At 37.9% G+C, this 72,089-nt stretch overlaps 3 protein-coding genes across 4 annotated transcripts in view; 1 reads left to right on the top strand and 2 right to left on the bottom strand.

The window, feature by feature from the left end:
* Positions 1–18,236: 18,236 nt before the first annotated feature.
* Positions 18,237–19,287, bottom strand: LOC100445743 (olfactory receptor 10D1B-like). Its single transcript, XM_009247192.3, has one exon. The coding sequence runs from the start codon at positions 19,179–19,181 to the stop codon at positions 18,246–18,248; it is 936 nt and encodes a 311-aa protein (XP_009245467.2). The 5' UTR covers positions 19,182–19,287; the 3' UTR covers positions 18,237–18,245.
* An 11,746-nt stretch (positions 19,288–31,033) lies between these two features.
* On the bottom strand, positions 31,034–62,094 carry VWA5A (von Willebrand factor A domain containing 5A). 2 transcript variants are annotated; one of them, XM_024255779.3, is made up of 19 exons: positions 62,013–62,067; positions 60,816–60,930; positions 59,942–59,999; positions 59,621–59,823; positions 59,091–59,313; positions 58,794–58,969; positions 58,412–58,526; positions 54,404–54,573; positions 54,079–54,167; positions 53,731–53,875; positions 53,217–53,296; positions 42,496–42,610; positions 41,556–41,720; positions 41,181–41,281; positions 40,619–40,872; positions 36,155–36,298; positions 35,324–35,454; positions 32,601–32,727; positions 31,034–32,098 (listed from the first exon to the last, which is right to left on the bottom strand). In XM_024255779.3, exons 3-19 carry the CDS (start codon positions 59,982–59,984, stop codon positions 32,019–32,021), a joined length of 2,361 nt encoding a protein of 786 aa, XP_024111547.1. In that variant the 5' UTR covers positions 59,985–59,999; positions 60,816–60,930; positions 62,013–62,067; the 3' UTR covers positions 31,034–32,018. The 2 variants fall into 2 exon arrangements, with proteins under 2 accessions (XP_024111547.1, XP_002822670.2); XM_002822624.6 differs by lacking the exon at positions 60,816–60,930 and having other exon boundaries at positions 62,013–62,094.
* Positions 62,095–71,463: 9,369 nt separating this feature from the next.
* LOC100449437 (olfactory receptor 10N1-like) overlaps positions 71,464–72,089 on the top strand; it is a 933-nt gene continuing 307 nt past the window's right edge. The window contains exon 1 of the mRNA XM_002822633.1: positions 71,464–72,089. This exon is cut by the window's right edge and continues 307 nt beyond it. Within this exon, the coding sequence (XP_002822679.1) occupies positions 71,464–72,089 (626 nt within the window).

Below are 72,089 nucleotides of genomic sequence, written 5' to 3'. Positions count from 1 at the left end.
GGGTCCCAGTGTAGGTGATGCTAAGTGTATAGTCCCTATTAGAGAACTATCACTGCCAACAGAGCTTGTTTCTCTGTGAAGATAAAAGGGCATAATGCTCCATATCTTCTGGCATCATTCTTTTGCCCTCTCTGTCCTCTCATAGGGCCTGGCCCCACCACCAAATGAGCCACGAGAATGCATGTGCACATACAACACCTCACACATTATGTCTTTTATCACAGAGCAGCCAGACAAAAACAGCAGGAGGGGATCCACTCTGAATAGGAACGCTTCCAGCTGAGATTAAATAATTATGTCTTGCATGATCAAGATTTGAACCCAGAACTTATGATTCAAACTCTTATGCTCTGCTTTTCATGTAGCCATCATTGGTTTGAGGAGCTATCAATCACTGAGAGTTTTGAAAGTGTCAGAAAGGAAAATTTTTGAAGGAAGACTATATCTTTGCTTTTCAGGTAAAATTGACCCGTTGAGTTAAAGTGAATGCTCTCTGAGGTGTCTGTTAGATCTTCCAGAGTGGTCCTGAATAAAAGTCTCATCATCTTGTGTACATGAACCAATTGGTTATGTCCTAGTTAAAAGAAAATCATTAGTTTATCCATGGAATTAAGTGAATTATGGAAAGAATATCTAGTTTTTTAAAGAGAAATAATAGCATAAGATTTTGAATTGTAAGTTCTGCGTTCAAATCTTGATCATGCAATTATTGATGTATAAGAATATACAAGTTACTTAACTGTCTCAGGTCACTGAATTTCTTTACCTACAAAATTGAGATTATGATACCAACTCTCACATGTATTTTATGAATTTCAAATGAAATATTGTGTGTGCAAACATTTTCTTGAAATAGAAATTCTCTGCAAATGTGAAGAATTGACTAGTTTTATATTTAATAAGCACTATTAAAATGGTTCGCATCATGTCTTGAAGAGACCTAAACTATCAGAATTTTTAACAAGATTATTGAAATATAATCCGCATACCAGAAACATATCCTTAATTATGTTTTGTAAATTTACAGTTTTGCAGCAATACCTTAATCCAGTTTTAGAATATTTCTGTTACTTTGAAAGGACTCTCCATGCCCATCTGAAGTTGCTCCCTGTTCCTACCCTTAGCCCTACTCATTCACTAATCTACACTCTGTCTCTATTGATTTGTCTTTTCTGGACAGTTCCTATAGACAGAATCATACAATATAAGGCCTTTTGTATCTGATTTCTTCAAATTAGCATAATGTTATCAGGATTTGTTCACACTGTGACATTTATCAGTTCTGCATTCCCTTTTGTGATTCACTAATATTTCACTGTATGAATATACCACATATTTATCGTTCGCTTATGGACATATGAGTTTGTTCCACTTTGGGCTATTAATAATATTATTATGAAAATTTGTGTACAAGTTTTCTTTGTGGCCATAGGTCTTCAGTTCTCTTGGGTATTCATCCAGAGGTGAAATGATGGATATAGACTATTGGCATTTAGATTTGAATTACACATAGAAGGAAAAAAATTCATACTGACTTATTCATTTCCTTACATGTATGTTGTTTCAAACACAAAGCTAGATATAAACTCTTGTGTACCACTTTTCTATGGTAATGAAACAAAAATGAACGAATGCAAGAAAACAATTATAGAACCAATAAAATTCTAATAAAGAACATTAATTTGCTCTAACATATTATGTTGTATTTCTGAAACCAAATCATTGATACTAAATTTTATAATAAAATATTTATATTTGTGAGTCTTGTGTTTTACATGTCAACTTGATTCTAGAATTTAAAATATATTTGGCCATCGTTTGAGCCATCTTTCTTACCCTTGTAATCTTACTTCTTTTAAAAATGACTTTTTTGATTTACCAGGATAATATTTTTACTGGCTAAATAATTAAACTTTAAAGAAAATAAAATAAAATTTTGAAGGAAAACTATCAATCCAAAATGGTCTTCAAATTATGGTAAGAGAATTCTCCAAGGAAGATTGGTGTTGAATGTCAGTATAACAACCATAACAGGAATAGGTTAATCCCAGAATAGGTGGAGATGGCTCTAGATGACCAAATGCCATCACAAGATGTTGTACATATCATAAGAGGGCAAAGGAAGGTGTATCAAAGGAGAAAAATAGACACTCCTCCCCACCAATGTTGTGGGGTTATGTAAGTCCCAGAGCTTAGTCTCAGAACTCTGTGAAGATGAAGATGAGGATAGAAAACTCAAAATTGACTGGGTTTACTTAAAGATAACTAGATTATTTTTTCCTATCATTTGACAGAAATGAAATCTTGGAATAAAAATGAGCTCAGTTTAAAAAAATCAAAGGAAATTACATTTTTGTATATCTGAGTTTGCAGCATATGAACAATAGTTTACCCATTTTGTATCCTCTCCGTATATTTGAAATCTGCTGTGGCTCCCCAAGAGGTATGACAGCAACATCAATTCTATTACCACATATATCTGGGTGTGAATCAAGGGCCTGAAAATATAATGGCTGGAGCAGAATTACGAGCAGAAGATAACAGGCCTAGTTAAATTTAATTAACGTTGAAAATTATTTGAGCAGTGTATTTCACTTGCAACATTTCACTGACCTTAAAGCTTACTCCTAATTTCACAGGGCTCAGTGAACTAGCTTTGTCTGTTGCTGACTCACTGGGTCCTCTCTCGAATGGTCTCCATGGAAACCAAATGCAGAGAGGAAAGGAAAGCACAGAAAGGTAGCCTAACAATTTCAAGCTTGCTGTTTTGTTTTCCTTGGGTCCTGACTATAGAGCTAATGGCTTAGCATGGCTAAGTAAATATTATTTATACCAAATAAACATAAGTATATAATACTACAAGTATAAACACTATAAAATACTATTCTATAATAATAATATAAAATAAAAATAATGTATACTATATAATACAATACTATAAATATATAATATTAAGTATTCTATGTTATTGATTTTTTAATTAGAGAAAAAATAAATAAGAACTAATGACATTTTTTTCATTTTCTTCTTATTTCTATGCCTTAGCCTCTCCTGGATTTTTTCTCTAAAACCAACTGCTATTCCCAAATTTTCAAATTCTAGAAGCCAATAAAGCTAAATTTGAATGTCATGTCTTCCCTCAGGCCTACCCCAATATACCCAGATCAAATTAACCTTTCTCATTTGAACCCACTTCAAATTTTAACTGTATTTTTCTTATGACTGACAATATATAATTTGTTGCACTGCTAATTTTATAAAGGCCTCTAATTCATATTTTTCATAGCTCCTAGCTAAGTGTCTTTGTAGATCCTCAATGAATGTTTGCTACATTAATATATCAGCTAGTTAAAATAAGATGAAACCTACTTATCCCTCAGATATCTTGATGAGAGGCAGAACTCCCAATTTAGTATACTTGTTTCTGTGCACACTCATCTAGCTATGTAGAATTTTTTTCCTCATTTAAAAGAGCTGTGTTTATATTAATGATCTCCGAGGTCCCTTTTAGTTCAAAAGATGTGTTTAATAATCATATATAAAAATAAGATATGATTATGGTGCATGTAGGTAAGCTTTTGTTGTGAAGTCTAGTCTGAATGTTTCTCTTCTATTCACCATTGGCTTCTGAGTGGATAGGGTCAGCTCTATAAGAAATGAAACTGGCAGAGGCCTGAGGGCTGGCTACGTAAGGATATCATTTACAAGGAGATAGCCAACTCAATATTAAAAATAGTTAATAGACTTTCAGCTCTGCTCAGGCTCTTGTGCTGAACCACTGCAGTAGAAATAAAGACAGGATTAGTGGATGAAGACATATGGGGCACACTGCACCTATTCTTGGGGAATTTGCAATGTATGCAGTAGATAAGACAAATACAAAGATAATTATAAAACCTTATTCAAAATCAGACAAGATCAATAGAAGACTTAAATCCTGAATTAGATTTCAATCCATTTCTTGAAGTAACCTTGGATAACAGAGAACCTCTCTTTGTTCTCACTTTTTCTGTGTTATTTTGTGTATGCTGTTTGGTCTGTGTCCAGTTGTTTTATCATACTTTTTTTTTTAAAGCTTTACGTGACATTTAAGGTCCCATCCACCTCCATCCACTTATAAGGACATAAGCATTTATCTTCTATTTTGATAGAGATGGTTTGTTATTGTGGACCCCAAAGGATTTTTCTTATATTTAACTGAAAGCAACAGATTTCATTCTATTGGTGTGTTATCAAAATTGTTACCTTGATTAATTATATTGTGTGTGCATGTATGTGTGTGCATGTAGTGTGTGTTTCTTTGTAGGTATTTAAGGTAATTAAATACTCCCTAATGTCATGAAACTAACTAAGAACATAAAGTGCCTCTAACTTTGGGACTTCAGAATGGTGGGGAGGCGGTTTGTCATGTGCTGTAATACATCTTCACAGCAAGTACTGACGGAAAAAATTAGCAAGTACCTAATTTAATCTATGAGGACGGTCATGGTTAACAGTCCCTCGTGAAATTCACACTGAGTCTCAAATTGCTTACCCTGGCCCAGCTGCTCAATTTAACTGTGGGGTTTTAATTGAGCTTTTCACCATGTGCTGATCAAAGCCAGCTGTCAGGAATGAAATATGATTGACAGGTTCCACTGATGCTTCTTTGAAGTGAGAAAAGTCCACACTCAGAATATGCAGCCACTTAGAGCTTTGACATTTAAAATCCATATTTTCGCTGTTCTTTCTTGTCAATTTCAACCAAGTCTATTTAATTGCATTGCAATTGACAAGTGGCATTTTTACCACTAACTCCCACAAGAGAGACTAATGCTGTAGGAAAGCTAGTTTTTAAGAGGTTTTTTTTTTTTTTTTTTGAGCAGGGGAGTTGCTTGTTTGCTTTTTAATACAGTGATTTAGAAAAAATCAGCCTCACCTTGGAAATGCTGAAAAAACTGATGTAAATGAAATTATCCATCAACATGTGTCTGGAAAGGAGGCTGTATATTAACATGTATGTGTTACACTCATAATTAGTTTTTCCTTGGAATAACAATTGCAGAGTGAATCCAAGACATAAACACTGTAACAAGCCTTCTTGCATTGGCTAACTAATTCTCTTTACCTCATGACACAGCTCACAAATGGAAACCAACAATTAAAGGGCAAAATAGCCAAAATCATAATGAGCATAAAAAGCATCTCGTAGAAATGAATACCTTTGAGATTAATTAACTAAAAAAAATTCTTCTCAATGATTCCCTTCGAGAGATTCTATAGCTGGATGTAAGCGATAACAGAAGTTTTTGTAAATGTGTTTCCTACCAGGGGCTTTCTATTATGCAACTGAAAAAACAATGACCATTTACTGAGTTTTAACAAATGATGTTAATAGGAGTGATTATGGAAAGCACTTGCTTTGGTCAACAGTACCCATCGCTCATTGTACATGAGAGGCATTGGAGCACAGCTGGGTTTCAAAGTGAGACAAAATGAGGGCTGACGGCTACAGGACATGTGTGTGATTTTGAGCAAGTTGCCCAAGCTCTCAGTCTCATTTTTCTAAGCTGTAAAAAGCAGATAATAACAGTAAGTACTTACCTCATAGTGAGAGGTGACAGCATGCTGGCAGTCCTCACAGCCCTTGCTCGCTCTCGGCGCCTCCTCTGCCTGGGCTCCCACTTCGGCGGCACTTGAGAAGCCCTTCAGCCCGCCGCTGCACTGTGGGAGCCCCTTTCTGGGCTGGCCAAGGCCGGAGCCGGCTCCCTCAGCTTGCGGGGAGGTATGGAAGCAGAGGCGCGAGCAGGAACCTGGGCTGCGCACTGCGCTTGCGGGCCAGCGTGAGTTCCGGGTGGGCGTGGCGTGGCCTCGGCTGACCCCGCGCCCGGAGCCGCCGGCCGGCCCCACCGGCCCCGGGCAGTGAGGGGCTTAGTACCTGGGCCAGCAGCTGCTGTGCTCAATTTCTTGCCGGGCCTTAGCTGCCTTCCCGCGGGACAGGGCTGGGGACCTGCAGCCCGCCATGCCTGAGCCTCCCACCCCCTCCGTGGGCTCCTGTGCAGCCCGAGCCTCCCCGACGACCGTCGGCCCCTGCTCCACGGCGCCCAGTCCCATCGACCACCCAAGGGCTGAGGAGTGCGGGCGCACGGCGCCGGACTGGCAGGCAGCTCCACCTGCAGCCCAGTGCGGGACCCACTGAGTGAAGCCAGCTGGGCTCCTGAATCTGGTGGGGAGGTGGAGAACCTTTATGTCTAGCTCAGGGGTTGTAAATACACCAATCAGCACCCTGTGTCTAGCTCAGGGTTTGTGAACGCACCAGTCTACACTCTGTGTCTAGCTACTCTGGTGGGAACTTGGAGAACCTTTGTGTCCACACTCTGTATCTAGCTAATCTAGTGGGGACGTGGAGAACCTTTGTGTCTAGCTCAGGGATTGTAAACGCACCAATCAGCGCCCTGTCAAAACAGACCACTCGGCTCTACCAATCAGCAGGATGTGGGTGGGGCCAGATAAGAGAATAAAAGCAGGCTGCCCAGAGCCAGCAGTGGCAACCCGCTCCGGTCCCTTTCCACACTGTGGCAGCTTTGTTCTTTTGCTTTTTGCAATAAATCTTGCCACTGCTCGCTCTTTGGGTCCACACTGCTTTTATGAGCTGTAACACTCACCGGGAAAGTTTGCAGCTTCACTCCTGAAGCCAGCGAGACCACAAGCCCACCAGAAGGAAGAAACTCCGAACACATCGGAACATCAGAAGGAACAAACTCCAGACGCACCACCTTAAGAGCTGTAACACTCACCTTGCGAGGGTCTGCGGCTTCATTCTTGAGGTCAGTGACACCAAGAACCCACCAATTCCGGACACAATAGGGTTATTATAAGACCCAGATGAGATAAGATTGTAAGGGACTAAGCATAGTGTTCACAGCATGGTAAATGCTCTATAAATCTTAGTTACCACAACAAAATTTTACATTTTTTTTTTGGTATTTCAAACATTTCCTGATGGTTATAATTTTAATAAACCTATCAGTTTGTTCATCTAATCTAAGTCCTATTTAATTCAATGTAACCTTTAATCTTGTGTTGTTGATTGTGTTAAATTATTTTGATAAATTCTTAATTTCTGGCAGTATTTACCAGTAACACTTGTCATTTCTCATGTTTCCTGAGGATTTGAGGCAAATTGAGAACAGGGTCTTTTTCGCTGCTTTTTTTTTTCTTACTAAGTCTTTGTTTATATCTACCTATAATTTGTTAGCATAGCTAAAGGCTAAATATACAATGGGTTGACACAGACTGTGTAATTCCAATATCTATTACTTTTGTGGGGTCACATGTTCAAAGGTTCAGCATTTCAGTAACTTCATTTGAAGGAAAAGCAATTCTGAGAACTATAATGGGAAACAGAGCCTCATCCAATTTTGCTTCAACTCAACACATTGCGTAAGTACAAAATAATGTATAAAGTGAGTATTTGAAATTAAAATGAAAGCTTTATTATATACAATATTCAATACCGGTTATGGTGGTTGATATTATGTGTCAACTTGACTGGACACTGAGTGCCCAAATATTTGGTCAAACATTATTGTGGGTGTGTTTGTGGAGATGTTTTTTATGAGATTGAGATTTGAATGAGTAGACTGAGTAAAGCAGATTGCCCTCCCTAATATGGGCGACCCTCATCCAATCAGCTGAAGGCCTGAGTAGAACAAAAACACTAAGAAAGATACAACTTTGGTACTTTGACTGATTGACCTGAAACGTTGGACTTCTGCCCTCAGGCTAAAACTTACACCATTGTGTCTCCTGGTGCTCAGGCCTTTGGATTCAGACTGAACTTACACAATCAGCTCTACTGGCCCTCCACTTGTCAACTGCAGGTCTTGGGAGTTTTCAGCCTCTACAGTCATGTAAGCCAATTCCTTATCATCTTATTTTATATATATATTTTTTCTATTGGTTCTGTTTCTTTTATGAAGCCTGACTGGCTAACACATTAATTTTGTAATACATGCTAAGCTCTGCACTAAGCTCTTTGCATGGATGACATAATTTTATCTTCACAATAACCCTGTGAGTTAAGTACTTTTATCCTCCTTGTAAGACATTTGACAAGACTGTACTCAAAGGACCTGTCTAAGGCCACAAAAATGATCAGTGACTTTGTGGAAACTTAAAGTCAGATCTGTCTGACCACAAAGCCTAGCACATTCTTAAACACTGTCACTAGTATTCTTGAAGAGTTGTTTCCAAAGAAAAAGCTTATAAGTTGAATGCTGATTTTCTTTATTTTTTTATTTTATTTTATCTATTTTAGGTTCAGGGGTACATGTGTAGGTTTGTTACATAGGTACTCCTGCCATGGGGACTTGTTGTACAGATTATTTTGCCACCCAGGTACTAAGCCTAGTACCAGATTGTTGGGGTTCAATCAAGCTGGTGGGAAAAATATTAGAGATAGTTATAGAGATAGACACAAATCTTCTTGGAAGGCCGAGAAGTTTGCATAACTTTGGTAATAGATCTGACTGAAGGCAACCTGGTCCCTTTACCTTTAGCTAAACAAATTAAAGTAGTAACAAAGGAAGGCAGAGCAGTTTACCTAACTACTCTGTGATCTAAGACAAACCTTTGATGTATCCCGGGTGCTTACGTGCTTTCTACTAGGAAAGTCCACAATGTCAATACCCTCTAATGGTGTTGACTCAAGCCTTTGTTAATTAATCTTACTGAATAAATGCGAGTCTCACTAGCTGATCAGGCTGAGCCGCAACTGTTTATAGGACTCAACAGGGAGTCTGTAAGCAGCTTGGACACACTCAGCTGGACAGGCAAAGCAGAATATCTGTGTGTCAGTGTACTTCATTCATCTGTTGCTGGGTCAGGGGCCTGCAAGGGACAGACCCCCCAACAGCTGGTGCCCCCATATGAGCAGTGCTGCCACAAAGATGGTTACTTTTTCTGATCTTCTCCCTCCTCTGGTCAGCCTCCATCCTCAAATGGGCCCCAGTGTCTGTTGTTCTCTTCTTTGTGTCCATGAGTTCTCATCATTTAGCTCCCACTTACAAGTGATGATGTGTGATACTTGGTTTTTTGTTCTTGTGTTAATTTGCTAAAAATAATGGCCTCCAGTTCCACCCATATTCCTCCACAAGACATGATCTCATTCTTTTTTTATGGCTGCATCGCATTACGTGGTGTATATGTGCCACATTTTCTTTATCCAATCTGTCACTGATAGCCATTTAGGTTGATTCCATGTCTTTGCTATCATGAATAGTGCTGCAGTGAACATTCACAAGCATATGTCTTTATGGTAGAAGGAGCATACCTCAAAATAATAAGAGCCATCTATGACAAACTCACTGCCAACATCATACTGAATGGGCAAAAGCTAGAAGCATTCCCCTTGGAAATCAGCACAAGGCAAGGATGTCCTCTCTCAACATTCCTATTTAACATAGTATTGGAAGTCCTGGCTTGAGTAATCAGGCAAGATAAAGAAATAAAGGGCATCCAACTAGAAAGAGAAGAAGTCAAACTATCCCTGTTTGCAGACAACATGATTTTATATCTAGAAAACTTCATAATCTCAGCCCAAAATCTCCTTCAGCTGATAAACAACTTCAGCAAAGTTTCAGGATACAAAATCAATGTACAAAAATCATTAGCATTCCTATACATCAACAACGCCCAAGCTGAGAGCCAAATCAGGAACACAACTCCATTTACAACTGCCCCAAAAAGAATAAAATACCTAGGAATATAGCTAACCAGGGAGGGGAAAGAGATCTAAAACATGAATTACAAAACACTGCTCAAAGAAGTCAGAGATGACACAAACAAAAGGAAAAACATTCCATGCTCATATATAGGAAGAATTAATATCATTAAAATGACCATCTTGCCCAAAGCAATTTACAGATTCAATGCTATTCCTATTAAACTACCGATGACATCTTCGCAGCATTAGAGGAAAACTATTTCAAAATGCATATGGAACCAAAAAAGAGCCTGAATAGCTAAGGCAATCCTTAGCAAAAAGAACACAGCTGGAGGCATCATGTTACCAGACGTGAAACTATATGGGTACAGTAACCAAAACGGCATGGTACTGGTACAAAAAAAGACACATAAACTAATAGAACAGAATAGAGAGCCCAGAAATAAAGCCACACACCTAAAACCATCTGATCTTTGACAAAGCTGACAAAAACAGTGGGGAAAGGACTCCATTTTCAATAAATTATGCTGAGATAACTGGCTACCCATATGCAGAAGATTGAAATCGAATCTCTTCCTTGCACCATATACAAAAATCAACTCAAGATGAATTAAAAACTTAAATGTGAAACCCAAAACTATAAAAACCTTGAAAGACAACCTAGACAATACCATTCTGGTCATAGACGTGAGCAAAGATTTCATGATGAAGATGTCAAAAGCAATCACTACAAAAGCAAAAACTGACAAATGGGATCTAATTAAACTAAAGAGCTTCTGCACTGCAATATATATATATATATATATATATATATATATATATGTATATCAACAGAGTAAACAGACAACCTACAGAATGGGAAAATTTTTTTGCAAACTATTTATCTGACAAAGGTCTAATATCCAACATCTATAAGGAACTTAAACATATGTGCAAGAAAAAACAACACCATTAAAAAGTGGACAAAGGACATGAACAGTTTTCAGAAGAAGATATACATGTAATCAACAAGCATACGAAGAACAACTCAATATCAATGATCATTAGAGAAATGCAAATCAAAACCATCATGAGATACCATCTCACCCCAGAATGGCTATGGCTATTATTAAAATGTGAAAAAATAATAGATGCTGGCAAGGTTGCTGAGAAAAGGGAATGCTTATACACTGTTGGTGAAAGTATAAATTAGTTAGACCATTGTGGAAAGCAGTGTGGTGATTCCTCAAAGAGTTAAAACAGAAGTACCATTTGACCCAGCAATCTCATTACTGGGTATATACCCAAAGGAATATAAATCATTTTACCATGAACACTGATTTGCTATTACTTTTAATTTTTATTTTTTTACTTAAAAAAGTTTAAAAAAAAAGAAGAGGGGAAGGTAACATACTTATCAAATCTTTATTATATTCAAGATACAATATTAAGTGTTTTAAAAAAAACTAAGTCAATCTTCACCATTGAACAAAGTAGGTTTAAATATTACTATTTTACAAAATTACAATAACAACAATTTAAATTAGCTAAGTAACATGTTAAAATCATAAATTCATACATGTTAAGATGAAATTCAAATCATGTATGTCGGATTCTGTTACCTCTGTCAGCATAAACATTAGTATTCTTCTCAAAGTACAGCATGAGTTTGTTCCTAGCAGACATTTAATAACATCTAACAAATGTATAGACTGAGGTGCTGATCATCAGTGAAATGTTTCCACACACCATTCTTTCATTTATTTATTCAACAAATGAAGGTTTGGACAGTTCTGAACTGTGACTACTCATCTGTCTTATTTTCTTTACCTCTCTGCCTCTAGTTAACTGTTAAAAGTCATTTTGCCAACCTTATTTTGACATAGTAAGGTAATGTTTTATGCCATGATATAAAACTAAAACACAGAAAAAAAATTATGTCTAAGATGGGAAAATTTTAAAGAAAATGACTTGTCAGCTTGGATGTTGAAGGATGAGTAGAAGTTTGTCCAGCAGAGGAATCAGGGAAGGGCATACCAAGAGGGGACATTAAAATGTATTAAGGGCCGGGTGCGGTGGCTCACGCCCGTAATCCCAGCACTTTGGGAGGCCGAGGCGGGCAGATCACAAGGTCCGGAGATCGAGACCATCCTGGCTAACACGGTGAAACCCCGTCTCTACTAAAAATACAAAAAATTAGCCGGGTGCAGTGGCAGGCCCCTGTAGTCCCAGCTACTCAGGAGGCTGAGGCAGGAGAATGGTGTGAACCTGGGAGGCGGAGGTTGCAGTGAGCGAGATAGCACCACTGCAGTCCAGCCTGGGCAAAAGAGCGAGACTCCGTCTCAAAAAAAAAAAAAAAAAAAAGTTTTAAGTCACAGAACTGTGAATGAATCTATTTTAAATGTTTTTAGGTCTTCTCTAAAATCTGCACAGAATTAATCATTTCTGCCTTCATTTTGCTTTTCTAAATTTTATATACTTTCATTAAATATTTATCATATTATTTTAATTATTTCTATATCTGCCTCCCATCCTTAGCTATGAGCTTCGTAAGAATAAGACATACAGATCTTTGTAACTCCAGTGTTTAAATATACCACTTCATATTTTTATTCATACATTGATTTGTACTTTCAAGAAACCAGTATCTATTTAATACATATTATGTTAAACACTGAATGGCAAGAAGAAGAGAGATGGGGTGTTGCTGGGTGAACTTATGCCTTTGAAGAGACTAAAGAGATAGGTTTGTTTTGATTATTAATTCTGAAGATACAGTACTGAATTGTTTTAATTCAACCTATAAGCAACAAACAATTATTGAAAATCCAAAAGAAACAGAGTAGTATTATGTGGTTTGCATTGTGGAAAGATACTACTTTAGGATGTGAATGAATTATGACCATAACATTTCTTAGGACCTCTGTCCACATCTCCTCAGCCCACTCTGGAAGTCACCTTCAGAGAGTTTCTTTATGTGTTAAGGGATCCTCATGTCCTCTACCTGAGGAAAGTCTCTCGCCACAGAATTCTTTCCAGCTTACATATAGGAAGCAGACCAGAGCGCCTAATCAATGCTCTCAAAAACATCCACCAACCAATGCAGGATAAAAATACCCTAGCTTCCATTGCACCCCAGCGGGACATCTTGGAAGTTTTTATACACTGTATTTCAGAGGGTCCCAGTGGGATTAAGCCCCAGTTCACCACAGTGGTAAACCATAGGCACACACTTAGTTGGCTGTTCTTTCCTGTCTCTTTCTCACTCCATTATCATGCTTTCTGGGATCATCTTCCAAATTAATTGCTTAGGCTCAAACCTTTGTCTCAATGTCTGCTGTGGGACAAATCTAAACTAAATAAAATATTCTGTTTTCTGTATGACCTAGTTGAAGGAAATCTGGAGGAGAGTTTGGTGATGGTATCTTTGTGTCATATGTATACATATTAATAAGTACAAAAAATTCACCAAAACATGTTTATTTAAAATAAAGGAGTTCTGGGCTGGGTGTGGTGTCTCACACCAATAATCTCAGCACTGTGGGAGGATAAGGCAAGAGGATCATTTGAGCCCAAGAGTTTGAGACCATGGCGAAACTCTGTCTCAACAAAAACTACAAAAATTGGCCGGGCTTGGTGGCCTATGCTGGAGGTCCCAGCTACACAGCAGGCTGAGGATCACTTGAGCCCAGGAGGTAGAGGCTGCAGTGAGCTGTGACTGCACCACTGCACTCCAGCTTGGGATACAGAGTGATACCCCGTCTCAAGACAGAAAGAGAAACAAAAAATAGTTCTTCCATTTTGAAAATGTATACTTATTTACTTACGGATAAAAACAGCAGCAAATACATGTTTATATATTCGTATAATGAGACACTACACTTTGGCAATAATGAGTTAATTCCAGACATATGCAATACATAATTATGTTAAGTGAGATAAGTCAGGCATAGAAAGATAAATACCACATATTCTCACTCATATATGGGAGCTAAAATAATTAAGTTCATAGAAGCAGAGAGTAAAATTGTGGTTATTAGAGGCTTGGAACAGGAAGGGAAAATGTAGGATAAGAAAAGGTTGGTTGATAGATATAAAGTTACAGCTAGAAGGGAGGGAGAAGTTCTAGTGTTCTATAGCACAATAGGGTAAATATGGTCAAAAATAATTTACTATATACTTTCAAAAAGCTAGAAGAGAGGATTTTGAAAGTTCACAACACAAATGATAAATGTTTGAGGTGATGGATATGCTAATTACCCTGATTGGATCATTACACGTGCACACATATTGCAAATCACTCTGTATCCCATATATATGAAATTATTATGTGTCAACTAAAAATAAAAGGGGAGGAAATTGAAATATATATGTAATATTTAAGTGAAAAAAATGAATTTCAGTAGAATTATATTAATAAAAGTTCAAAGCTTTGCAAAGAAGGGTTACAAACATAGGTGTTTAGGGACACAGACATAGCAGGTGAAATGCAAATAACATCAAGGAAATAATACACACAAAACTCTAGAGAATGATAACTTCTAGAGAGAAAGAAGGATGTGTGATCAGGCGAAGGTCTGTGGAGAACTTCCAAGGCACTAGCATTACTCTTTTTTTTATACTAGGTAATGGGATGCATGTGTTCATTGTATCATTGTATCACAGTTCCTTATATTTTACATATTTTTCATGAGTATTATTTTCTAAATGTTTAATATTTAATAAAAATATTTTTTAAAAAGAGACATCCAACAGGACAATAAAGAATGGCTTTTTAATGGTATCATTATTATAGGTTATTAGCAAAACAATAATTAAAATAATATTTTTAAACAGAATGTAAAATAAAGGAATGATATAGAGTAGGCTCAATTGTTTCTCACTAATGTAGCACTCCAACAGTAACAGGTATTATTGCCCCTCTTATCCTAAGTGAACCAATACAACATATGATGTAATAATGCTATTCTCTTAGCTTGACTAATTATTTTTGCAAAGGTGGAGTCAGTATCCTTGACCAAAAGTAATTGCAAATTGAGTGACTGAAAACATTATTTCTGACTGGTTATTCATTCATTTCAATCAATTTGATTTAGAACAAACCAGCAAGGGACCTGAGAGGGCAGGAAATAAACAGAACAGGTCCCAACGCCTGTGAACACTCCTTTGAAAACTCCTCGTCTCAATCCTCCCCTGCCATGTCAGTGGCCATCACCTTAGCTTCACTTTTAGTGTCCACATCATAGGTTTTCATTTTGGATGCTCCCATCATAGTTTTGTGCTCTTGGGACTACATGTAAAACAAAACACCTAAATGAAACTCAGAACAGGCATCAGTTTTGTAAAAAAAATTAGAAAAGAGCAAAAAGGAACAGTGACTGGAGAATACAGGAGTGTCTTCCAAAAAAAAAAAAAAAATGGGGGGAGAACAAAGAAGCCTTTAAAGAAACTAGAATCCACTTGGCATCAGGTCTTGGATGCCCCTCTTAGACCATGCTTGAACCCACTGTCTCAGGAAAGGCTATGCTGGAGCCTGTTCTGCTCAAAACATCCTCTGATCCTCTACTTCAATATTCTTGTTCTTCTCTGGCCTCCCTGGCCTTGACACTTGATTTTTTTGTCTTGCTTTGTCCCTATGGGTTAAATATTCTTCTAGATTGTCTACCTGGTTTGAGGTTTTCCCTTTGACAGTTTTTCTCAAGTTCTTTTTATACTGCCCCTTAGATTATAGAACACAGAAAAATCTCAGCTCACCCTCACACCCAACTTGGGCCTGCACACCTCCAGGTTGGGGCTGGCATTCTAGGCTCCTCCTTAGGTGGAAAGAGAACTCAGACACTACCTGGAGACCTAAGAACAGCATCTCTCAGAACGGCTGGGACAAGCAGAGAAGTCAACTTCTCTGCTTATATCCCTAAGGAGATAGGGATATAGGTTTTTTGTTCAAGATATCAAGTCCAATGAACAAAGAACTGAGCTGGAGAAGAACCCTGAAAACAGAAGGCACACTAAATTTTATTTTTCCTGCAAAGGCATTTAGTCACAAATGGCAAATAGTTAAGTGATACCTGCCCAAATAATCTCTCACCGCTCCCCCCTCACATGTAAAGACTGAGAAGTATGTTGCCTCTCCCTGGAAAAGACTCCTCAGCCATTCTTAATACGGAAAAAACAAACAACACAACATTTTCAATCTTCAACACCTTTTCCGTAAGGTCCTTTCTTCAAATAAGGAAAATATACTTCAGATTTTCTGCTGTATTGTACATCTTGATCATAGCTTAATGATGGGATGTTCTAGTTAGTTGTATGTCTGTTTCTCCAGCGGACTCTGATTTCTGTGCAGCTGGGGTCGTATCTTTTTCATTTTGCATTCCTCACCCTTGCACAGTTATTCATCAAACAACATCTGAATGAGTGAAAATTTGAAAAGGAATCAGATTCCATCTTTTATCTTTACAAATTCGTCTGTTTTTACTGACTGTGCAGCTACAACCAGTACACTGAGGCATGGGAAGGGATCTTCAGAGTGGACTCAAAGAGGCTTGACAAAGGCTTGCAATTTGGAATAAATTTGAAATAATTTGAGATGTATTTCTAGCTTCCCTTTTAGGCTCTTGTTACTGGAAAACAAGGGGGAAACAGCACTGAAAGAGGTTTTTAGGAGTTTGCGTAGTGACCAGGCAAACGTTGGTCTCCCTTCCAGGAGCTATGCAGGCTCACCCACTGGCTGGAGGCACGGACACAGTGTTGCTCATTTGTTCTGGCCATTTCTTGACTGCTCTCTAATTCTAAGAAGTGCAGGTGGGGAAAAAGCACTGGTCTCTGCTTCTGCCCTCTCCTCTTCCATCATCCTCTTTACAGCCCTGTTAGAGCAAACTTCACAGCAACATATTTCCCCAGTGTGATAGGATTCTCAATGAATTCAGTTATGAAAACAATAGCTCATTTCTCATTATTAGCATATTTCAGCCAAAAAATAAGGAAATGTAAGAAGGGGGACCAAAATCGAACCCTTTTAGTCAGCAGAGAAGCCAAAGACACCAAACAATGACATCTTGGACCCAGCATTGCCTCTTCATTGTACTGAGCAAGACTTTCTTTTATTTTTTTTCGAGGTGGAGTCTCACTCAGTCACTCAGGCTGGAGTGCAGTGGCGTGATCTTGGCTCACTGCAACCACTGTCTCCCGGGTTCAAGGGATTCTCCCATCTCAGCCTCCCGAGTAGCTGGGACTACAGGCACCCGCCATCATGACCAGCTAATTTTTGTTTTTTAGTAGAGATGGGGTTTCATCATGTTGGCCAGGCTGGTCTTGAACTCCTGACCTCAGGTGATCTACCCACCTTGGCCTCCCAAAGTGCTAGGATTACAGATGTGAGCCACGTGCCCTGCCCAAAGCCAGACTTTCTAATGTGGGATCATGGTACAGTTGCCCCTGTTTGGATTCCCCTACCTACCTTTGCATCTCATTCACATGCTGCATCTTCACAGCCAGGGCCTGTTTCCAGGGCTAAGCCTGGCAGGCAGGGTTGGGAGGTGATACAGCACACTAGTATCTCTGCTTTACCCGTAAGGGACTGCCTCAAGTCCCAGCCAGATGCCTTTCTCTTTATACAACTTTCTTATGGTTCAGAAATAACAGGATGCTATTTAAATAAATTGGGATGCACCACCACCACCACCACCAACAACAACAACAAAAAAAAAACACTTTTTGTTTTTCTTTTTTTGAGAGAATTATTTTTTAAATTGAGGTAAAATTTATGTAACAAAAACTATTTTAAAGTGAACAAATCAGTGGAATTTTGTACATTCCCATTCACATTGTACATAGCACATTCACAGAGTTGTGCAATCATCACCTCTACCTAGTTCCGAAACATTTTCATCACCCCACAATCAAACTAAAAAAAAAAAAAGGTCAATTTCCTCTGTTTTAATGGATTTACCTGCTCTGGCTTTTTAACAGGAATGGAATCATACAATATGTGACCTATTGTGTCCAGCTTTTTTTTCCACTAAGCATTAGATTTTCAAGTTCATCCACATTGTAGGAGGCATTCCTCATTCCTTTTTGACTGAATAACATTTTTAACAACTTGTAGATGAATAAAAATGAGGGCTTATCCAATGCAGGCATTTGAGGATATAGTCACTGCAGTCAAGATGAATAAATGTCATGGTGTGAGGGAAATGAAGAGGAGGAGGGGATGTAGGAGGATGAAGAAAATACAGATTGAGAAGCAGAAACTCCAGGCTGTTCTGCCTACCGAGAAGAGTTTCTCTCTCTCTCTCTCTCTCTCTCCCTCCCTCCCTCTCAAGCAGTATGATTTCCTCAGAAGAGCACAGGCCCCAGAGTCACAAAACCAGCCCTAGAGTCCTCATTCTGCCATTCACACCTTACATGTCCTTGGACAAGTTACTTTGAGTTTTAGTCTCCACATTGTAAATGGAAATAATAATACCTGTGCCCTCAATTTCAAAAATATGTGTGAGAACTAAATAAAAATGATTATAAGCTATGAAGTGTGGTTGAAGTGCTAGTTACTTATTTCTCTCTACAACTGCTCAGGAAGGAAGCCCAGCTGATATAAGACCTTCCTTAGTGATGATTTCACCTCCTTATTCCTGAGACTGTAGATTATGGGATTCAGCATGGGGGTGACCAGGTTATTCAGAATCTGAACAGTTGCATCCAACCAGGGGCTGACGGTAGGCCTCAGGTAAATGAGAACCACTGGCATGTAAAAAAGCAGGATGGCGGTGAGGTGGGCGCTGCAGGTAGAGAAGGCATGCTGTCGGCCCTCGGCAGAGCGGATCTGCAGGATGGAGAAGACGATGCGACTGTAGGAGGTGAGGATGAGAAGGAAACAGCTGAGGGGCATGAGGCCCACACTGATGAACCCCACCATCTCCAGGGCTGAGGTATCTGCACAAGCCAGCTTCAGCATGACTGGGATATCACAGAAATAATAGTCCACCTCATTGGGGCCACAGTAAGGCAATTGGAAGGTGAGAGTGGTCAGAAAGGTGGCCTGAATGCAGCCAAAGAATGAGGTCCCCATGGCTAGGATGATGCACGCTCTGTGGCTCATGATTAAGGTGTAGTGTAGAGGATGACAAATGGCAACGAAGCGGTCGTAGGCCATCACCGTGTACAGAAAACACTCGGTGCAGCCCAGGAAATGGTAGAAGAAGAGCTGGGTTGCACAGCCTGCATAGGAGATGGCTCGGCTGTTCCCTGAAAGATAGCACAGCATCTTAGGGGAACTCACAGAAGGGAAAAATATGTCAAAAACAGACAGCTTGCACAGGAAGAAGTACATGGGCATGTGAAGCTGAGTGGAGGAGACAATAGCCAGCAAGATAAGGAGGTTCCCCATAAGGGTGAAGATGTAGAAGGACAAAAACAGGACCAAGAGCATAGTCTCCAGACCCTCCGTGTGAGGGATGCCCAGCAGGATGAATTCGGACACCACTGAGAGATTCCTCATGGCTGTGAAAACATCCAACCTTGAAAAGGTACCCAAGACACCAAAGTCTAAATACCAATGTCAAGTTCTCAAGCTTTTTGCTAATGAGTGCTTTGGCTATATTTTTAACAAGGAACAACCCGCCTTATGAAAGGCAAGAGAGAGATCCATGTAAAAAAAAATCAGATAATAAGGAAATGCCTATTTTAGAGTCAGTCTATTCGACTCATGGAAGGAATGCTTTGTAAAGGCAGATACTTGTCTTCTACAGAATGAGAGGTTTAGAGGCATATTTAAAACACTTCAACTTAAGTTAGAAGCCTATGTACCATGGATTTATTCTTTTTGAGCATATTTACTATTTGAACTCTTGTGATGTCTTTACATAAGAAACTTCCACTATTCATTGCCCTCTGCAATGTAACAGAAAAATAATTAGGTTAGAAACCAGAGAACTTAATATGAATCCTGGCCTTTCCATTTATTAGCTATACTTGCTAAAACAATTTACATGACGTCTTTCATAGACTTAGTTTCATCATCTGCCAAATGGAAATCATACTTATTATAACATCAGTAACACAAATATCCTAGTATTATAGTAAAGTTTATGAAGTATCTGCTAAAATGTCTGGCAAAACTATGAACCCTAATGAAAAGTTTTTTTCTTTTTTTCTGTAAGTTATTGGGGTACAGGTAGTATTTAGCTACATAAGTACATTATTTAGTGGTGATTTATGAGATTTTGGTGCACCCATGACCTGAGCAGTATGCACTGCACCATATTTGTAGTCTTTTACCCTTTGCCCCCCTCCCACTCTTTCCCCCAAGTCCACAAAGTCCATTGTATCATTCCTATGCCTTTGCATCTTCATAGCTTAGTTCCCTTTATTTTATATATCTTAAACTTAATTCTTTAAGCACTTTCCTTTAATGTTGGTATCCTGTAATTATTTGCAAAAAATATTTTATTAAATAACATCGTTGAATAGATTTAAGATTACATACTCTTCAGATTACATCTTTCTAGACTTGAAAGGTCGAAGATCTCCAACTCTAGTAAGAGATGCTGTTCTGGTTCTTCTGGTTCTTATAGTCATTTCTAAGCCGACTTAAGATGACTGAAATATTGAGAAACAGTATCAGCAAGGAAAGCATCCAATTCATGTTACCGTAACGAAGTAAGAAATACAGTGATCCATGTAAAGAAAGGCAAAGAACAGCACTAATGAGGTAGGTTATGTAAGTCAGGAGCAGGGTATAGCGCCTGAAAGATTCAGGGATCTCTCATTACTCACTTAGTAATAATAATGGTAATACACACACACACACACACACACACACACCATTTAATGAATACTTACTATGTTCCAAGGACAGGCTCAGCATTTTAAAATTTGCTGTTTATTTTTAAATTATACCTATAAAAAGAAATTACTATTATTATTACTGTTCTTATCTATAGATAGGAAGGTGAAGCTTAGAAAAATCAAGCAAATTTCTCGAGCTTAAAAAGCTAGTATGTGACAGATTGGTTTAATTTCGTTTCCTGTGCCCTCAATCATTAGGAAATGGTGCCTTCTGTTTGCCTCTGCTTTCTAAGACAGCCTATTCCATTGCTCGGCAATGACACTCTTTCCAGATGCATTCACATCATTGCTTTATATTAAGGTAGGAAAAGTCTTCATGTCCTAATTCCTCCTGGTCGTTTCCAGTCTTGACTTTAGAGCCCACTTGATAAATACTTCATTTAGTTTTAGAGATCACATAACAGGTGTTTTCTATCCCTTTAACACTAGACCTTAGTATCAGCTCCAATTCAGGAGCTTTCAAGTTGCAGAGCCACGTTCAACATGGGGATCCCAATCATAAGCTGTGGCAAGTGTCATGAAAAAACATCTCTGAAGAGAGTGACCAAGCCAGAATGAGTCACCCACATATTACCCAAGAACTGGGCAAAAGTAAAGACAATATAGAAACAGTGACATTCTGGGGAAGAAATGCTTCTGCAGTCTGCCCCTTGTTATTAATTCTAGGCACACCTGAATCGTCTCTCTGAGCAGTGCAGATTCCTGTGAGCTTTCATCTCCTTGGTCAGCAAAGGCAAGAGAGAGAGAACCTGGTTTTGCCAATGATCGGACACCATGATATCCTGTGATTCCATAATTTGATTTTTAAGTCCATTTCAGGAAGAAGTCACCAAAGACCAGGAAATTCTCCGTGTGCGAACCCATTAATGTGTGAGGGGAAGAGGCTAACAGTGAGACATGGGTAGAAGTTTGAACACTCACACAGTCCACCTGAGAATGTAGTCAAGTTTTCCAACTGTTATAACAAGATCTCACATTTACTTTTTCTCAGCAGAGCACAAGGTGCTCCAGCCAAAGGAGCCTTAATTATCCTGTTTATAAAGAATCAAGTCTCATAGGATTTGTACAATCAAGACCTGTACACACTCACTCTCTCTGGACTGCTTTCTTGAAAGTCCTTCTCAGATCACCTTAAGCCCTATTTGGGATTCAGTGATATTTCTGAGGGAGCAATTAGTTTGTCAATAACATTTATCACCCAATCATGAGATAACAGTAATAATATCATTGGAAAGGGATGCTCTAAAGTGGGAAATATGTTCCCCCAAGACTGTTTGCATGGTAGAAAAACACCAGTTTTAACATCAGATCGTTTGCATTGCTATCCGTTTGTTTGGTTGTCTTTTACACTTTCAAGTCTTTGCTCCAATTCAGCTCAATATCATAAGCTCACGATCTCATGATAGTTCGTGTTACCATTTGCCTCATCACTTTTGAAATTGTCTATACATGCCTGTGACTATATGGCTATATCTAATAAACATCACTATTCAAGACAGAAGCCTAATCAGGAGATATTTATTATGCATCTACTATCATGATGTATCTTCAGGTCATTACTCCTAAAGAATAATAGTCTCACATACTGGACACATTGCTGGGAAGATGACCAGTATAAATAGAGGAGCTATAAACCAAAAAAACAATAAACTAAAATGCCATTATTTAATTAACAACCCACTGTAAGCACTTACCATAAACTGTCATGCTAATTTGTTTAATTCATTGTTACATTTAATCTCCAAATGAAACTTTATGAAGTAGACGGTATTATTTGACAAAGAAACTGAAAAACAGATTAAATAATCTAGAGATTACACAACTAGAAAGTAAATGAGCTGAGACTGTAATTTCAAAGCCAATTCTTTTAAGCACTAGGCTGTGCTGAATTACAGAGATTTGAGTCTTGCACCAAAAGAAGAGAAAGAGAGATTTAATGTGGTCTTCAAATCCTTGCAAAGCTGGTGAGTAGACTCGATATGAGTTATTTTACACAGACTCAAGAATCATGGGCAGATGTAGTAGAAAGACAGATTTATTTTCAATGTAAAAAGGAATTGTTTAATTATTAGAAAATGTGCATCAATGAAATAAGCAACCTTTTGATGTAATGATCTCATCACTAGAAGTATTCAAGAAGAGGTAAAGAGAACCATCTTTCAGGTATACCATTAAGGATATTCTCAATTTGAATGAATAACATAAATTCAAAAAACTTAAAGTTTTTTCATAGTATAAAATTATTTGATTTTATTTCCACCATAAAACTTTTCAAAGATACTGACCTAACACAATAAAAGCGGAGCTTTAAATTAATGATAATTCAACTAACCCCTAAAGCAAAGGCAATTATGAATATGTCCATAGTAGTTTCAAAAGTAGTTACAAAGTTTACAAAACTATTACTATTGTAATACCAAAGCTGTTGCTGAAGCATTTTAAAAAGAAGAGAAAAGCAGGTTGTGGGGGGTGTACAGATACTGCTCAGATAGGGTCTCAGAGGATGGACGCAGTTTGTTGGGATGTCTTAGTAAGTACATCACATTTTTAATAATAGCTAACATTTTCTGTGGATTTGTTATATACTGGAATTGTGATGAGGGCTCTGTATTTAATATCTTTCAATATTTACCAAAAATGTATTTCTATCTATTTTTTATAGTAGAAAGCTTAATCTCAAAGAGTTTAATCAACATAACTAAGGTAACAGAGTTGGTTAATGATGGAGTTTTATCTCAAATCCAGAATAATATGACTTCTCCCTTTGTGTTATGAAGACAAATAAGTTTATCACTAATTTTGATTTTCAAATACTCATTAATAACTAATACCACCTAACATTTGTAGTTGTTCTAGTTTTCTAATACGCTTTTCTGTAGTTTTAATTAATTCTTAAGAGCTGTGTCAGGTGGGTTTTCTTAACTCCACTTTACAAATCAGGACGTTAAACCTCAGAGCAATTCTGGCTTTTCTAAAGTTAGACCGTAGAAGAGCCCAGGCATTCCCAGGTTTAGCTCTCTTTCCACTACATCATCACTGCTTCCCAAAGTGACTCCATACAGAAAGCAGCTGTCTCTGGATGAGAGATAAATTATTAATAGATTCATTTGGATATTTGGTTAAGCCTTCTATATAACCTTATGGTTATTACCGTTTTTATCCTGGATTCCTTGACAAGATTATGGCATCAAAATATAATGAGATAGGCTGGGCACGGTGGCTCATGCCTGTAATCCCAGCACTTTGGGAGGCCTAGGCAGGCAGATCACTTGAGGCCAGGAGTTCGAGACCAGCCTGGCCAACATGGTGAAACCCCATCTCTACTAAAAATGCAAAAATTAGCCTGGCATGGTGGTGCATGCCTGTAATGCCAGCTACTCGGAGGCTGAGGTCAGAAAATTGCTTAAACTAGGGGGCAGAGGTTGCAGTGAGCCAAGATCATACCGCTGCACTCCAGCCTGGGTGACAGAGTTTGAGTCTATCTCAATAATAATCATAATCATAATCATAAAGCATCAGAGAAACAGAGAGAGAGAGAGACACTTATTTAGCTCATGTTCTGTTTCCTAGAGAAAAAATCCCACTGGAAAGTTTACTACATATTTCTCAGAAGAGGTCACTTTCTATGGTATGACTTGTGGGGAAATTTGCATTATATTTGCATCATCTTTGTTTTAGTCTGCTTAATTTAATTCCTTTTTTTTTCCTGCTCCAGGTATTCAAGTAAGTCATGACATAGTCTAGCAACAACTGATTCCTCAACTAATCCTTCAGCAAAATTTTCTGTTTATAAATAGCAAGCTTAAGTCTAGGCATTCTTGATCCAATGACAGGTGCTTTGTTGTTTCTTGGCAGGATAAGGGTCTGTGGTGAATTGTCAATCATGTTTCTTCCTTTATCTGCGTTAACCCAGTGGAGAAGAATTAGGCTGTAAGCCCAAAAATAGCAAGGAGTATAATGATGGCTATTTACTGGGAGACACATATATGAAGCTGCTATTTCCTTTTCTTCCTTTTGTTCTTCCTCCCTTCCTATCATTTTTTTTTTCCTGGTGGAAAAGTTCTTGGCATCCTAAAAATTTGATGGTTTCTATGGAAGAGGTGTGACCCACCTAGTGGGGGAATATAGAACTGAAAATGTTCTGCATTTTTATTGGGGAGAGATGGGAATGAAAGCAATATCAGGGACTTGAATCCTTGGAAACTTTCTTGAGTGATTTGAAATCCTCAGTCATCACTAATTCCTAAACAAATTTTCATGCTTCTATATGATCCCACTCCCACTTTCAAAGCCTGTAACCTGTTGGGATATAAGTCAGGTAACCATAACAGGCTAGAATACTGGACCAGTCCTTGGAATCAGATGGAGCAGTTTGATGTCTAAAATGAATCACTAGTTTCCATCTCTCAATGGAAATGTGAGCCTGAAAGTATTTGGTGTTTCAATCAATATTAAGGCCATTTGGAACCAACTACCAGTTCTCAGAGCTTTAGAAATTATTGAACCCAAATTCAGAATCTCTGCCTTTAAACGTCACACCATGTCCTTTGATCATGCATTCTAATAGATAGTTATAAGAGAATATTTCTATCTATTCCTCAGACAAATCTGATCTGCTTGAACTACAGCTTCATTTTACAGTATCTTCTATGTTTGATGTGTGTCTATTTGGCCATGGACATTAAGAAATCACAACAGCAGATGTGCTAATTTTTAGCTATCATAATTGATAGAGTTGTTTTGAATGTGTGAAACTCTACGTATCTTGAACCAGGGTGGTAGTGTCATTCATATATTTATTTACACCTGAACATTATTATAAAATGATTATTGTATAGAGTAAAGATTTGGTACAAAATGGAAAATATATAGCTCTGTATTAATTGTATCTGTAACATTCATTTTAATGGTTTTATCTATTAGTGATTACAGATTCTCCCAAAACCAGATAATTCAGCTAATTTATTAATAAAGTATTATAATCTTTGTTCTTAATATTCAAAACAGGTAGCTATTTCACATTTTTTATTTTTAAAAGTAAAAAATAATAATACTTTCAATCATAGAGTCTCTGTATGCAGTTGAAGTTGTTATTAACTTAAAATAGATGGTTATAACTACAAGATATTTTTATGAAAGCCTTAAGATAACCACAAAGAAAAGTCTCAAAAGATAAAGAGAAAATAATCAAAGCAAATTGCTACCAAAAAAAAAAATCAAATAAGGGAAGAAAGCAAGAGAAGAACAAGCCAACTGCAAAACAAACAGAAAACAATTAAAATGGCAGTGATAAGTTCTCACTTATCAATAGTTATTTTAGATGTAAATGAAATAAATTCTCCAATCAAAAGACACAGAGTGATCATTTTTATTTGTCTATCATACCTCAGTAAAGCAGAAAACATGCTTGTAAGCTTAAGCATCTTTACCCTAAAAATCCACTGAATGTTAAACTGTTAATTACAATACCTCAAAAAAGAATTAAAGTGAATGAATGGATTTTACAGTACATAAACTACACTTCATTAAGCTGCTTTTTTTAAAAAGTGAAATAAAGACTAAAAAAGGCATGGATTCCAAACTCTATACAGAGCTTGATATCTGACAAAGGTTTTAAATACATATATTATATATATAATATATATATTATATATATATTATAGATGTAATATATATATTATATATAAAATATATATTATATATATATTATAGATGTAATATATATATTATATATAAAATATATATTATATATATAATAGATGTAATATATATATTATATATAAAATATATATTATATATATAATAGATGTAATATATATACAATATATATATTATATAATAGATGTAATATATATACAATATATATATTATATAATAGATGTAATATATATACAATATATATATTATATATATTATAGATGTAATATATATATTACATCTATAATATATATATAATATATATATATAATCTCACGTAAGCCTGACTATATTCCTATACAATTCCACTTTCAGCTTTATGACTATGCTTATTATTATTTAAGAAGAATTGCCTAACATTATACCCTCATCCCTCCCTGAGACTCTATTTATGGACCCTCACTGCATTACTGAATTATTCCCCACACCTCACCTCATTTTCATATCTCACCATTAAGGATGTCTGTTTGTTACATCACTTAGTAATAAAAACTGTTTTATGTGCAAAACAAACAAACACAAACTTTTAACTTTGGATAGACCACAATAGAAAAAAAAATGTTTTCTACCTCTGAAGTTACAAAAAGTACAATTCTGTAAATGAAGGGTCAGTGAAGTGTGGAGATTTTGGTAGATCAGACTACATGGAGGCCAGTTTCAACTATAACATGCAAAGAGTTTGGAAATCATCCCTCTCATCATTACCATAAGAAAAAGCTGAACATGATATGGTTTGGATTTATGTCCCCACCCAAATCTCAGGTCGAATTGTAATCCCCAGTGTGGGAGGTAGGCCTGGTGGGAGGTGACTGGATGATGGGGGTGGATTTCCCCATTTGGTGCTGTTCTTGTGACAGAGTTGTCACGAGATCTGGTTGTTTAAAAGTGTGTAGCACCGCCTTCCTCTTTCTCATCTTCCTGCTTTGGCCACGTGAAGACACCAGCTGCTTTGCCTTCCACCATGATTCTAAGTTTCCCGAGGCCTCCCCAAAAGCTGCTATGCTTCTGGTATAGTCTGCAGAACTGTGAACCAATTAAACCTTTTATTTATAATTACCCAGTCACAGGTTTTCTTTTTATAGCAATGCAAGAATGGAATAATACAAAACTCATTTCTCTGTACCCTTTAGAAACTGAGAACACAGGCAAATAGTCATCCTGAAATCCTGAGAGACAGGTGACTTCAGAGTCACTGCTGACATTTACAAACCTGGAATAGAATCTTTGGAATGGAAGATAGGCAAATAGAAACTTCCCAAATTTAAATGTAAAGATAAAAACAAAAACCAAATAAAAAATAAACACACATTCGCATGGCTACATAAAGAATCTTTGGAATGGAAGATAGACCAATAGAAACTTCCTAACCTTAAATGTAAAGATAAAAACAAAAACAAAATAAAAAACAAACACATAGGAAAACAGAGCAGAACATTCAAACTTACAGGATAATTTCAAAAGGTGCAACATGCAATTGAAATACAAGAAAAAATTAAGCAGAAAAATAGTTGAAGTTATAGCAAAAATTTTCCAAAATTAATGAAAAGCACAAAATTATAGATTCAGAATGTTCAAATAACACCAAAAGGATAAATACAAAAGGCCCTACATTTACAAATATAATATTCAAACTGCAGAAAACCAGACAAAGAGAAAATCCCAAAAGAAGTCTGCGGGGCAGGAGGGGGAGAACACTTTACCTATAGAGGAAAAAGAATAACAGCATATTTTTTGCCAAAAACTATTCATGCTAAAAGAGATTGAAGTAAAATATTTAAAGTGTTAAAAGACAAGATGGCCAGATGCGGTGGCTCATGCCTGTAATCCTACCACTTTGGGAGACCAAGGCAGGTGGATCACAAGGTCAGGAGATCGACATCATTCTGGCTAACGTGGTGAAACCCCGTCTCTACTAAAAATACAAAAAATTAGCCAGGTGTGGTGGCATGCGCCTGTAGTCCCAGCTACTCGGGAGGCTGAGGCAGGAGAATCACTTGAACCCAGGAGGTGGAAGTTGCAGTGAGCCAAGATTGCGCCATTGCACTCCAGCCTGGGTGACAGAGCGAGACTCTGTCTCAAAAAAAAAAAAAAAAAAAAGACACACACACACACACACACGGAGCTATATGTTCAGCACAATTATGCTTCAAAAGTGAAGAAGAAATAAGGACTTCCCCAGACAAAAAGAAAAACTAAGGGAATCCATTGCCCACAGATCTGTTCTATAAGAAGTATTAAGACAAATTATTCAGGAAGAAGAAAAAGGATACAGGTAAGAAACTCAGATCTATGTAAAGAAAGGAAATGTCAGGGAAGAAATAAATAAAAGTGAAATACATATTTTCATTTTCTTAATAATCGATCTGAAAGATAACTGTTTAAAGTTATAATAGTAACAATTGGGTAGTTAAAATATAGACCTAAGTGAAATGAATGGCAGTGATGTCATAGTGGATGGGAAGAATGAATTAGGAATACTCTGTTATAAGGTAACTGCACTACATGCAAAGTGATATAGTGTAACGTGAAGGTGGGCTTAAATTAGTGATAAATGCATATTGCAAACTCCAGAGCCACAACTAAAAAAATTCTCAAGAAATATGATGGATATATTGAGTGGAGATAAAATGAAATCACATGAAATGCCTGGTTAAAGTGAGAAAAGGCAAAAATAAAAGAAAAAAAATCAAAAAATGCAATAAATAGTAAACAGTTGACAAACATGGTAGATATTAACCTAATTTTATCAATAATTACTCTAAATATAAATGATATGGGTAGATAATTTAAAGGTAGTGATTGCCAGAGTGGATTAAAAACAAACAAAAACAAATAAATAAGCCCCAACCACATGTTGTCTACAAGAAATCCACTTTAAATAAAAAGACTCATATAGGCTAAAAGTGAAGGGATGGAGATCTTTCTATACCCTGCCAAAACCAATCAGCAGAAAGCTGCAGTAGTTAAGTAAATTTCAGACAAAGCCAACTTCAGAACAACAACAACAAAAATCAGGAATAAAGTTGAGCATTAAATAACGATAAAAGAGTCAGTTTTCCAAGGATGCATAATAATTTTAAATGTGTATGCACTTAGGAGAATATCAAAATATATGAGGCAAAAACTGATAAAATATGTAGTTCATTGCCTGGGTTTTTTTCTTGGTTTTCTCCTGGTCAATCAGATACTCCAGAAAGCAGATGGACTGTTTTTAAGGAAGCAATTGCTGTGAGTTGGGAGAGGAAGAGCAGATGCTTAGTGACCCTGAGTGGGACTGTGTTTGTTAGAGTTGGGGAAGACAGGGGATGGATTTCATTAATAAGTCTGTGTAGAACAGAGAACCCTCCAGGGGAGCTCCTGGGCTGTTTGAGTGGAAGAATCTTGAGGGAATGGTATCTGCCACTTTTCCTGTGGCCAAGTCTGCTGCTGTGGGGAAACAAGCACTAGATAAAGGCAACTAATGGGAGATGAGAACAGCTTCTCTCCTGGGCTCCTTGCCTGGACCACCAGTTTCTGAAATTACAGATGGTTCTTTATACTTTCCCAAAACATAAAGCATCAGGCTTGAAATGGGGTTTCAACAAATGTGCCAAAATGCCATTTGCTGATTATGAAGACTGACACTTGTTTAGATTCGAGGAATTTACAGTTGGCACAACATTTCACTGTGCAGGAGCCCAAATGGAAAAATAAAACCATGCCGCTTTAAAACTGTAGTTGTCTTATTTTAAAGAGGTCAAAAGACAGGTTGATAATTTTATTTTGTTTCTTTTGGTTCTTTTTGTTTTTTGTTTTAGAAGGCCCTGCACTAAGTGCGCAAGCCCCACTCTGGAAGCTGAAGGGTGAGAAAAAAGGAGATAAACAATAAATGCTCCACGTAATAAATGTAAAGTAACAGCATTGTGTGCACAAAGGTTAACTATACAAGTTTCACGGTCCCTAAGAAACTATTTTCTGAGATTACATAGGTAGGGCCTATCTAGATGGCAGACTTTGATATAAGCCTATTTCATGACAATATTAAGCCTTTACTTTTCAAACTTCAATGTGCATGCATGCTACCTGGGAGCCTTGTTAAATAAAGTAGTTCCTGGTATTGATTAAAATTCTGCATTTCTAACAAGCTGCATTTCTAACAACCCTGTTCCACAGATCACATTCAGCATAAACAAACTTGGAAGAAAGACTGAGAGATTAGACTCCACTATGCAAGTCACACAAGTCTTCCTAATACCAGGTAACTCAACAACTTAAAGAAACTCAGGCCTAGTCCACCCACTTTCTGAGCGAAAAGGCACTGATGTTCCTCTAGGAATTCTGAGTAGAATTCGAAAGTGTTAATAAAGTTCTAGTTTAATTCCTTAGTTTTACAGATGAGGATATTAAATGCCTGAGGGTGAAATCATTTGCCCATCATCACATAACTATTTAAGGGTATGGTCAGGATTCTACAGTGGTATCCTTATTAGTATCCTTTACTTGCTTCATATAAGAGAAGTCAGCCTACAACAGAAGATAGAGGGTCAGGATACCATGGGAACAGTGGAGGCATCAGAAAAGCTGGGACAGAAAACAAGGGACAATAAAACCAATGTAAGTTCAATAAATGAATCTATGGAAGAGTAGACCTCTTGCTAAGCTTTTTTTCCCTACTAAGTTAAGTTTTATTTCACTAACTTCAGGTCAAATTTCCACAACTGTGTTCTGGTCAATTTACTATCCTAGCTTGGCTTCCCAAAATGGCAGTACCAAAAGATTTGTGGGTTAGGGAGATGAGACCACTTTAAGAACCACTGCATTTACTCATCAAAGGGTAGAAATAATCATTTTAATATTGATACAAGTTATTTTAAGGGACAGCATTGATACAAGTTATTTTAAGGGACAGCATATCAAATAAGGTCATTTCCACTAGTATAGGGTATATGAGACACAAGGGTCAGGAGCGATTACGGGGAGCTCCTTTCTTCCTAATGCGGTAAGTGTTCCAGGTTCAGGTCCCAGGCAAAGCTCCCATTAAGCCCACCCTTCCCTTTACTGCACTAGATCAGGGCCTGACATAGAGGACTCATAGGTTCAGGGTAGGACTAAGGATTGCATTATAGACTTCTTCTTAAGGTGTTTCATGATTAAGGAGGAACATCTCTCTCCAACAGTTATAGTTCAACCCAAGTCTTTCAGGCAGTGGAAGAAAAGGCATGTAGGTTGTACAGGCTAGCAAAGCCCACGCAGAATGAATCAGGAAGGTCCCCAACAGTGTCACCTCTCACAGTGGACCTCTACAGTCTCTCTCTTTGTGATCTTGACATTACACTGATCCAGATGTTGGCTTTCAACTTCTCTCTGACTCCTCCTACACAAGCTTACCAGTATGCTTCTGATAAGTATATAAGATAGAAAGTGAACAGACAAAGATAATGCAGAAAATTCTCTAATTCAAGCATTCCCTAACATAAATGCTGCAATCTTTAGTCTGTAGTTCATGTCACCTGTTTTTCATGTTGTTTCCCTGGAAATCCTGGAAGGAACATTACTGCCTATGAATGTTTTGAACTCCTTCAAGAAAGGGAATAGGTTCTGGGACCACTGTCACTTTTCTGAGAGCATATGTTGGGAAAAGAAAGATCATATCCAAAGTGAACCTGGAGTAGAGAAGCAAAGTGGAGTAAGCATCCTTTTATGGCAAAAAATAAAGAGTTATAAAACACAAGAACACATCATCACAGCGAAAGTGATAATAGAGGAAATGACAGTAGCAAATTAAAGGCACTTCTTTTTCTGGATGGTATCTTCAAAAGGCAAAGATAGCAGGATCCACAGATGACTTCAGGAAAGTAATAGCAGCTTTCACAACCGAAGGCATGGTGGAGCCTGTGGTGAGGAAAAACAAGAATCAGGGATGAAGGATTGCAATAAGAGGCTCCTCCAAACCTCCCAGATCATCTACCCTGAGTTGTGCTTTTATCTGTCTTCAATATCCCTGCTTTTTCTCTTCTTACTGCCCAGATTCTCCTTGAATCTTCTCTGGCCCCAGATACCCTCAGCTGCAGTGAGATAATAAACAGCCAGGAGAACACGCACCAGGTCTAGTCTTCTACTAAGCTTGGTACTGAGACAGTAAGGAGAATCAATGCCACTTGTCCTTCTCACAGTTCACACTCCCCATTCGTGTCCCTCTCCCTCCCTACTTACCCACCTACCTTGTCCCCAATTTAATATTTCACCCTTGTCCTCCCAAGAAAAGAACTAGCAGGAAGATTAGTAAAGATCTGAAGCAGGATGGTGGAGGCAGGTGACAATGGGACTCTCTTGTGGTCACCTTCTGCCAGGCTAGGGAAGGGGAAGGAGACAGGCCTTAGAATTGTGCTCCTACCTGCATGGGCACGCATCCAGGCCATGGCCTTCCTTTCCAGAAGCTCCCATTCACACTTCAAGTCCTTACCATTGCTATGCAGCCAGATCACGGCCAGGATGGTGGCCCAGCCTGAGGAATCCACAAGCTGCACAGTAGATAGAGAGCTCCAGTTGGCACAGGAAGTCCCTCAAAAGGATGCAAAAAGCTTCACTCCCTCCTCACTTAGCATCCTTCTAAATGCCACTAGATGGAGTTACCTGGTCTCTCTTTACCTCCAGATACTACTTGCAAGGCATAATGCCAGGCCTTAAACCTCAGGGCAGCAATCCATTGAGTCTCGAAATAGAAAATCCTAAGTTTTAAATCCAGTGTAACCACCAGGACAGTTCTGGAAACCCCTAAGACAAGGCTTACCCAGCTCTAGTAAGAGAAACACAGGCAAAATTGCTTTATAAAGTACCTTCATGAGTTTTTTAAATTGTAACCCTTATACCCCCCCACCAAAGAAATCATGAAAAAATATCAATAAACATTTTTAAGAAAGAAAACTGATTTCATATAGAAGTATTAACAAAATGATTTGCTCAAACTTAGCCGTCTAGCAAATGACAGAAGTGAGACTAAAGGCCAAATATTCTGATTCTAGTTATATTGCACTTATTTCTCAATAGAAAATCTCAGCCATACAGCAGAAAATTGTCTCCCATGAGTTTTCACCCACTGCTCCCAGCTTCAGCTTTTAGAGTCAGGAGATCAAGGGAAATTCCTATTTTATATCATGACTTTTAAAACTTGGAAATGGCTATCATGTCCTCTCTGAGTGGTCTATTTCAGATTAGAATTCTCAATTCCTCCATCTCTTCCTTAAGAGGACTGCTTATGTCAAAGCAGTAAGCTTCCCCACGCTTGTTCTCCTAGTCTAAAAACAAACAGCATAATGCTTTTAAAAATATATCTCCTTAAATGGTCTATCTGGAGGTAAATGCACTTACAGAATTCTACAATCACAGCCCATTTCAGGTAACCCTGTTGTCCTCCATTTCTTAGTTAAATATTCTGATTCACATAGTTGTAGTCATCTAAAACCTCTGATTTTCATGTGCAAATGCTCTCTTCTCTACATTTCATGTGCAAATGCTCTCTTCTCAACTCATTATTCAGAGGTTTTTTGGGATCCTGATTCTTTTGACTGATAGTTTATCTTCCAGTTTTGTCATCTACAAATAGGAAAGTCTTGGTCTTTATCTTCATCTAAATCTTCATTGAAACTGTGGACCTCCAGAGAATTCAGAGCCTGGTGGGTCTAAAAATCTGTTTCAAGTTTGAAATCAATTCATCATTCAGCACCATGGGTTTTCAACTAGTTTGTACTTGGTCCATGTTCTCATCATTAAAAAAAAAATCAAATTCCTTACTGAAATTCAGATACACCAGGTCTGTTCGTTCACTTGATTCATTGGCCTGGTTACCATTCCAAAGAAGGAAATGTCAGTCTGATGTTTTTTGTTCCCAGTGCATCTAATAATCCCTGTATCCTCTTCCAAGTGTGTATGAATTATCATCTTAATTACTTTTTCTAGAACAGCATTTTCCAATAAAAATATAATGCTAGACACATATGTAATTTTAAATTTTCTAGTAGCCAAATTTTAAAAAGTAAAAGAGGTATAATTATTTTACTGATATATTTTATTTAACCCAATCTATTAAAAAGTCATTTTAACATGCAATCAGTATAAAAATAATTATTGATGAAATGTTTTATTCCTTTTTATATAAAGTCTTTGCAATTAGTATGTATTTCCCACCATAGCACACCTCTATTCAATTAAAAATTTAGTTCCTCATTTGTATTGGCCACGTTTCAAAGGCACAATAGCCACATGTGACTAGTGGATACTGTATTGGACAGTGGAATTGCAGAATATCTGAAATTTATTTGATTTCCTTCCACATTTTGAAAGTTTAGAATGTTATTTGTCCTTCAGGCTTTTTGCACCTGTCTCATGCCTAACAACTTCTCAATGAGTGTTAGAAGATTTTGCAAGTCACCTTGAAATTCTGGAATGCAATTTATCCTTATCAGCACATTTAAATACATCTGAAACAACTAGGTGGTTCCTATTAACAACACTTTACCTATCCTGACCTCAGTTAACTTTTGCCAATGTCTGGACCACTTTCATCGGTATGAAGAGGAGCAATAATGAGGTTATTATTGGGGGTTCTCAAGACAGATAGTCTTAGAACTGAATCTGGCTCTGCCACTGATGGGCTAGGTAAACTCAGACACATTTTTAGACCTCCCTAACCTTCAGTTTCTTCATCTTTAAACAGCAACACAAATGGGATCCACCTTATTAAATTAATGTGTGAAATAAATAAGCTCATGAATATTAACTGCTTAGCACAGTGCTTGGCACAGAGTAATTGCTCACTAAATATTAGTTATATAACCAAGATGATTGGCAGGGAATACGATTAAAGTGGAAGAGGATTTTTGCTTTCCCTTTGTCATCCATCAACAAAAAAACCATCAATTCCTACGAGCTTCCCCATTAATCCCTTGCTCTTTCTGCTCTAACATGACCAGAAAAACCTTCAGCCTTTATTTATTACAAATTAATTTAGTCTATGGCCCCGTATATTTTCCTTCCTCAGGTAGGTCCTGAATCACCTCAATTCTCAATGATGACCTCTCTCTCAAAAACATACATACTCCTTTTTCCATTGAATTTTACCTCGGCAGGGTGTGCAGCTGTTATTTCTTCCAAACTCATACCTAGGACCTTGGCTAGATCTTCATTCAGATCCCAGGAACCATTTGCATTTTGGTGGTAAATCAGCTGCACAAGATGATTCTCTCCAAAGTCTTTGAGGAGAAAGAAAAGGGAAGAATGAGAAATTGTGGAGCTATCAGCACTTCAGCACACTTGAATTTAGGGCTGCTAAATTCAGAGACAGGCCATAGCAAGAATGCAATAGAAAGAAAGTCATCAGACAACATCCAGAAGATTGGTCTTCAAACCCTACTTGTGAAAGGATGACCAGTGGAACAGGGGCTCACAGACGGTGGCAGCAGGTCTCTGCCGGGGGGTGAGGGCAGCCTGCAGGCAAGCTGTATGAGCTGAGATGGCCAAGGGGGTTTGTTCGGCTAGGGGTCACCCTAGACTCCACTGGGATAGCAGGGTTCAGGGTACTATATGATATCCTAATGAACCTAGCTAGGCTGACCCTGGGAAACATAGGGGCGGAACAAATCTGACCTTCTGCCCAGTGCTTTTCAAACAGATGACCTCCTGGGTAAAGAAAGCCACAGGCAGCAGAACATTGAAGGTTAGTTTGTCAGTCCCTATAGATTGTAGGGGTGAACCGAGGCCTGCCTCATCTGCATGGTAAGTTTCCAAGTTGGTTCTGTGGGTGGAGGAATGAATGTTTTCCAACGCACGGAGAGTCTCTTCGAGAAACATGCATCTCTTGTCATAGCTGTAACTATGAGCTTTTAGCTTGCCTAGTCCTATATATGTGATAGAAAAACATTGTTGAGAAAATGTTCCTATAAAGGTACTCACCTGGACTGTGCTGGTCCTTGTGACTTATCAACCCACAGAGACTGTAATCGTCCACCTGGAATGTCTTGGCCTCATAACACGTAAGTGCCCCTCTGTGCTGAGATGCAGAAGGAGGACAGGCATAGCGTAAGGCCTTTGGAAAATCTGAAAAAATCCAAACATTAAGACAGTGGCACTCCCTGCTCTCTGCAGTGGGCAAAGGACACTGACAATTCGACATACATACCCTCCCATCCACATTGGCTTCAGTCACCACCCTTACTGTGCTATTTTTCTCTCATATGCCCACCTCCTGCACAAACCCTCACCCTCTGAGCTCTCCTTCTACTGTGTCCTCTGGAACCCCTGACACATGCTAAACAATTTTTCCTGCATCTTTAGTTTTACTACAGGAGGCTTCTGCCAGCTAAGTCTCAACTTAAAACTGAATTTATCCTCCCAAAAAACTATTCTCCCTCCATCAGCCTCAAACGGTTGTTGCTCAATATACCACACTTCAAATAGGGAGGTAGGGTTGGCAACCTCTTCAGTCCCTGATGCTGCATCCAGATCATTAAATGTGGTTTACCTTCCACATGTCGTCACTATTGTCTACTTCCAATCTCTTTGTTACTTCCGATCATTCACTAAAGTATCTGAAAACTAGACCATAGACTTCCACTCCATTGAAAGGCCTACCATCATCTTGAGAGATTTCATCACCCATGTAGATAGCCTATAAAACACCCTAATGCAAAGCTTCTTTGACTTCATCAAATCCAATAACTTCCACTTCATTCTACTTCTGCCACTTCCTCCCAAGCCATGAAGAATTGTTCCACTTGTAGAAAATAAATTGAAGCTGGGCACAGTGGTTCATGCTTGTAATCTTAACACTTCAGGAGGCTGAGGTGGGAAGACCACTTGAGCCTACAAGCTTGATACCAGCCTGGACAAAGTAGCAAGACCCCATCTTTATAAAGAGTTTTAAAAATTATCTGGGCATGGTGACATGTGCCTAGAGTCCCAGGCAGAAGGATCACGCAAGGCCAGAAGTTTGAGACCAGCCTAGGCAATGTAGTGAGACCTCATCTCTAAATAATATGAAAATTAAAAATTAGCCAGGCATGGTGGTGCATGTCTAGAGTCCCACCTACTCAGGAGGCTGAGGTGGGAGAATCACTTTAGCCCAAGAGATCGAGGCTGCAGTGAACTACAATCACACCACTGCACTCCAACCTGGGCAGCAGAGTGAGATCCTGACTCAAAAAAAAAAATTTTTTTTTAATTCCTAGTTTTAAAATACAATATCTGATTTTTCCAGTTTTCTAACTTAGAGATTTCTGTTTTACCTGATCTTTGACCTCATCTGGACTACTAAGTTCTTGACTTCTCTACTTTTTTTCCTATATGTCAGCTTGCTTCCATCAAGCTCTCTAGTGTTACACTAAAAACAAGCTTCCTAGCATTACCCTGACACCAAAACCAGATACAACAACAAAAGTAAAATTACAGGCCAATATCCTTGATTAACATAGACACACAATTCTCAACAAAATATTAGCAAACCACATTCAGCAGTACATTAAAATGATCATGCATCATTATCAAATGGGATTCATCCAAGAGATGAAAAGTTGGTTCAATAAACATAAATTGATAAACATGGATCACACTAACAGAAAAAAGGACAAAAACATATGATCATTTCAATAGATGGAGAAAAAGTATTAAACAAATTCAACATCATGATAAAAACTCTCAACAAATTAGGTATAGATGAAAGGTACCTCAACATAATAAAGACAATTATGGCAAACTCACAGCTAATATCATATTAAAGAGGGAAAAGTTGAAAGCATTTCCGCTAAAATCAGAAACAAGACAAGGATGCTCACTTTCACCACTTCTATTCAATATAGTACTGGAAGTCCTAGCCAGTGCAATTAGGCAAGAGAAATAAATAAAAAGAATCTAGATTGGAAAAGAGGAAGTTAAACTACCCCTGTTTGCAGATGACATGATCTTAAACATAGAAAACCCTAAAGACTCCACCAAAAAAAAAAAAAAAACTGTTAAATAGAATAAACAAACTCAGCAAAGTTGAAGGATATAAAATCAATATACAAAAGTCATTAGTGTTTCTATACACAAACAGCAAGCTCTCTGAAACAGAAATCAAGAAAACAATCTCATTTGCAATGGCTACAAAATAATTAAAACATTTAGGAATAAATTTAACTGAGGAGGTAAAACATCTCTATACTGAAAATTGTAAGATATTGATGAAGGAAATTGAAGAAGACACAAATAAATGTAAAGATAGCTCACGTTCTTGGATTAGAAGAATAAATATTGCTAAAATGACCATAATACCCAAAGCAATTTACAGATTCAATGAAATACCTATGAAAATATCAGACATTCATCACAGAATTAAAAAATTGTAAATTTATATGGAATTATAAAAACATAGTCAAAGTAACCTTGAGAAAACACATGCACGCGCACACACACACACACACACACACAAACAAAATGCTGGAGGCATCATACTATCTGACTTTAAAATATACTACAAAGCTATAGTAACCAAAACAGCATGGTATTTGCATAAAAACAGACACTGACCAATGCAACAGAAATGGAGAGCCCAGAAATAAATCCACATATTTACAGCCAACTAATTTTTGACAAAAGTGCTAAGAACACAATAGGTAAAACACAGTCTCTTCAATAAATGGCATTGGGAAAACTGGATACACACATATGAAAGAATAACATTAGACCCTTATCTCTCATCACATAGAAAAACCAACTGAAATGAACTAAAGGCTTAAGTGTAAGAGGTGAAACTATGAAACAACTAGAAGAAAACATAAGGGAAAATATCTATGACATTGGTCTGGGCAATGATTTTTGGATATTACCTCAAAAGCATGGGCGACAAAAGCAAAAATAGATAAACGAGGTTACCTCTTATGTATAGCAAAGAAAACAATCAACAGGGTGAAGAAACAACCTATGGAATGGGAGAAAATACTTGCAAACCAAACATCTGATAAGGGTTTAATATATACAAAGTACAGAAGGAATTTAACTCAAAACCAAGAAAGCAAATAACCTTATTTTAAAATGGACAAAAGACTTGAATAGACACTTCTCAAAAGAAGACATACAAATGGCCAATAGGTATATGAAAAAATGTTCAGCATTACTAATCATCAGGAAATTGCAAATCAAAACCATGATGAGATATCACCTCATACCTGTCAGAATGGCTATCATCAAAAGGACAAAAGATAACAAGTACTGGTGAGGATATGGGGAAAAGGGAATGCTTGCACACCATGGTGAGAATGTAAATTAGTATAGCCATTGTGGAAAACTGTGGCTCCTTAAAATGTTAAAAATGGAGCTACTATATGATCCAGCAATCCCACTGCTGGATATATACCCAAAAGAAAAGAAATCAGTAATATCAAAGAGATATCAGCACTATTCACAATAGCCAAGTCATGGAATCAACCTAGGTATCCATCAGTGGATGAATGAATGATGAAAATGTACTATATATACACAATGTAACATTATTCAGCCATAAAAAAGAACAAAATTCTGTTATTTACAACAACATAGATGAACTTGGAGAACACTGTGTTAAGTGAAATAAGCCAGCCACAGCCTGGGTAAAATGGCAAAACCCCATCTCTACGAAAAATACAAAAAAATTAGCTGGGCCTGGTGGCATGCGCCTGTAGTCCCAGCCACTCAGGAGGCCGAGGTGGGAGGACTGCTTGAGCCTGGGAGGTTGAGGCTGCAGTAAGCCATGATTGTGCCACTGCACTCCAGCCTGGGCAACAGAGTGAGACCCTGTCTCAAAAACAAAGAAGGAAAATAAGTCCAGAACAAATATATAAAGACAGGATAGGCAAATAGATAGAGATAGAAAGTAGGTAAGTGATTACTGGGACTGGTGGAGAGGGGAGTGGAGGAGAAGACGGGTGGGGTCAGGGAGAGAAGTGGGAAATGTCTGTTAATAGTTATGAAGTTTATTTCTTGGGTGATGAAAATGCTCTAAAATTGATTGTGGCAATCAATAGTTGCACAACTCTGTGAGCATACTAAAACCCATTGGATCGTACACTTTAAATGGGCGAATTGTAAGATATTTGAATTATATCTCAATAAAAAAGATAAATCAGCTTCAGATTAGGCAGTTTGGTTACTCAGTGTTTACCTGCACTTTCTACATTTTAATGTTTGTTTTTTTGTTTTCTCTTGGATTATTTTAAATCTCCTTGCCAATGGGATGCATTCTAGTTCCCTGGGACAGAAGTTTAACACTAACCAGAAATCCTAGATGTGGAGGTATAAGGAAAACAAAGCAACTTAAGAACATTTCACAGCCTTTTCCTTTAAATAATGTGCTCAGATAGTCAAAATCTTTTATTCTATGAGTTTGAATGGAATAAAACTCATTACCTGATTTGCATTTTATCTTCAATGGGGCAGAAGCACCCAACAGAATTGGCCTTGGGATGTCCCTATGAGCCAGAGGCCCCTGAACTGGCTTGTTGAGCTCCTTATTGATAGCAATGAAAGCTGTGAAGGAGCTTATGACACCAGACTCAAGGCTAAGGTTCAATGCATCTTTTTTATCACTTGCTGGAGTCTCCCTGAGGCCCATATCCTTGGTCTGGAGCAAGGACTTGGCAGCAAGGCGGTGAATGGTGAGGCTGAAAGGAAAAAATAAAAAAGTACTGAAATGTAGGGAAAGACATCCATATACCAGTTTCTCAGGGCTCCTAAAAGTTAGGAATAGAAGAGTTAAGATAAAGTCAGATAAGGGGAGAGATAAGACTTGGGTGGTTTAGAAATATAAAATGATTGTAGGAAAACAATTACAATGGAGCCCAGAATTAAGAGAAGAAATCTAATCCCCAAAGATGGCAGAGGAAAGAAGGAAGGAAGGAGGGAGGGAGGGAGGGAGGGAAAGAAGGAAGGAAGGAAGGAAGGAAGGAAGGAAGGGAAACTGAATTCTCACTTGACATCAGGCTTGGGTTGTAGAGGAAATGTCACCTTATCCTCAAAAGTCTTGCCCTGGAGTGTGTATTTGAGGCATACTTCTCCTGTTGTCTCTGCTGCCTGCAAATTAGAGATGAGTAGAAATGACGGAAGAAAGAGATCATCCATGGAAGGATCAGAACAGGGGCAGGTACCCAAAACAATGTATTAAAATATCTGATGAAGAATCAGGTAGCCTAGGAAACCAGAGACCTGAAATGATGGGAAGGAAGTAGGCTAGCTCTACTTGGCAAGTGCCGTCTCTGGCTGAGATTGAAATCCACCTACCAGCTTTAGTGGAATGGTCAGTGTGGTAGCTCTTTGACTAGAGGAACAAATAAGAATGGGAACTCACTGGCATCCTCCCAGTCATTTGGGCATAGATGATTAATCTCTGACCCCTAAAGATGACAGTCTGTTCTGGGGAAAGCATTTTAGCAGACAGACCAGGAGGCAAATGCCAGCTCAGAGAGACATCCTCTACCACAGGCTGCAGAGAGCGTTTCAGAGTCCTGAGAGCCTAATGGGGGGAAGAGAACAGAATAAACACAAATGATACAGACAATGGCAGCTACGATTAACTGAACATTTATTATGTATCAGATGTGATACATAATACATGTCATGCCTACCCCTCAATACTATTCTAGGAGATGGGCTTTATATATGAAGAAGTTTTACATATGAATAAGCCAAAGCTGAAATATTTAGTAACATAAATGTAAATAAAGAAAATGTTTGAGTAACAAGACCCTTGGAGAAGGGGATTAGATAAGAGGTGGCACCTACTGGGAAAGAGGAGCTTAGAAATACCACCAGAGGGGTCTTCACCTTTTGCAGGAAGACGAAATGGAATAGCAATTTACTACCTCTTCCAATCCATTAGACATATCATGATTATTCCTTCTCCTTTTTTTTGTATCTTTTGCATGGAGGATGCATGTAGTACAAAAAGAGGTTCTAAAGCGCAGACCTAGAATCGCAGTCTTGACAGTCAAAGCTCTTAGTTTGTCTGTGTCTGGTCTTAAATGCAAAGGCCCCGATCCCTTTCAGCATCTTGTCTCTGAGCTTGCAGCTACTGGGACCAGATGTCATATTTCCAGATACTATAGTGGGCTTCTATTACATGAGGCCAAAAGTAGCCTGACTAAGTATATCGCCTAAGGCCTTGGGGATATAGGAACAGGTATCCTGGAGGAAAGTTGCTACCCCTGCCCTTGCACAGTGTTCCCCACCCCGTTCCACTTTGGTCTGGATTGCCACCTCCAGACAGATATAGTCAGTCTGTCCCTCACCTTGGACTGCATCCTGTCTTTGCCTGTGATAAATTCTGAGGTGCCCCCTGATGCCCGGGCAATACCTTTTATTAGGCTGGTGGAGGCACCTTCTCCAATACCGAATGAGAAACACCTGCAATTGTAACAGGACAGAGGTTAGAGGCAGGCATTAAACAGTGAAAATATAAAATTAATACATAATGGCCAAAAATACATAAGGAAATAGTCTACTTTCTTGACCAAAAGTGTAACAGCTACCATTTACTGAGCATATTCTATATTTTAGGAGGTATAAAAATGCCTTAAATCAATGATGCAATTTAATCATCACAAGACCCCTAAAAAGCAGGCTTCTGTTTCACTTTGCAGATAAGAAACAGAGGCCCAGGAAATTTAAGAAATCTTTCCAAGATCATGCAGCTACTAAATGATAGCAATGTCACTGGAGCACTGTCTGCCTTACTGCAAGATCCCTCTGGCAAACTAACAGAAAGATAGAAACTAACACCAGTTCCTACCTAATGATGTGCTGGTACCATATCTCCCCTAGCAAGACTATTCTTAGAGAAAGGAAGTGTGCCTCCTGCACTTCTAAATGGAGAGTTCTTGCCCTGCCTTAGTCCATGTGCACCAAGTAACTTTTTAAACATAATGCGATTTCCCAAATAGAATTATATATAAACAAAGAATATATTGGTAGTACTAGCACAAGCGCTTTTGAAAGGTATGACAGACAGAATTTTCATTGTAAATTAATACCCTGCAATTCTGGTTTGTGTATCAGTCTTTCTTAGATTAGTGCGAGCCGTCATCCTCAAGTCTAGTGGCATCAGCATTAGGATCAATGCTCTACACTTGTAAGACTCAGGAACAGACTTCTAACTGGACCTACCTGTAACAATACTTCCTAAATACTACAGCCTGACAGCATCTTGATATCACAACCTTTAAATTTCTAACACGATCTTTGAATTGTAGCCTATGTTATAAAGTGCTGTTAGATTTTTTAAGGTCTTTTGTATAAAATCAAAACTAAACAATATTGGCTGGGTGTGGTGGCTCACACTTTGGGAAGCCAGTGCCAGGAGTTCAAGAGCAGCCTAGGCAACAAAGTGACAGACCCCTGTCTCTAAACAATCAAACAACAACAACAAAAATATATTGATTACTAACTAGAACTGACAACAGTGCTGCATGTGGATGATAATAAAAATTAAAATATTACCATAATTGCAAAATTTTACATAACACTTACATTTTATCTAGCACAGTTCCTAATACTTTCCTTAAATATACTCTTTTAACCATAACAATAAATCTGTAAAGTGAGTACTATTAGGTTTCTAATTTTCATGTGAGGAAACTAAGGCATAGAGAGATTAGCTGATTCATCTTCTGCAGGCAAGCAGAAGAACTGTAAGTTAAATCAATGACTTCTGACTTAAAATATAACACCCTAGGAAAGTCCTGCTCACAGCAATGCCACTGTAAATTGTTTCAAGCCAGCAGAGAACTAGGAAGGCTGTATACAATATTTACAATAATTTGTTTGAAAACATCAAAGATCTACCAAGATAAAAATCTATAGGCCAAGACCTGGGAGAAGAGAGAAGCCAAGAGAAATGAGCCCAGCATCTGATGTTCCTTGACCCTTTGAAGCAAGTGCCAAGTACAAAAGCAGATGACTTAAAACCCAAGCGGTTACACGCAGGCGGGAGGAACAAAATATCAATTTGCGCTTTCCATAGCGAAGGTGTTCTTGTAAACAACTAAGAATTTAGGATAAAACCCTAAAGGACTACATCCCAGAGGTAGAGGTGAATCAGAAATAGACCAGCCATCACCGCGACTGAAGTTCATCAGACCCTGACTGGATTAACATTATCTGTTCCCAGTCTATCCAGCGACCATTCAGAAGCAAAGAATGAAAAGAATGAATCCTCTCAGAGGGAAGATGTCATCCAGAGGATCATCTAATTTCTATCATTTTTTATTTGACAACTAACAAAAATAGAAAATCCTCAAATATTGGGAAATTAGGCACTGTACTTGTGAATCATACAAGCTTAAAAAAGAAATCATAATGATAATTGGAAAATATTAAGTGGATGACAATGGCAAATGGCATATCCATATTTAAAATTCAGCTACAGATGTGCTTAGATCTATAGCTCTGAATCTACACATTAGAAAAGAAAGTCTAAAACTCAACTATCAAGCGTCTGTCTCAAGATGTTAAAAAAGGATGGCCAATGAACCCAAGGAATGTAAAAGAAAGAAAATAATAAAGATAGATAAGAGCAGATATTAATGAAATAGAGAACACTTGTATGATAGAAAGTACCAACAAACCCAAAGGTGCTGGTGTTTTGAAATTATTATTAAAATTGATAAATATCCAGTGAAAGGAAAGAAATATTAATAGAAAAGGCACAAATAACCAACATTAGGAAAGAAAAGGTAATATCACTACATATTCTACAAAATTTAATAACATTATTAGGCAATATCATAGACAATTTCATGCAAAGAACTTCAATAAAATATACAAACTTTTATAAAAAATAAGAACACATAAAATATGAATAGTTCAAAACAAAAACTTTCTCAAAAAAATCCAGGCCAAGAGAGCGTTGCTGGCAAATTCTAATAAATATTTATGAAAGAAAACCTTTTGGAGCAAGGAAAAAAGGCAACCTTCACAGCTCATTTTATGATACTAGCATAAAATTGATATCAAAACCTAACAAGATAAGACAATATATGTCAATATTTCCCATGAAAATAGATTCAAAATCCTGAAAAAAGTATTATCCAACTGAATGAAAAAATATATGAAAGAGATTAATACATCACAACTACTTTAAGTTTATTCCAGAAATTCAAGGTTGGTCTAACATATAAGAATTATCATTAGAATTCACACTTTAAAAGAATAAAGGATAAAATCACACATTCATCTAAACAGATGCATAAAATACATTTGATGAAATTTAACAATCATTCATTATTCAAAACAAAAGAAAGAAAAGAGAGAAAAGAACCCTCAAAACAGAAATAAAAGGGAATTTCCTTAATCATAGAAAGGATAACTACAAAAAAAGGGAAACCCTTACAGCAAACACCATACTTAATCGTGCAAAGTTGAAATGTTCCCTTTGAGATCCAAAATAAAATAAGGATATGAACATTTTGATTCAGATTGCTATTAGGGGTTCTCTCCAGGCTAATCCGGAAGGGAAGAAAAATTTTTTTAAAAAATAAGAAAAAGAAAATTTTAAAAAATAAGAAAAATAAAACATATTTTTTGCAAATATGATTCTTCATAGAATATCTAAAAGAGTCTGCAAATATATAATTTAATTAATATCTAAACTAATTAACATCATTAAATACAAGTCAAGGTAAAACAAGCTATTGAAATTCATTTCTATATAGAAATAAACATCCAGTAAATAAAATTATTAAAAAATACTATTTAAAATAGTATCAAACACCTAGGGAAACAATTTAATAAAAAAATGCATGAAGCCCTCTACACAGAGAATTATAAAATATTACAGAGAGATTTTGCGTGTACAGAAGGCTTCCCTTATCTGCAGTTTTACATTCTATAGTTTCAGTTATGTGCGGTCCACTGCAGTCCAAACATATTAAATAAAAAAATTCCAAAAATAGACAATTCATACATTTTAAATTGCATCCCATTCTGAGTCGCATGATGAAATCTTGTGCCATGCTGCTCAATCCCATCCTGGACATGAATCCTCTTTGTCCAGCATCTCCTTGCTGTCTATATTACCGTTAATCACTTAGTAGCAGTCTCAGGTATCAGATAGATATTTATAATTTATAAATTAAATTTCATCATAAGTATGTACGTATAGGAAAAAATGGTACATATACGGTTTGGTATAGTACCCACAGTTTCAGGCGCCCACTAGGAGTCTTGGAAGGTATACCTGATGGGTAAGGGTGGACTACTTATAGGTGGATTGAAGAAATGAGTAAGTTTACTGATTTTGCTGGAAGCTAGGTTTATCTCACGGTAGAAAAGAAGACATAAATACAGAATTGGGGAAAAGAGGAAGAATGCTACACTGCTACCTTTGAAGCAGGGGCATAAGTAAAAATTTCAGAATTTTTTAAAAACATTTGCCAGTTCTGTCTGTTGAAAATGCCAAGAATAAATAACAGCCCAATAGTAAGGAACAGACGTAACACTCAAATATTGATTTTTATTTATTGCTTTCACTAAAAACAATATTCACTAAAAACTGTTTCTTCAAGGGCTTCTTGATCAAAAACGACAAAGAAGGGCATTACATAATGGTAAAGGGATTAATGCAACAAGAAGAGCTAACTATCCTAAATATATATGCACCCAATACAGGAGCACCCAGATTCATAAAGCAAATTCTTAGAGACCTACAAAGAGACTTAGACTCCCACACAATAATAGTGGGAGACTTTAACACCTCACTTTCAATATTAGACAGATCAATGAGACAAAAAACTAACAAATATGTTCAGGACTTGAACTCAGCTCTGGACCAAGTGAACCTAATAGACATCCACAGAACTCTCTGCCCCTAATCAACAGAATATACATTATTCTGAGCACCACATCACACTTACTGTAAAATTGACCACATAATTGGAAGTAAAACACTCCTCAGCAAATGCAAAATAATGGAAATCATAACAAACAGTCTCTCAGACCACGGAGCAATCAAATTAGAACTCGGGATTAAGAAAGTCATTCAAAACCACACAACTACATGGAAACTGAACAAAACTGCTCCTGAATGACCACTGGGTAAATAACAAAATTAAGGCAGAAATAAATAAGTTCTTTGAAACTAATGAGAACAAAGACACAATGCACCAAATTTCTGGGACACAGCTAAAGCACTGTTCAGAGGGGAATTTATAGCACTAAATGCCCACAGGAGAAAGCAGGAAAGATCTAAAATCGACACCCTAACATCACAGTTAAATAGAACTAGAGAAGCAAGACCAAACACATTCAAAAGCTAGCAGAAGAAAAGAAATAACTAAGATCAGGGCAGAACTGAAGGAGATACAGACAGAAAAAACCCTTCAAAAAATCAATGAATCCAGGAGCTGGTTTTTTGAAAAGATTAACAAAATAGACCGCTAGCCAGACTAATAAAGAAGAAAAGAGAGAAGAATCAAATAGACACAATAAAAATGATAAAGGGAGTATCACCACTGATCCCACAGACATACAAACTACCATCACAGAATACTATAAACAGCTGTATGCAAATAAACTAGAAAATCTAGAAGAAATGGATAAATTCCTGGACACATACACCCCCCACCCCAAGACTAAACCAGGAAGAAGTTGAATCCCTGAACAGACCAATAACAAGTTCCGAAATTGAGGCAGTAATTAATAGCCTACCAACCAAAAAAAGCCCAGGACCAGGAGGATTCACAGCTGAATTCTACCAGAGGTACAAAGAGGAGCTGGTACCATTCCTTCTGAAACTATTCCAAACAAAAGAAAAAGAGGGAATCCTCCCTAACTCATTTTATGAAGCCAACATCATCTTAATACCAAAACCTGGCTGAGACACAACAAAAAAAGAAAATTTAAGGCCAATATCCGTGATGAACATGGATGTGAAAATCCTCAATAAAATACTAGCAAACTGAATCCAGCAGCACATCAAAAAGCTTATCCACCATGATCAAGTCAGCTTCATCCTTGGGAGGCAAGGCTAGTTCAACATATGCAAATCAATAAATGTAACCATCACATAAACAGAACCAATGACAAAAACCACATGATTATCTCAATAGATGCAGAAAAGGCCTTCGATAAAATTCAACACCCCTTTGTGCTAAGAACTCTCAATAAACTAGGTATTGATGGAATGTATCTCAAAATAATAAGAGCTATTTATGACAAACCCACAGCCAATATCATACTGAATGGGCAAAAGCTGGAAGCATTCCCTTTGAAAACTGGCACAAGACAAGGATGCCTTCTCTCACCACTCCTATTTAACATAGTATTGGAAGTTCTGGCCAGGGGCAATCAGGCAAGAGAAAGAAATAAAGGGTATTCAAATAGGAAGAGAGGGAGTCAAATTCTCTCTGTTTGCAGATGACATTATTGTATATTTAGAAAACCTTATCGTCTCAGCCCAAAATCTGTTTAAGCTGATAAGCAACTTTAGTAAAGTCTTAGAATACAAAATCAATGTGCAAAAATACAAACATTCCTATACACCAATAATAGACAAACAGAGAGCGAAATGATGAGAGAACTCCCGTTTACAATTGCTACAAAGGAATGAAATACCTATGAATACAACTTACAAGGGATGTGAAGGACCTCTTCAAGGAGAACTAAAAACCACTGTTCAAGGAAATAAGAGAGGACACAAACAAATAGAAAAACATTCCATGCTCATGGATAGGAAGAATCAATATTGTGAAAATGGCCATACTGCCATCAAGCTACCATTGACTTTCTTCACAGAATTAGAAAAAACTACTTTAAGTTTCATATGGAACCAAAAAAGAGCTCATATAGCCAAGACAATCCTAAGCAAAAAGAACAAAGCTGAAGGCATCACGCTACCTGACTTCAAACTATACTACAAGGCTACAGTAACCAAAACGGCATGGTACTGGTACCAAAACAGATATATAGACCAATGGTACAGAACAGAGGCCTCAGAAATAATGACACACATCTACAACCATCTAATCTTTGACAAACCTGACAAAAACAAGCAATGGAGAAAGGATTTCCTATTTAATAAATGGTGTTGGGAAAACCAGCTAGCCATATGCAGAAAACTGAAACTGGATCCCTTCCTTAGACCTTATACAAAAATTAACTCAAGATGGATTAAAGACTTAAATGTAAGACCTAAAACCATAAAAACCCTAGAAGAAAACCTAGGCAATACCATTCAGGACATAGGCATGGGCAAATACTTCATGACTAAAACACCAAAAGCAATGGCAACAAAAGTCAAAATTGACAAATGGGATCTCATCAAACGAAAGAACTTCTGCACAGCAAAAGAAACTATCATTACAGTGAACAGGGAACCTACAAAATGGGAGAAAAGTTTTGCAATCTATCCATCTTACAAAGGGTTAATGTCCAGAATCTACAAAGAACTTACAAATTTACAAGAAAAAAACAAACAACCCCATCAAAAAGTGGGCAGAGGATATGAACAGACACTTCTCAAAAGAAGACATTTATGTGGCCAACAAACATGAAAAAAAGCTCCTCATCACTGGTCATTAGAGAAATGCAAATCAAAACCACAACGAGATACCATCTCACGCCAGTTAAAATGGTGATCATTAAAAAGTCAAGAAACAGCAGATGCTGGAGAGGATGTGGAGAAATAGGAACGCTTTTACACTGTTGGTGGGAGTGTAAATTAGTTCAACCATTGTGGAAATCAGTGTGGGGATACCTCAAGGATCTAGAACCAGAAATATCATTTGACCCAGCAATCCCATTACTGGATATATACCCAAATGATTATATATCATTCTACTATAAAGACACATGCACACATATGTTTATTGCAGCACTGTTCACAATAGTAAAGACTTGGAAACAACCCAAATGCCCATCAATGATAGACTGGATAAAGAAAATATGGCACATATGCACCATGGAATACTATGCAGCCATAAAAAAGGATGAGTTCATGTCCTTTGCAGGGACATGGATGAAGTTGGAAACCATCATTCTCAGCAAACTAACACAGGAACAGAAAACCAAACACTGCATGTTCTCACTTATATGTGGGAGTTGAACAATGAGAACACATGGACACACAGAGGGGAACATCACTCACTGGGGCCTGTCAGGGGGTGGGGGGCTAGGGGAAGGATAGAATTAGAAACATCTAATGTAGATGATGGGTTGATGGGTGCAGCAAACCACCATGGCACATGTATACCTATGTAACAAACCCGCATGTTCTGCACATGTATCCCAGAACTTAATAAAAAGAACATAAAGAAAAATTGACAAATATGGCCTGCATTTAGATAATGGTGTTATCTCAACTTTAAACGTCTTGAATTTAATAGTTTTATTGTGATGTAGCAGAATGTTCTTGTTCTTAAAAGATGAGTGCATAAGTGTTTATATATGAAGGGTTATGATATCTGTGGCTTGCCCTCAAATATTTCAGACAAAAAACAGCTGAAACAAATGTGGTAAAAGGTTGACAACTGGTAGACCTGGGTGAAGGGTATATGGTGTCCACTGTTCTTTTTTTTTTTTTTTTTTTTCAAGATGGGTTCTTGCTCTGTCACCCAGGCTGGAGTGCAGTGGTGCGATCTCGGCTCACTGCAACCTCCGCCTCCCGGGTTCAAGCAATTCTCCTGCTTCAGTCTCCTGAGTAGCTGGGATTACAGGCACACACTACGATGCCCTGGCTAATTTTTGTATTTTTAGTAGAGACACGGTTTCACCATGTTGGCCAGGCTGGTCTCAAACTCCGGACCTCGTGGTCTGCCCACCTCGGCCTCCAAAAGTGGTGGGATTACAGGCATGAATCACTGCGGCCAGCCCCCATTGTTCTATTTTTGCAACATCTCTGTATGTTTAAGGTTTCTTAATAAAATGTTGGAAACAAACACTTCAAGAAATCAGAAAAGACCTAAGTAAATGAAAGAATATACTATGTAAATAGATTGGAATGCTCAATATAGTAAATAGTAAGTCCTGCTTAAATAGATCTAGTCAATGCAGTTCCAGCCAATATACCAATAGGTTTCCTTTTTTGGTAAAAACTGATGAGCTAATGTTAAAATACAAATACTAAGAGTCAAGTGTAACCAAGACAGTCTTGGTTATGAAATGAACAAAATTGAGGACTTATCACTATTGGAAATCAAGATTTATCATGAACCTGTACTAATTTATATGGTGTAGTTCTAACACACGTCTAGATGAATAGACAAATGCAATGGAACAGAGGATCCAGAAACAATGTACATGTACATAGGTGCTTATTGATGACAGAGATGACACTGTGCATTAGTGAGAAAAGGACCAACTTTTCCATAAGTGGAATAGGGTCAATTTGATATCCACATTACAAAAATACGAAACCTTGGATAGGGAAAGACTTTTTAACAGGACACAGAAAACACTAACCATAAAGGAAAAGACTGAAAAATATCGAACTACATTAAAATTAACAACTATTACTCAAATCCATTTTGAAGCTAAGAGCAAACTATACAGTATTTCTAGAACATACAGTCAACAAAGAGCTTGTATCCAGACTACAGAATGAACTATAGATCAGTAAGAAAATCAATCTAATAGAAATAAATAAGTAACAGGAAAAAGACTTGAAAGCACATCACAAAAGAGGACATCCAACTGGCGAATAAATATGAAGTGGTGCTAAACTTCATTCATCAGCAGGAAAATGTAAGTTAAAACCATAATAAGGGGCCGGGTGCAGTGGCTCACGCCTGTAATCACAGCACTTTGGGAGGCCAAGGTGGGCGGATCAAGAGGTCAGGAGACCGAGACCATCCTGGATAATACAGTGAAACCCCATCTCTACTAAAAATACAAAAAAATTAGCCGGGTGCAGTGGCGGGCACCTGTAGTCCCAGCTACTCGGGAGGCTGAGGCAGGAGAATGGCGTGAACCCGGGAGGCGGAGGTTGCAGTGAGCCGAGATAGCACCACTGCAGTCCGGCCTGGGCGAAAGAGTGAGACTCCATCTCAGAAAAAAACCATAATAAGACACCACGCCACACACACAAAACTAAAATTTAAAGACAAACGATATCATGTTTTGGATAGGAAATGAGGTGATTGGAACACTCCTACAATTTAATGAATTAAATTAGTACAATCATTTGGAAAAGTGTTTGGCATTCCCTAGAAACTCCACAACTCTGTCTACTCAGAGAAAAATCTATGTATATAAATATGTATGTATGCATATACACATTTGTGCAAAACAATACAAGTAAAAGAATACAAAACTGTTCACAGCAGCATCATTTTTGACAGCCAAATCAAAGTCCAACAGTATTAAAATCAATAGATAAATTATGGCATAGTCATTTTGTGGAATACTATACATCATTGAAAATTAACTATGGCTATACTCATATATAAATCTCTTAACACACTGCTGAAAGGAAAGAAACAATATACACAGAAACAAAAGCATACTGTATAACTTATTTATTTTCACTCAAAAACAAGCACAAATAACCCATGGTGTTGTAAGTCAGGAAAGTTTTAGTGTGTAGTGACAGGGAATAGGACATGATGGAAAAGGGTACAGATGGAGAGGCCTACTACCATTCCAGTTTTCACCTTTGTGGCGATCACACAGTGCATTCACTGTGATAATTTATCCAGTTGTATCCTTATAATTTGTGTAGTTTTCTGCATGTTTTACTTCCCTAAAAATGTTTATAGTAAAAAAAATTAACATCTTACTATTCAATTCTTGTGTCCATTGTAGTTTAGAAAGAATAAGAAACAATGGTTTTGCTGTGTTGTTGATGTTATTTGGAAAATTTTTTAATTTTTATAGGGAGAAATAAATTTTCAGCTGCTAAAACTAAATTCTGAAATCATTTGGTCCTCTTCAAGGAATATCAACACTGGTATCATGTAGCACTAGAGTCTGTGTGTCACTACTTAGCACCAATCACCCAGAAATCATATTTTCTTCCTACCTGTGTTTCTGTCCGTTGATCCTAACTTCTTTAATTACACTAAATGTGTCTGTAACTTCTCCATCTGTAAAGACAAAAAGCTGTACAAAGAAAGAAAATGTTCATCAGGTCTTTGTCAAGTTCATTTTAAGAAACCAGAATTTGCCCTTGAAAAATCCACCTATTTCATTGCAGAGGCTCTGGTGCCTCTTCAAAGAGGCATGAAATCCCTAATGTTTCAGTCACTGGCACCACATTCTCACGTGATCTGTTCAGAACCCCGGGAATTTTTAGCACCTCCCCTCCTAGCTGCATCTCAGTTATTGTGGCACTCCAGAAAAGGCCTTCTAGTGTCTCCATCACATGGAGTTAAGGAAGAAGAAAAATGCATCATCTTTTTTTTTTCTGTTTACTATATGATAGAAGACTGTGAATTGCAAACTATATTTCAACATACTGCATGAAGCTCAGGGGCATAGATTCTTAGAGATTTCACACTTGCTGTCTCTTCTGTTAGCTCTGTTCCACTTCTTACCTGTAGGGGGTGGCCTGGGATGGAGGGTCCCCTGTAAATGTTCTGGAGTGGTGCCAAGATTTCAGTGCCCCCTAGGTCGGCCTGCATAAGCTTTACTCTCCCCAGAGCCTCCTCCATTGTTTGCTGAGTGTACTTCACACTCTCCCTGAGAAAAACAAACAAACCCAGTTACATGAGAGTTACATAACCTTGCCCAGTATAGAGTCCCTGAATTGAGAAACCCCCATTAAAAGAGTCTTATCTGAAACCCCCAATGCCAAAGTCAACTCCGCAGTAATCCCTTTAACAATTTAGTCCCTGTCTTTAAAGTCTCGTTTTGTACTCCCTATTGTTTTTCCAGAAACTTACGGAAAGCATGCCTCATAGGAAGAGCCAAATCCATAGATGTTGAAATAACAGCCTATAGGTAAACTCTTCAGCAGCAAAATCAGTGTTTCCTGAAGGTAAGAGAGTATGAAGAGACAGAGTGAGAGAGGCTCACCAAAACACATGGGCCCTGTCAATCGACTCTTGAGGATGTGGGCCATCCCCCACCTTGTGCCTTCTTACATTCCAAGGCTAGCCTCAGGGTGGTCGTGCTGCTGTCTCAGGCTCCAGACAGACCCTTATTTAACCCCTCAGATTCATCCTCACTTGAGCATGTGACCCAGAAGAGGAAAGAAACTAGCTTTACCTTGGCTGCCTGTATACGCAGCTGAGATGTATCCTGACTACTCATGGGGCTCTGCATACTTCCCGAGCGGTCCATGAGGAAGATAAACTCTCCACAGGTATTTGATGGTTGATCTTCTGGGATATTTGGATAGAAACTCACCATTGCAGATGGATCTCCCATCAAATGACCTGTTCAGAAAGGATAAAGCCACTGTAAGACAAAAAGGAATTCAAGAATCCTAGTACCTAAGAATCAATGGTAGTGAATTCAATTAAGAGCTAAGAAAACTCAAATCTAAAACACTGTGATGATTCATATACCATAACTGCTTGCAATGGGGTCAAGGTGAGTTATAAATATATAAGACAGACAAAAACAGAACAGATATGAAAGAGAAGAAAGAGGATAGAAATTAGTAGACACAAGCAATAGCTAAAACATTGTCACTGATTACTAGTTTCCTGGCAGCTAGGCAAATGAATGAAACACATTAGGTTAAAATGTTCCAGCATTTGCCAAAAGAATCAGACAAGTTTATCTGCAGAATCAAACCTTTTCTTCAAATCAAATAAATGGGAAATGTATCACATGGGCCTTAAGTCTTTAATTACAGCTTTGAAAAAAGTGATACTCACATGGACAATTTTTAGGTTGACAATTTACAAGCGTTGAGAGTATAAGTATTATACCCATCAAGGTAAGTCTGTCTGCTTTGGGTATGAATAACTCACTGATAGTCCCCAGAAGAAAGGGAAATACTAAGATACGTGTTGGATTCTATTATCATCAACCAAACAATGGTGTGGGGGTGACCACAGGAGCCCAGTCTATCTGGCCATGTTGTCAAAGCCATAGCTGTGACTATTTTTAGAAGCAAGTGAGGGCTGATACAGGAATTGAAATGCTAGTATTGAGATAAAGATGCAATGAGAATGGCTAGGTTAATTCCAGCTTTACAGAAAATATAAGAGGCTATATAATTAAATTCCTTCATCCCATTTTTACAAAGCAGTTCCAGGATCATAGGTTTATATTCTCAGTAGTCCCAGGATTTGGTATGACAATAGAATCTGGCTCAGTTTAATTTCTTCTCCATAGGATATGCCAGACACCAAACTGGCTTCTAAATAAGATGGGTGTTGCCCATCAAATATATGATAGGACACTAGTTCAAAAAACAACATTTACACAATCCAGATGTCTGGATATACGATGGAGGAGGAGCTTTCGTGATGAGCAAGGTTCCTTTCCATTCTCAGAGACAGCTGGTTTAAATGGAGCTGGTGCTATATTGAGGAGTTAGAAAGGGTGCATGAGTATATGTGGTAACATATTTAACCTGTTTACAATGCCAGATGAATTGTAAGCGTTATATGTGGATTATCTACTATAATTTTAGCCTGGCTCAAATTATTTTCACCTCCATGAGTCTCGGCTTCTTTGTTTTCAAATGAGGCATTTCAAACTTTAGCTCCTCTGCTTGCTAGCCTCATGTCTTCCTCTGAAAAATCAAGGCAGCAACACCTACGTCAAGATTATTTTAAACAGGGGTATCCAATCTTTTGGCTTCCCAGGGCCATATAAGAAGAAGAATTGTCTTGGGCCATACATAAAATACATTAACACTAACAATAGCTGATGAGCTAAAAAAAAAAAAATCACAACATAATTTCATAATGTTTTAAGAAAGTTTACAAATTTGTGTTGGGCTGCATTCAAAGCTATCCTGGGCCACATGCGGCCCACAGACATGAGTTGAACAAGCTTGATTATAAGAGTTAAGTAATATAATATACTTAAGGAACTCAGTTTAGGGCTCAACTCAAATTAAACCCATAATAACAATATTATAAAATTATTTGTAAATTTTATTTTTATACGATTTTTAAATTAAATTATAAATTTTAGAAAAACATTATGTTCTTAATATCGTAAGTACATCTGTTCTAAGTTTGTAAAACAAATAACATACTGTGTTTTTGTCATATATCTGTAGGTTTCATTTGGCAGAACTCTAAACGGTTTCAGTGAGCCAAGCTGCCGCTTAAAGCTGTCATTCGCTTCCTTGTGTGGATGAGAACAGCAAGTCATCTTGACTAAATATATGACCTGGGAAGCAAGACTTGAGCAGTCCTGCTGGAAGGGATTCACGAGACTGTAAAGACTGTCCCTGATGTCCCCCCTTGGCCTTCAGAGCTGGTCATGGGGACTAGATGAGAAAATCTGCATAGGGGCCAAGGGAACTTCTTAGAAAAACAGGGACTGAGATCTCAATCCTTACCTTTTGAGATCCAACATTATGGAACTTTCTGCGGTGAAAATAGTCCTTTGAAATAATCTTAACTGACAAGTAGGTCACTGTTATGGGAATATTTCATGGACACCCAAGGAAGTAGTCACCATAAGGAAAAGAAAAAGCAAATAACTGACGTACAAAGACAGAGCAGGGAGCTTTGTGGAAGAGGAGGTGGTTACAGCAAATCTGGTGGAAGCTGGGAGCCCCTTGAATGACCTTAGCATGGAGAGCTTGCCCTGAGGAAGAGTGGTTTAACAAGTGAGGGAAAACTAAAAAGTTCAATTTGTGAGCTCAAGTATGAAGCTACTTTGGAAGCAAACATTAACAATGAGAGAGTAGGGTACTCTGTAGAAAAACAACTACAGGGAATTTTCTTGACAACAGCTATAATTGTAAAAGCAAGAGCCTAACCCAAGCCGTCCCACATTGAATATGATTGTCACCAAGGACATGTCCATTCCACCATGTGTAAATGCTTCAGAAGTGGCAATAGCACTCCAGTCCTGTGTCATTGAAACTCAGGAGCATGGCAGCCCAGGAAGGCCCCTGGAACACAGCAAACTGACATGGGTTATACCAATTTAAATTCCGAGAAAGAGTGCATATACATTAAGGAAAATTTCAAAAGTAATAAACATTAAAAGAAACTAAGAAACTAAAGTTATTAAGAAGCTAAACTTAGAAATTAAGAAGCTAGGGCAAAACAAAAAAGTTTTGGAGATGAAGGGTGGTGATGGTGTTGTACAAGGTGAATGTCCTGAAGATCACAGAACTGTACACTTAAAAACAGTTAAAATGGTCAATTTTGTTACGTATATTATATCTCAAAAAGAAAAAAAACAGTTGAGACTGCATGTAGCTGTGATGAATCAATCAATAGAAATTATGTATTAGATAAAAAAGAAATTAAGAACTAAACTTAGTCAATCTAATCACAATTACTACTTGCATTCTTCCTGTGTTTTAAAATGTTTTTCCTAAAGCACAGATTATTTTAAAGTGGTAATCTGTCTATAACTTACTTTTCTTTTACTTAACATTCTTTGGAGGTCATTTTTCCAGTTACTTCAATCTGTCAATATACACTATTTTAGTAGCTGCATAATAACTCATGAAGTATACCTAGCATAGCAAATTTAGCCAATAAGAGACATTTTGATTGCTTACTAATACTCGATATTATTAAAATGGTGGGGGACATCTCAGTGCATATTTTTACTTATATATGGATTTATTTCCTTAGGCAAGATTTCTAAAAGTGAAATTACCAAAGTTAACATTGATTTAACACATATGGCCAAATTTATCCTCAAAAGGTTAATTCACTTTTTAGCACACTCACAATCTTAAGAAAACCTTTTAAAGCATGAGGCATCAGATTTGGAAATCGTTGATAATTTGAAAGGTGAAAATGTCACATGATTATCTGGATGTCTGTCAAGACTGATCGTTGCCACATGTTTATAAACTGGCCATGTTTTCTCTTGTAAATTATCTCTTCCTGGCTTTTGCCCAATTATCTACTGATCTACTTAAATTTGCCTACAAGACATATCACATGACAGTCATTAAACCTAACCATCTTTGCATGATATAGTGTAAACTATTTCAATGTTTCACATGTATTAACCACCCCTGGAGGGAAGGAAAGAAAAGAGAGTAATTTGACAGTAATTCCAGGACAGGGAGTTGCCCCTTAGGGGATGACTACAAAGGAAGAAAGAAAATACCTGGCTTCATGTTAGGCATCCCCATCTCCAAAACCACGCTGGGGGTATGCACCTCACTGTAGTAAATCAGGAGTTCCACGTCCCGATCAAACTTGTGTCCAGCAGCCAGGGAAACCTGAGTGGAGGACAGGTAAAGGAACTACATGAGAATCATAACTTCTTGCTTCTTGGGGCTGAGGTTAGGGCTACAGTCCTCCTCCATGAGACAGCATGACCAGGAACAGAGGTGAGGCTGGAGAGAAGGCTCTGGAGATTAAATGAGGATATGGAAGGAGCATGTGGGACCCCCTCTGGGTTACCATTTGGGAAGAACTGGGTGGGGACCAAGTCAAGACTCAAGCAACAGAGGTACTGACACCAGCAGTATTCTCTCATTAACTACCTGAGCAGAAGTCTTGTCCTCTCCTAGGTACTCAGTAGGACTCAAGGGGCAGTTGGATTGGACCTTCTCAATGCCATGCTGGGAATCTATGGTGGTGACCATGCTGAGTGTGTAGGGCAGCTCCTCCACAGGGACTATAAGAGTCTTCACATTAAGGCAACTGTCCTTAGACGACCCTATAAAAGATGACCTTAGTTCTGTTTTCCTTGCCAACACTTTTTATGACACTCTCAACCTTAAGAAAATTTCCCCATTTATGTCACCCACCACTAGAATTCAAAGGGGAGAGGTACTCACCAGAGAACTGGTATCTAGGATTCAGGACAGCTGGGAGCACAAAGCGTAGAGCCCCATCTGTTTCCAGAGGCAGCTCCTGCACATACTTCAGGGTGACTGCCGCCTTCGACCCAGGTTGGAGGTTACCCACATTGCAAGAGAAGACATCCCTGGAGCTGCTGTCCCCCTCCAATAAGAAGGCCTGGTGGCCCTGGGAGATGGCTTTCTCATAGTTGGTGCGGGCCTGAGAAGAACAGGGTGAGGGATGGGAAAGAAAGGGAACATCCAGGGTGACATGGCTGAAAAAGAGATGAGTAGTGCAGAGCGACTGTGTGATTGGTCTCGTCTAATCACAGGTATACTTTGAATGCCTCTGATTGATTTCTTCCCCCAAATGATTTTAGAAAAATGGCAGTTAGAAAAGAGTGGAAGAAAGAGCTTTCAGCATGTTTTGTGAAGGTACATTTAGTAGAGATCATAAAGAGTATGCATTAAGGAAATAAGAAGGGAGGAGGTAATGTAATAAGAAGGGAGGAGGTAATCTCTACTACCTTCATCTTGTCTTGTAATTCTGCTACAATTTTCTTCCCATCCACCAAGGCCTCAAAGCTGTAAACAGCAGAGTCTTCATCCATGGGGAACACAAAGAAGGCCTCCAAAGGAACTTTCTCCTCATTCTCGTAGTTCAAAGTTGCAGACACACCAGCCACAAACTCGTAAATGTTCACGCTCACAGAGATACTCTTCAGTGGCACTGGAGATAGACCAGAGTTCAAGTTCATCAAGCTTCAGTAGAATGCCTCCTTGTAGATCAAGCCTTGTGCTAGGTGCCAAAGATTCAATGGCAAGTAAGAGTCATAAATTAGGCTTACCTGGCTCCCGTCGGAGGGTGAGTAGGCCACAGAAGTGCACCATGGTGATGCAAGATTTCTGCAGAAAAGACATATCACAAACAGAGAGACATGTTGGAAGTTATCTGTTCAGACACCAGTACTTTATGTGCCTTTCTCTGGCATAAGAATACATTCAAAGGGTAAATGTTGGAGTTAGGAAGTTGGAACTTTTAAAAAAAGGAGAAAAAGATTTCAATCATAAGGCTCCTTTTAAATGGCAGTCCCAGGTGGGGAAGATGTAAGATTCACTGATATCTACTAAACAGGAAATCTCTGAAACACCCTGAGGCTGGTTCAAATACCAATCCCACTTTCTCAAAAGTGTATTTAATTCACCACTCCTTAGGCATATGGAATAGGTGTCACTAACCCGTCTGAGGCTCAGTATTTTCTTTCCAAAATGAGTAGCATAATATCCACACATCGTATATGAATTAATATATGTGAAGTCCCTAGAATAGCACATGGCCCATAGGAGGCATTTAATCAATGATGACAGACATCACTATTGTCCCTATTATTGTTGTTACTGTTAATCAATAAACCTCTGCCACCATTCACTTTGGATCGTGGCATTCAGAGACGCACTGCATGTGAGAAGCTGTGTGATCCACGATGGACTCCTGCCACAGGCCATTTACCTTGTGGCTTTTCTTTTGGGACCCAAAATTAAAAGATACGAGTATATTTGTTTGTATCCATCCAAGATAGTCTAATATATTTAAATATTACATATGCACATAGCCTACATTTGCACCCCCACTAAACAGCACCAATAAATCAGGCTTTTCATTCCATATCTGTTTTTATTTTGAGAAACTGGATAAAAACTGAGTGTGGCAAAATGACTCACAATTCGACAGCAACGCAGAGGACAGTGGCAGGTGTGAGGAGAGGAGAGGATGCTCAGAAAAGGGCTTCTATGCAGACCTCTGACCTGGGCAAGTTCTCTGGTAGAACAGGCTGGGCTGGGGGAGGGAAGAATTTCTAATAACACATTAAGCAGAGAGCCTAAAGCAGGAGACTCACACAGGAGTTAAACAGCTGAAAGAGAAGCTCTCAGGCTGCACAATACTCACCAAGGGTGGCTTGAGTAAAAGAGAGAGACGCAAAGGGCGTCCCCTACAAGGAAATAGCCTTTGCTTCCTGATTCTAAGCTCAGAACAAATCCTTCCTTGAGGAAAACTTGCTATTCTGCACCCTTGCCCCCACTCTTCCCAGTACAGACAAAATTAGTTTGGGTCAGAATTAGTTCTGTCTCTCAGGATGGCACTTCAGAAAGGCAACTTGCAAGGCTTAGGTAGAGACTGGCCACCAAGCTGAAAGCCATGAATCTGAAGCAGCTGGGAGAATACAAGGCTTCCGGCCTAGCCAGGTAGCTGCTTCAGGAATGCAGAGTCCCAGCACCGGCCGCTCAGCAGCTAGGAGGGAGGGAGGGGAGCTGGGTGGCACCACCGGCCACACATCCCTGCGGCCTGTGGCAGGGGTGAAGGGGAGAACTCGGAACCAGACAAGGAGGAGATTTGGGGTAAGAAGTGGGGCTTGGATAAAATCAGAGATTGATTTAACCTTTCCATTCAGTCCTAGATTTCCAATGTCCACGTATTTACAGAAGAGACTGCGTCGGTCTCTTACATTTCTATAGAGAAGGGCTTAGGGGCTGCAATTGATTGGAGTAGATGGAGGCTCACAGCCTCTTTTCCTCAGCTTACACTATCCTGAAACTGAGAAAACCTCAACTGTCTATATTAAAGAAAGAAAGGGGAAAAAAAGTAAAGTAAAAGAGAAGGAAAGTAGGAAGAAGGGCCTTGAGATTAGGAGATGGCTAAATCCCTCCTTCAACCTCCAAAGGATTCCCCTAAACTGCCAAACTTGGCAGGAACCTTCCTGGGGATCATACATCAGGATGAAATCCTCCACCCACGGGGCGTGCAGTTCAAGGAGCCCCTACAAATTTGAGGACTGGGGAAAGGGAGCTAGAATGTGGAGCTCTCAGTCTTCCAGAGCAGGGCTTGGATCCAGGCCTTGCACCGGTAGCTTGGTCCCCTACCTTCTCTCCTGCAGTCGGGAGTGCTCTGAGTCGCAACGGAGCGAAAACAGCTGCAGTCATAATTTCCGGAAAGAACCGCCCCCTTCTAGGGACCGGTTATAAAGTAGCGACTACAAGACTAAGGGATCAACGGAAAATTATTAAACAAATAATCGAACTTTCGCTTGTTTGTATCAAAGGAAAAGTCTTCGACTTTGGAACGTTTGCTTTTTTCTTTGCTCTTTGCTAAGGAACAATCAGAGACCGGGCAAAGAGGGAAAGGGAAAATGCTGCAACAGGAACAACATCAACAATGACATTAAAAACTGCATATTTCTGTAAAAGCTTAATTGCCAAAGGCTTACCCTGTCCTGGGCCCTGTTAATCAAAGCTTTATGGACATTATATCATTGACACCTTATCTCTAATGTGAGTCATTTTTCCCCAAGTTGCACCTCCCCTGCAGCACGTGGAAAGATAAGGAGATAGTGCAAGGCACACACATCTGCTCTAATGAGAGAAGCTCTAGCCAGGGAAGCCCAAGTCTTCCTGTCATGGGTCACTTATGGGGTCCTGAAACCAAATGTTTGGGTTAACGATGTAAGTAACTGAGAATGTCTATGCTTATTTACCTGGCGAAAGGACATTAGAAGTGATCAAGCTCCCCATGGCTTCTCTATTTCAAAACAACCTATTAAATCTGGGATTAAAGTGTCATATTGCTGTTGAGAATCTATAGGATAAAGAATACATGATACATATGGAAAACACAGCTTGATTGTGGTCTCTGTGATGTATTTTTTGTGGATGTTTTACTCTCCCCAAGTTATTTGTTCTCTCATCTGAAACATGGGGATAATGACATACCTCCACTGATTGTTTTTGTGAGATCTAATGAATTTTAGTGGCTATAAAAGTTTTATATATATATATACACACACACACATATATACATATATACATATATACATATGTATACATATATACATATATACATATGTATACATATATACACACACATACACATTTATATACATGGATGTGCATGCATAGATTATATATGTGTATATATGTACACACACACATGCATATAAAGTTACATGCATGTAATATATGCATATATAGTAAAGCACAACGTAAGCACAAATTCTATTTTATCAGTACTGGGCCCTACAACCATGTTTTTTACATGTACTGAACTAATTATGAGAGGAAATTATCCTTTTCTCTGGAGAGAAATCATGTCTGGTATTGTTCCTTGTGACTGTGCCTTCTTCCATTGGCCGAAACATCTGCGCAACAAAAGGGAGGAGCTGGAAACATGGGCAGAGTTCATCATCTGATCCTGCTGGGCTTAGAGCTTAGCACTAAAAGTCTGCCACAGACCAGGCATGCACAGAGGGCGCTGAATCAGGAAACACACAGAAGATGCTGGTTGTTTAAAAGACAACTATGTGAAAATTCCCATAACCTAGCACAATATACGCAATTAAACCGATATAGATGAGGTATCTTCACTTAAAAGTCTGTCCTTGTGCCTTAGTGTTGCCAGGCATTCTTCAAGATTGATTCTCACCTTCTTTTTTATACTAATAGGAACCCCAACTTTCACAATGTCTATGACCACTCAGAATAAAAACATTGCCCAGCCTCCCTTAAAGCTGGTGTGGCCTTGTAACTAAGCTCTGGCCAATAGGGTACAAGAAATAAGTGCAACACCATGTCATGCCCTTTCAAAGAAAAGAGGATGGCCTCCCATTGACTTTACCCTCTTCCTGCTCACTGGTGTGAACGCAGGTATATCCTGAGCCAGCTTGAACCGTAAAGACTAGACCATAAAGCCTAGAGCATTTCCCCTAAAAATGGAGATAGAAAGATCCAGAGCCCCTGAGACTCTCATAGAGCAAGCCACTGTATCATCACAGAATTTTACAGGATAAAGTAACGAATTTCTCCATGGCTTATAACAGCTCTTTGGGTCCTTATCCTACCCTAATACATTTGATTATGATTAATTAAAAAGTAGACTTTTAAGGAATCTATCTTCTTCAGAATATGAAAAGCGCATTTGCTTATAATGGAGATAGAAATCTGTATATTATGAGAACAATATCCAATTTATTTTAGCACCCACCACTGTAACACATGTACCCTGAATTATGCCGGTGTGTGTTATGTTTATCATAGTTTGCTACTTATTTTTCTTCAGTTCTTCTGAGAGCCATTTCCCTTCCTGAAATAAAAAGGCTGTTTGTCATAGAGTGCTTAGCATTGGTTCAGAACAGCCTTTCAATAAGTTGTTTTGGTCATTGTCTCATTTCTGTTATTCTCTTTCTTCAATGTTCTCTATCATCATTGAATTTTAAGTGTCCAGTTCTGCTTGTTCTCTCTCCTCTGATGTTTCCATAGCAATCCATCTAAAACTTCCTGCTGATTTTTATCATGCTTGAGCCCTTTATGTGCTCTTAAAGTTGTAAACCTTTAAGAAAATAAGTTTTTAAAATGCATGAAGTTATTTGATTAATGCATAAATACATACAAATCCCAGTGGTTGTATATACGCTTAGGTCTTGTGATTGCAATCCACTATAGATACTGGAGAACAGATTTCAAAAGATCAAATAACAAATGCTCAGACATGTGCACCATCTTATAAGCATTTATTACGTATTGGTGATAACAATTATAATTAATAGGTATAATTTTCATATGATCACTGATAACTTGGAAATTTAGTGTTTGAAGATGTCACATACAACCCGGGCTCAGCAGAAACTTATCATAAATGAATGGTTAGATAGGGTGAATTTAAAAATATGTATAGTACTATATATTGAGTTCCTATTTGAAACCAGTGCTAAGTGTTTTACATAGTATGTCAAACCACATTAATTACAGACAGGAATAATGCCTGTCATCACAAATCACTTAGTAGTTCATCAGAAATTTCTTGGATGATAGTGACCACTGCTTAAAAGTAACAATTTTCATCGATTACAAGCAAATATGCTCCTGACAAACCCAAAGCATAGACAAATGCCAAAGGGGATAGGCAGGATGCAGCTCAAGGGTCTAAAAATCTATGAGGGCTTGTAAAGAACATATATTGCTCATCCAGAGGTTCGGAAAATTGTAGAGAAAACAAGAAACCAGGTTCTAATTTATCAGGATCTGCTTGGCTCTGTCACATAATCAAGTCTGTGAGCTTTAGATTCAGTCTGGGGCTTGAGTCCTACCTCTAGTTCTTAATAGTTGTATAATCGTGAGAAAGCAATTTAACTACTCCGAGTCCATGTCATCATTTGTAGAATGAACTGATAATACCTAGTCTATATGTATGTTGTAATCATTAAATGAAATAAGAGTTTTAAGGCATACGTCACAAGCTGGCATTTCTCTAAATGTTAGCTCCACTTACCTTTTATTGGGCTGGCCAGCTGAATTTTGAGAATCTGGAAAACTATATGCCATTTAGATTTCCACACAGAAAGGCTACTTTCATGAAAAGGATTCTGAGATTTCTTATACTTTTTCTAAATCTGGCAACATTATCTTAGTTTTGGTTTGGTAGTTTTTTCTGCTCACCATCTTTTGGTTTTAATTACTCATCGTTAAAACAAACAAAACAAAACCACCAAACATTGTTTTTAAAAAACCCTCATCTTAAAATTGGGAAGGAAAAGACAAAAAGAGCAAGCGGAGTGAAAAGCAAAAGGAAGGATTCTAACAATGAAATTAAAGAGGTGAGAAATCTTTGTTTATCCAATTTCAAGAAATATAAATCTCATGGGTACACAGTATGTCAGGAAGTTTACAAGCATTATCTAAACACTCACAATCACCCTGTGCAATACTATCATAACTCCATTTTACACAACACAATGTGAAGGCTCAAAGAGCACCGTGTACCTGCTCAAGGACATATAGCTAATGAGAAACAAACTTGTTCTTCACACTCAGAACCTTCTGGCTCCAAAGTGAGTATTCTATTCATTATGTTATAATTTCTTCCACAGCCATAAGAGGTATACAGATGGGTAGAAACTGGAAAAATGACAGATTTGGCAGGCCAAATCCCTGAAGTCTACACAGAACAAAAGAGACTGATGAGATATCTACCCAAACCAGAAAAATAGGGTGGTCAGGAGGGATCCACAGCTCTTTGATTCCCAGTTACTTTAAAGGGTATCGTGATTACTGCATCCTATTTTCTAACTCCTAAACTCTTTCAATATCTGCCATTTAATTGATCCCTGTGCTCAGAGGGCTCCTGCTCCCTGTCTCAGGATAGATCATAGATGAGGCTCCAACGGACTATGAGACCATTTAAAATTCCACAAAGGTAGGGGATATTTTTACTTTCGCTAACTCTGAGGAAGTCATCCTAGGCCATAGGGCAGCCATCAGATGTGTAATATCTTCTGTATGGTTCTGAATGAAAAACAAAAAGCCATTTGGGATCTGCAACTAGGGAACTCAAACCCACCTCCTTGGCCACTGAGAAAAGAGATGTTTGGGATGGAGAGCCCCATACTCTATAGAAGAAACTGAAGACAAAAGAAGGGTTAAAAACATTTGTGTTCCTTAATTGAGCTGGTCGTGATCCTTGTGATTATGTAAGTATTCAGAGCTTCTCCTCAACTTCCTTAATTTTTACTTGTTTTCCTCACTCCAAAGACCTGAGTAGCAAGAATTGTTGGAAGAAATCACCGTGAAGGGCTTCTTTCTCATTCTATATGGCAGCCAGAGTCTTTTCCTCCACTCACCTTCTCATACAGATTTAGGAATGCATTTCTTGATTCCTTTCCTTTTGTTGTTACTAATGAATTCAGCATCTATCACATTCCAAGCACCACACAGTTGCTTAGCATTAAAATTTAGTTGGATATATTCCTTGACATGGAGAAAATAAATAATCTTTAGCAGACAAATATATATATAATAGACATTCTCTTGGTTCTCTTCCCAATTCTCTGAAGAATATGTACATTTCTTCTTAAGTGACTCCCTTTCCTTCTCCTTTTCCTAAAATGTAGTATTTCTCAACGTTTGGCCTCCATTACTATTTTGTCTTGACTACACCAATCTCTCCTAGTGATCTCATTCAGGCTTAAGACATTGACTATCATCTTCATTATTATTATATTTACTATGGGGAGTCCCATGCTAGAGAGTTTTCCAATCTTTTTTAGCATGGGACTCCCCATAGTAAATATAATAATAATGAATATTACATATTCATTATTTATATATATTATATGGACTCCCCACAGTAAATATAATAATAATGAACTATTATATAACATCTTATTAGGTATCAAACTCTTTCATGAACATCACCATATTTAATCTTTACAGCGATTCTGTAAGATAAATATCTCAGTTAATAAAAACATGAGTGGGTACTTAGTATAAACCAAGCACAGTTATAAAAACATTCCACATATTCAAGAAGCACAATTATAGTGTAGATATCAAAATACAGGTTGGTGAAATGCAAAGAACTGTCCTATTTTACCCTTATTGCCCCACCTTAATTATTAGTCATGCTCCCCTTTGCTTTTAAAGTGTCCTAGTTTGAATGACAATTTTTAGCTGCCTAGTTAAGGTTTAGGCTACCAGTGCAAGGAATACTTTCTGCTTCTGTAACGATGGGAAGCCGAGGCTCAGAGAATATAAATTACTGGCCCATAGTCACACCACCAAATAGCAGAACTTGAGCTTGAATCTTTAAACCTCTGATTTAAGTTCTTTTTAATATTCTATAATGTCTCTTTTCTAGACAAATGTTTGGATTTGAATAGAATCTTCTAGGAAAGCTGTATCTATTTCTATTATGGTTGCAACCCTAAATTACTGTTTAAATTATCACTCTCAGTTCCTCATTGCTTTGATGGTTGTGGGTCTAGAAATGGTGAGGAACTTAAATGTTTAAAATTTTAAAAAATAATATTTGAAGTTATCAGGACAGAATTTTTTAAAAGTCATGGTTAATAAAATCTCAACCTGAAATGGTATTGTTTTCATGAGCTATTTCTCATAGATCTCCTTTTCTTTGAATTTTTATCTTACAGAAAGTCATGTTTATACTGTACTGCTTTCGAGTCAATAGCTGAATAACTCACATTTCACTTTGTCTATCACTGATACCATGTATTAGCATAATTCATTTTTGAACGATTGGGAGGGGTTCTTGCTTATGGGGTGTGGAGGATGCAGGAGGCACTTAAGCCATGGTTTCCAATCTCCTCTATCACATATATTATTTTTGCACCTCAATATAATTCAGAGGCGACCTCCATCAGTGCTCAGGGGTATTTTCTAAACACTTCCCCAAACTGTGAGCTACTTAGCATTAGCTATACTCATGCTGATATTAAGTCAATACATTACAAAAGTGTTTTTACCCTTGTCAGAGCAAAGGACTAAGTAAACGTTGCTGGGCGTCTGAAATATATCAGACACCCTATTAGATGCCTTATATTACATTATCCCATTCAGTCTACCAAACAACCCTTAGAATGTAATACTATCCTTATTTTAGAGATACGCAAACTGAAGTCATAGCAGAGTCACAGAAATAGTAAGCAAGAGCCTAGATGTAAAACAAAATCTGCCTGGCTTAAAATCTTGTCTTTCCTTATCAACATTGCCTTATTGGCTCCTCTCATCCAAGCAGAGAACAATAGAATTCTCTCTCTTTTTCAAGGTTATATCAGGAATATCATCATATGTAATCCTCACACAATTCTGTGAGGTAAGTATTATCTCAGTTAATCAAAAACAAACAGTGGATACTCACTATATACCAAGCACAACTATAAGAACATCCCACATTTTGGCAATATTTTCCCATTGACTTGGTCTTGATTTCCAACATCAAACTAGTTTTTCCATTTATCCCCTAGATTTTCTTAGTTTAAAAGTCACATATTACACTCTACTTTTCTGTGCTGAGTTATTAAATGTCTTTTTCTAGGAATGCGTTAAAATAACTACATAGCAGTTAACTCTATTTGTCCTCTGTTCATTGAGCCTAACTGAAATTGTTCAGAAACCTCCCAAGATACCTATGTGAAGAGATGACTAATCCAGATTATGGAGGCCACCCAGTGGCCATGCACTTGTTCTTCAACAACTAAGGCACACATACAAACTGATTTCAGATCCAGATGATCCCCCAGAGGAAGAAGACAAAAGGATCCTGGGGTAAGGAGGTGGGGTAGTGGAGGGGAATGAAAAATACTAGCTTTCCCCCAACAAGAAACCCCAAAGGACCCCAAAATTCAAAGAACCCAATACAATAAACAGAATCTCTACAGACTTGATGCCTTAAGACAATAATAGATTGCATCAATTTCATTAATATGTTGTGATAACACTTTTCCCGATTTGATTATCACATGATCTAAGACATAGGATCTAAATCTGGTACCTAAGGTTGTGTGAATAATTTTGTCCTATTTAAGATATTGTTTACAATAACTCATTTTCACATTCTTTAGTTGTTGCTGTGAGAGAACTTTCCACTAATCATAATTTTGTTCTTTTCCTTCTCTTCAGAAAGGTCCATTTGCCTTCCTTAACTCTCCTCCAGCAAGAGGTAATTATGAGTTACAGCAATTTTGAAGATATTGAAGCCTCATCCTCTCTCTCCTAGTTCAGCAATTAGATACTCTACATTTCAATGAATATCTAAATTCCTTTTATTAGGTGTGTATCTGAAGCCAAAAGTAGGCTGACTACAACCATTTTTTGCTGGGGTTCAGAAAAAAAGACTTAAAATAGTCGAAGGACCAAAGGAATAATTCTAGAGCATTCAAAAATTTGATCTAAATAAACACACTTGTTGGGTGCTGCTACTTCTTAAATCCTAGTGATACAATGATGAGCAAGAATAAACATGATCTCTTCACAGAACTCACAGTCAGATAATATCCGTAAATTAATTTCCAACTTTTCATTCATTCATTCCTCTAACAAATATTTAAGTTCCTGCTATTCAGAAGCACTGTGACACGTGCTACAGATTCAATGACAAATTATAGCTACTACTCTCAGGGATCTGGAAGTCTAACAGAACCTGAACTTAATTCCTTCAGTACTTGCTGTGTATATACGGATGATATTGATCTATCTTACCACTTCCATATTTTTAGAGGCTAAAATTATCAATCAATAACTATTACTTATAAAGAGGATCAGAGAAATTGACCAGGAATTGTAAGTAGAGATAAGGGCAATTATTTGTTTTCATATTTGGGACTATCAAAAAAATATATAACAAAAAAGTAAAAACTGAAAACAAAAACATCCTTCTTGGATGATTCACAAGAGTTTTTGTATTCAAGCATTGTCATATCCCAGCGGCAGTTACATATTCTCAGCATATACAGTTACCTCTTTCCCTTGAAATAAAACAGTCAAATTCACAGAAGCTGTGCACAAAATGATGGGTGTCATGGGCAGGGAAGAGAGGGAAATGGAGAGTTACTAATCAATGGCTCTAAAGTTTTAGTAATGCAAGATGAGTCTAGAGATCTGCTGTACAATATTGTCCCTATATTGTTAATAATAATATTGTATTCTATACTGAAAATCTGGTAAGAGAGTACTTCTCATGTTAAGTGCTCTTACACAACAAAATAATAAAAAAAATTTTAAAGATAAAAACACACAAAAAGCTTCAGAATTGAAATATTTTAGTTTCATTATTTTAAGGATTCAAAAATTCCAATTGTTAGCAAAGATTAAATATTTCATATCTGCATCTTTATATATGATGTGACTTCACTAAAACCTAAAACTAGGATATAATAATATATCTCAGCTGCCAATCTCAAAGCAATTTAAAACCTCAGAGTAATAACCAAATTAGTCACTGTTAGTTTCTTTTCAGACAAATGAATATTTCCAAATAAGAACATGCCAAAAATAAAAAGTTTATCTATAATTAGAAGGATACTAACACAACCCAAATCTTAATGCTCATTGCATTGTATCTCAATCCATCATTCTTATTAGACGTGTCAATGACCAAATTGACTTTTGGTGAATAATTAGGGCATCTGATCACATCTCTGAGTAACTGTAGAAATATTCTGAAGAGGAATCAGGAGGATCTGACTTGCAAGTTGGTCTTTTTAGGGCATTCTTTATTGTATAATTGGTTGTGGACATTAATTATGTTCTCTGTTCTCTTAGCTCATCCAACATTTCACCATATTAATGTTTCATTTTGTTTTGTGTCTATATTCATGAAGGAATATATCTCAAGATATGAAGGCATATACACGCTTTACTAATCCCTAAATGTCTTTGGAATAATTTCTAATTCTTAATTTCAACATCAACTTAATGTTTAAACAAAAATTGGTGCCAATGAATGTATTGGTATTGGGTTTATCCCAATCAGCCTCCACATTCATATTTTCACATATTTTGTGAAAACCCAGACTACCCTTCCATGAACATGAGGAATCACACATTGCTGAATGAGTTCATTCTACAGGGAATACCTCAGACAGAGGGACTGGAGGCTGTACTCTGTGCTGTCTTCTCATTCATCTACCTCTTCACCCTACTTGGAAATTTACTCATCCTTACAGCGATTGTTTCTTCCTCTACCCTTCACACTCCTATGTATTTCTTCTTGGGACTCCTGTCTACTTTTGACATATTGTTCCCACCTGTAACATGTCCCAAGATGCTATTGTATCTCTCTGGCCAGAGCCCAGTCATTTCTTTTAAGGGATGTGCTTTACAGCTCTTCTTCTATCACTTGCTGGGTTCTGCTGAAGGCTGCCTCTATTCTGTGATGTCTTATGATCGCTTTGTTGCCATATGTCACCCACTGAGATGTATGCTCATCATGAAGCCTGGAGTCTGTTTCAGCTTGGTTGTGGTGGCCGGGTTGGTGGGTTGTCTTCACGCCACCATTCTGACCTCCTTTACCTTTCTGTTGTCCTACTGTGGCCCTAATCAGGTGGACTACTTCTACTGTGACATTCCTGCTGTTTTACCCGTGGCTTGTACTGACAGTGCCCTGGTCCAGAGGGTGGGTTCCATAAATATTGGCTTTCTGGCTTTAACACTTTT

Source organism: Pongo abelii, chromosome 9, assembly GCF_028885655.2.
Source record: "Pongo abelii isolate AG06213 chromosome 9, NHGRI_mPonAbe1-v2.0_pri, whole genome shotgun sequence".
Classification (NCBI taxonomy): Eukaryota; Metazoa; Chordata; class Mammalia; order Primates; family Hominidae; genus Pongo; species Pongo abelii.
This window is presented reverse-complemented; position numbering and strand designations above follow the sequence as displayed.

Bases quoted from the DNA above. Each gene is read 5' to 3' on its own strand.
- LOC100445743 (XM_009247192.3), bottom strand. From the start codon at position 19,181: ATGAGGAATCTCTCAGTGGTGTCCGAATTCATCCTGCTGGGCATCCCT.
- VWA5A (XM_002822624.6), bottom strand. From the start codon at position 62,072: ATGACTGCAGCTGTTTTCGCTCCGTTGCGACTCAGAGCACTCCCGACT. The intron at 59,314-59,620 runs GTAGTAGAGATT...TGTTCTTCTCAG, and splicing joins AATTACAAGACAAGATGAAG to GCCCGCACCAACTATGAGAA. The intron at 58,527-58,793 runs GTAGTTAATGAG...TCCTCCACTCAG, and splicing joins AGGACAAGACTTCTGCTCAG to GTTTCCCTGGCTGCTGGACA.